Source organism: Arachis ipaensis, chromosome B8 (genome assembly GCF_059453495.1).
Source record: "Arachis ipaensis isolate K30076 ecotype BB chromosome B8, ASM5945349v1, whole genome shotgun sequence".
Lineage (NCBI taxonomy): Eukaryota > Viridiplantae > Streptophyta > Magnoliopsida > Fabales > Fabaceae > Arachis > Arachis ipaensis.
Window position 1 is genome coordinate 2,775,403 of NC_142443.1, and position 62,500 is coordinate 2,837,902.

Below are 62,500 nucleotides of genomic sequence, written 5' to 3' on the forward strand. Positions count from 1 at the left end.
CATAATCAGCAAACCCATTCATAAACCAATTCAACAATAAAATTAACAACGACGACTTTTTGACCATTTCAGCATTCCAAGTTGAACCTCTGCCATATTCTAATCAGATTCATAAATCAAACAACAATAAAATTAACAGAAATAACATCAATGAATCAACTATTGATGGGTGTGGCATCAGTAGCATCATTGTTTAGAGACACACCTGAACCGAATTAGGGATTTAATCGGCAACCATAATAGGTCTTTCTCCACCGATTCGAGGGGGAGAACCCTAGCTTCAGCCTCAGCGGCAGGAAGTACAGCTGCAGGAAGAGAGGCAAGACGCGAGCACTGGAGCACAGCAGGCGTTGGGTGCAGTGATGGCGGACGAGCAGAATAGGAGGCAGAGGGAGCAAGACCGCTGGCGATGAGCACGCTAGGGACGACGAGTCGGAGGAGAATTTTAATCCGTCCCGCCTCGCTTAATGAGGCGATTTTGAATTTTTTTTTTTTTTTTTTTCATAGCAGATTGATGGATTAAGTTTGTCCATTTTTTATTTTTTATTAATAAATTATTAAATATTAAATAATATATAATTTTTTAATTATTTTAATAAATTTATAATTTTTTAAAATATAAAAAAATTATAATTTTTAAATTCACAATTATTAAAGTCTTTATAATTTTAAATATATAATAAATATAAGGTTTAATTACTTTGTTGGTCTCTATAGTTTCGCAAAATTTTCAATTAGGTCCTTATATTTTTTTTCCTTTTAATTGGGTCCCTGCACCAAATGAAGGGAAAGTCTAGGGGCCAGCAACTTTGTTAAATTCTGGCCAGCATGTAACCAGCAAAAAAAAGTGAGCCATTGGATGAAATCTTACACCAATCTCATACCATTAAAACCATCTTGATGGCTATTTGATGGCTACAAAGCACAAAAATTGTTGGCCCCTAGCATTCCTTATTTTCAATTAGGTCCCTCTTTATAATAATTGACTTAATTATATAGGGACTTAACTAAAAAAAAATTGATACAGGAATTCAAATAAAAGAAAAAAAATGCAAGGACTCAATTGAAAAAAAATTGGTACAGGGACCCAATTAAAAAGAAAAAAAGTATAAGGACCTAATTGAAAATTTTGCGAAACTATAGGGACCAATAGAGTAATTAAACCTAAATATAATCATCAACCTAATTTTTTGAAACAAAATAATAAAACTAACATTATAAAAAGTAAAACATTATCCAAAACATATAATTAAACATCTTTAAGTCTCTAATCAATTAAACATAGAATATAATCTAAATTATAACTTAAAATATCTTCAATTATCATCTTTAATTACAAAAAATGTTGTCCCGTCCCGCCGAAACCCGAAAAAGCCTGTCGATTTTTGTCAGGTTTTTTTCTTATTCGCTCCCTTGATATATTCAGACTTATCTCATGGTCAATTTACCAGTTTTTCGATCCAACCGACGGATCGGTCCGATTCTAACAACTACAATATTTATGTATTTCTTGTCAGGAAAGACACAGAAACACTAATAAGAGACAACTTATTTTTTATTTTTTCTTTCATTATTCTCATCAATTTTTCATAATTATATTTTTATCGCTATATTTTTCTTCTCAAATTTTTTGTATGAAAAAAAAGAGCAAATTAAAATTTTATAATTTGTTTAAGTTTATCACCAAACAAAATACAAAAATGAGTTAATAGTTAAATTCGTCCCTAAAAGATCACCTATTTTTCAAATTAGTCATCAAATAATTTTTTTAGTCATATTAGTTTTTGAAAGATAAAAACGTAAGTCAAATTGATCATTTCGTTAGTTAGATGATGACGTGTTACATTAAGTGCCACGTGACATGATGACATGTTAGGTTAATGCTACGCGTCACAAGATGATTGGTTGATGTGTCAAGTCAGTGACACCTAGCACATCATGTGTCACTTGACATGTAAAAAAGTTATTTATACTCAATTATAGTTCTTAAAAATTCAAATGTAAGTCATTTTCATTCCTAAAATTTTAAAAAATTAATCAAATTAATTCTTATATAATTTTTTTTTCATAATATTAAATTTAAATTTTTTTTATAATACTAATTTTAATATTATTTTTAGATCTTAATAAACAATATTCTCTTTGTATAAAATAGTAAAAATAATTAAATTATTATAAACTTATTTGTTATTTATATTTTAAAATTTTACATAAAATAATAAAAATTAAGGAACTCAATAATAATAAAAATTAAGGAACTCAATAGTAATTAGACTACAAAATACATACTATTTGATACAATAAACCTAAACTTATTATGTATGAATTCTCACATTACTATTAAACAAGTAGCTGTCTCTTCTCTTACAACATGACAAATTATATTGAGGTCTAAAATTTCCCAGATCAGAGAACAATTACAACTGTTTTAATAGTGACATTTTTAAAATTTAGAATTTTAATTAATGTTATCAGCAGAAAAATCAGAAATTAATTGCAAATATTAACAGTCAAATAATAAAAAAAACACCAATTTTCTTTCTATAGTTCAATTTAGCCATTAATCAAGAATAAAGTACAAAAAAAAAAAAAAACATAAGAAGGATGATTGTACAAGATATAATAATACATATATACTCGATAACTATGTACACATTGTTGGCATCCTTGTAAGAATCATAAAATTTGACTAGATGTTTATGGCCAGATAGAGCTTTTAATAGCTTCACCTCTCTACGAACATCTTCAATTGCTGTTGCCATGGTCGTCTGCGACAAGTCACATACATGTTGATTCAAATATTTATTCATAAGTCATAACATTTAATCTTTTATGATAGGATGAAGTGAAATAAAATAAACCATAGCTACATAAACATCTAAAATATTTAACCTGAATAAGTATAACACATGTATTTTGAGACATATTCTAGCGTTTGGTGGAAAGACAAAAACCGAAAGATTGAGACTGAGAGACAGAGATTAAGAGACAGAAATTGAAATAAATTTTAATATTCTATTTGGTGCAAAGTAGGAGACAGAAATTGAAACAATAATGAAACTCTAATTTAATTTGTACAAAGAATAAAATTAGAATTAATTAATTGAAATGAGGATATTTTAGGTATAAAATGTTATTAAAGTTTCAGTTTTTATTTCTAAAAATTTTAGTCCACTGTGTCTTTATTTTTTGGAGGTAGTGAAATATTGAAATTTTAAGAACAAAGACAAAAATTTTAGTATTAATCTCTGAACCAACAAATATGATATTGAGTCTCAGTCTCTCAATCTCTGTCTCAATACCTCAAAACAAACGCTACCTAAGATATTTCATGAAGTATGGGACAGAAGGACTTGCTCCAATTGTTATGTAATTTGCAAATACAATAACTGTGCAAGTTCAACACAAACAGAAATTTCGAATAATTTTGAAGAGTTCTAAATATTCTCTTTTTTGTACCCTAAAATTTAAAGTTTAAAAGGAAAACATAGGTATTTTAGAATCTATAGAATGATCACATATAAAGAAAAAGATCAGATGAATAGTTAAAATAAATATCAATGTCTAAATTTTCAACTCAAAATTAAGATGGATCAACTTACGTTTAAGACCTCTTGTAAGACAAATTTATTATTATTACCTAGCTACCAGTCTACAACTACAATTAGTCCTTTGATTATTCATGGTTAATTTTATAGTGTCTATTATTTAGTATTTAATTTTTGTTTATTTATTTTTTAATTTTAAATATTTAAAAATGATTTATTTTATATTTTAAATTAAATATTAATTTTTAAATTTTTTACTAGTTAAATTATTTTTTAAACATCATAATAATCACCTCAAATCGTTATTAATCACTGTGTGTATAGCATATGCTAAACTTTTTTCAAAAAAGAATTATATTATATTAAGAAAAAAAGACAGATAGGTTCTGACTTTTAAAATTTTTGACAAATATATTCCTGACAAAATTTAAATATAAAAAAGTCCCTGACTTTAATAAACGGAGGACAATTTAGTCTTTCCGTCTATTTGTCTCTCATACACCAAACGGAACTGGCTGACGTGGCTGAAACGGTGTCCAGATGTTCGTTACGGTGTCACGCTGAAAGGGGAATAAAGTTCGAATGACAAATAAGTCCTTGACGTCATTTTACAAGTTCGAAGGACAAATAGGTCCTTGAGAATTTTTTAAAATGACGTCAAGGACTTATTTGTCCTTCGAACTTTATTCCCCTTCCAGCGTGGCACCGTAACAGACACCTGGACACCGTTTCAGCCACGTTAGCCAGTTTCATTTGGTGTATGAGAGGCAAATAGACGAAAAAACTAAATTGTCCTCCGTTTATTAAAATCAGGAACTTTTTTGTATTTAAATTTTGTCAAAAATATATTTGTCAAAAATTTTAAAAGTCAGAACCTATCTATCTTTTTCCCTTATATTAATCCTTAATAAGTACAACAATAAGCATCTATAAAAATTATAAACACGGGTTTTGCACGTGCATAATCAATTATATATCTACTTAACTAAGTAATATAGCACTACTAACATTTAATTAGTCTCATCACAACCAATATTTTTTCACATAATAATATTACAAAAATATAAATCTTTTAAATTACAATAATTTTATCTTGATATTATAAATTATAATAAAAAAATTATAAAATTAAATTATTTTTATAAAAAGATCATATAAGTCTAAAGGATAAAAATTTTTATTGACTAAAAAAATTAAAATTTTTAAAAAATTAAATAATAAATTTATAATTATTATTTTTATGTGAAAAAATTTAATTTTTTAATAATGATTAATCTTAAATTTATTATTTAAAACTTAAAAAATTAATATATATATTTTTATATTTGATTAATTGTTAAATCTATTACACAAATAAAAATAATTATTTTTTGTGTTTGTTATTTAAAAATAATATTTTTTCTCTATATATATAAAAATATAATTAAATATTAGTATAAATAAATTTATATTGATATTTATAAAATTAATTTAAAATTATTTTTCTTAAAATAATTAAATCTTGATTCTAATTATTAATTACAATATTAGTATTCTCTCTAAATTATATGTAATTAATTTTAAAAAGAAGAGAAATAAAAATATAGATTAGAAATATAAGCGATGAAAATTAAAAACTAAATAAAAAAATAAAAAAAGTATGCATATAATAATAATATATGTTTAATGAATAATGTTATGAAATTATTTTTTAATTATATTTCACTACAAATTTAATACATTCCTTATAATTTTATAAATTTATTTGAATGATATTATTTTATTAATTTTTTTTGTGTAGAATAAAAAAGTAGAGAGAAATAGATAATGAGATAGAAAAGAGAGAGAAAGATAAAGAATAAGAAGACGAGGAAGTTTGTTAATTTTGGAGAAAAATATTTATTTTAATGGTAATAAAATAATTAATATCTCGTGATACATTTTGGTTTGTCAATTTAGTAATAATATAAAATACAATTATAAGTTATATATAGAATGAAAATGGTAGAGAGAAATAGAAATGGAAAGAGAGGTAGAAAAGAAGATGAAAGAAGAGACTTTATTAATTTTAGAGAAAAATATTTTATTTATATTTTATTAAAAAAATATTGTGCGACACATTTAATTCTATTAGTTGTTAAATTTGTAATCTAATATAGTTATATTTTAATTTTAATTGTAATTAGAATAGAATATCATATTTATTTTTATTGTCAAATTTATAATTAGTCAACGATAATACATATACACTAAAATTAATCATCTTAAATATATATTAAAATATAAAATATATAATAAAAATGAGTTAAATAAAATATATATATAAATATATAATATCTGATTTTGATAGTTAATTTTAATATATAAATAATATTAATTTTTTATATAAAAATATTACGTAAACAGATTAAGTTTTTAATTAGTTTTTTTTTTCAAATAAAGTTATTTTTTCCCTTTTTCGTCTGTTCTTAGCAAATTAAAGCAATACAGAACATACAATTTTTTTAAAAAAATATACAAAGTTTCAAAAAATAATAATACAAAAATATGTATAAATGACATAGAGATTAAATTATATATAAATTACAAGAATTCTACAAAAATAACAGAAAAAAATATGTTAAAGCAATATAAATAAGAGGAAAGAAAGAAAAAAAAAAGAAAAAGAAAAAAGACTACACAGATAAAAGGAGAAGAATAAGAGGAATTAGAAGAAGAAGAAGGAAAAAAAAGATAAAAACAGAATAAATAATAAATTAAAAGAAAAAAAAGAAAGAAGAAGAGATAGAAAAAAAAAACATTTTTTTTTTACTAAAAAAAATCACTTAACATAACAGAGAATCACATGAAAATCTGAGTCATTAATATAAAAAGAAAATTAAGATTAAAAAAGATAACTAACTATTAATTAAGAAAAAACTACTTTGCAATCTTTTCAATTTTAGTTATTACCATGGCAGAAATAGAAAAAGGGTTACCTTGAAGCGAGAGATGTGGTAAAATGCTCCCTTATTGTGCTGCACTCTGGTCAAATTAGCCATTTCTTTATGTGCATATATATATATATATATATATATATATATATATATATATATATTTGGCGGGAAACGTGTGTCATCAACAATGGCAGGTATTCCCAATTGTTTAACATAGACTTCTCTGTCAGTCACTGAGACTCTCACTTATCTTATTAATTATTTGTTATAATCTTTTCTCTCTTAAATTTTTGGATTCATATGGCTTCTCTGCACGCAGGATATATAATTATTGATGATAATAAGTTATTAATTTATATAGATTGAATGTTAATCTGACAAACACACACATATATACACCTAATGGAATCGTTCGTCTATCTATATATAGCGGCGCTTAATAATTTTTACACTAAGTCTTCTGATCTCAGTCAAACATACATTTTATAATTATAGGGTGCATGCACGCATGACATAAATGTGAGATTCTCTCATGAGTAATGAAATTTCTCTTATGAATCCCTAAATTATTAACAATACTTTTTTTTTTATCACAGTTATACATACATATCTTTCTTCATAGTGAGGGAATATAATTTATCTATAGAATCTACTAACAATAGTAGAAGTGGCAGTTTCATTTATTGAAGGATGATGATAGTAGTTCTATTAAATATTTTACTACTCTCAGCATTCTTTTATGATATTTTTTGGTCCAATAAACTAAAAATTAATTTATAAATTAAAGTTTTATTTGTCATTAGTCAATAAATTTTGCATATACGAAGTAAAATTCAAATTTGAAACTTGCTTTGAGTAGAAAATTAGTAAACTAATTACTAACTCAATCCAAATTAATTTTACTACTGCACTAAGCGTGAGATATTAGTCACACATATTGGGCCTGTGGCTCCTATCAAACGAAAATATTAGTAACACATTGGAAAAAAGATAAGTAAAGAGTGGACAAAATATTTAATAAAATTAATCTTTAATTTATAAAAAATAACTTAATTATATAGATATAAATATAACAATAAGAACAACATTTTGCAATTTATTCAAGGGATAGATGTTATGCTATGATGTACGAACATTGACATGGATACGAGACATGACACGATATAGAACGTACTGACATGCGAATTTTAAAATTTTATAAGACATGAGAACATACATACATATAAAATATAAAGTATTTTTATATAAATTGTAATGATATTTTGATATTTTATTATATTAAAATATAAATTAATTTTTTAAATTATTTTTTATGTCTTATTTTAATTATATCAAGTATTTAAAATATTTTTTTGTTTAATAAATAATAATATGTACTGTATTTAAATTTATTTAAATAATATATGTTAAGAATAAGACCAGACATGTAATGGTATTTAAGTGTGTCCAAATATGTCCGAAGAAGAATTTTTTATTTTTTATTAAAATACAGCAGCAAACACGCGTATCAGACGAATATTTATACAAAATATGTCAATAAATATCGTATCTAAAATGCGTCCAGTATACAGTAATATAACTCAACAAAGTATCTATGTTTCCTATGCTTCATAGATGTCTACTATGCTTAGCCTATAGAATAACTTAAAACAAGAAAAAAAAAACAAAAAATTATATATAAAGTTCATATTATTAGAAATTTATTATAAAAATAAAATAAAAATAAAAAAAATTGGTGAGAGATATATCTGTGAGATATTTGTATGTGGTACTCCAATTGCGTGCGTTACGAGATCCAAGCCTAGGTTGAAACTTGTCCCACACTAGACGTCTACAACTTGAACATTCCACATAAAAAAATTTAGCTAGCTATAGCAAGCAAACCTATTATTAGACATTCCATAAAAATAAAATATTTAGTAATATATATGCCATGTTCTACAATCATTTTTCATTCAGATATATTAGATCAGGATCAGAAGTAGATATGCTAATGTTATTACTGTTCATACATTAGACGATAGATATGGTTAATTGATCATATCATCACAAGATCTGTCCTAGATTATTTGAAATAATGAACCCAAATCAAATCAGAATAGAATACAACCTTCTTCTAACGTGTGCTTGTGGGACATCAAAACCTGACCACGCACCCTAATAATAAGTATTTAATTAATTAATTAATTAATCTCTTGCTTAGTGGGGTTTTGACCGGTTCGAAAACCGAGTGGGTGGTCAACAGATTTTTACTTGGGCGTAACAAACGAAATCCTTCATTATTCGAATTATTAACATTACATCGTTATTAATTTATTATTATTCTTATTATTAACAATTTTAATTTTTTTTAAAAAAATTGATATATGGAACACAGCTTAGCTTTGTGTTATATATTTTGAAGGAGGAGTAATTTTTACTCTTAGTTAGAGTACTTTTAATATTTAATATGTCGGATTTTTGTAATATAAAATTGCATGTCCGTACCCATGCATCTTCAACACATGCAGGACTCGGGGATCCACAAATTGGGTAAATATTATTTCGTAATCTTCACATACAACTAACCCTAATGCATTACTTCAATTCATCTCTATATATATTTGCACATTATTTGAGTTGTTTATTATTATTCATTTAAAAGAAAAAACAAAAGTGTTGGTAGAGAGAGAAGGTCGGTTGTTAGTGTTAATTAACTTTACGTAGAGTCGTCGATTTTGATAGTAAGAGATGATTTGCAGAGTGTGGGAATGCTGGGCTTTCGGGAGTCATTTATTTCGTAGAACGAGGACGTGAGTTCCAATAAACCAAGTGGGAAGACACACACCCACTCTACATTCATTTTCAAATAAATATCTAATACATACTCACTATTTGCTTTCTCTTTTTTAATTTATTCTTAAAAATTAATTTTATCATTTTCATTCTATTTTTTTTCTAGAAATTATGTAAAAGTAAATAACATTTCTTTGATTAAACATGCTCTAAACTTTTGCCTTCTAGCTTACATATTAATACTTATTTTATTAATTACTTGTTAAGTTTTTGACAGATTTTTAAATGTATGTATTCCAATAGTAAAGAGTAACTATAGCCATTTTTTTAGATAAAAATGAAAAAATGATAGGATTTAACACTCACACAAAAAGATAATTTAAGATAGTGTTTATTTTAGAATATTAAAATTATGATTTATTATTATATTTGATAGTTTAGGACCAAAATTTTAATTTTTTTAATATTTTTAAAAAATGAAGGCATGTGATATTGAATTTTTTAGAGACAGAAATTAAAACTTTAATAATTTTTTTTCTCAAAGAGTCTTATTTAAAATTTCACATTTTAAGTCTATCCTTCACTTTCACAACCTTCATTTTTCACTCTCAATCTCATCTCACCTATTATCCTACAAGATAAATATAAAACAAATTAATTATTTAATTTTTAAAAAAATAGACATTAGGCTAGAATTACTAATTTCTACGAATGACCTATTCCTAATCATACAAATTGTATTGGAATTCTTGACAACTACCATAATAATGAATGTACATGTATGAAATTACATAAAATTCAAGATAATATAATTAACCGCATCTATCCCAGCATAGTACTATGTCGCATTGCGCCTGATAATGTTCCGATCACGTATATTTGTGCGCAATCTTTATATTACTCAATAATATGGTCAGAAAAAGGTAAAATAAAAAAGAAATTGGTCGAAAGATTCGAATTGGGACCCAAAACCTCGCTATACACAAAATGTATATATAAGTGTCTGCCTAGCCTTATCTCGTTTATACTAGCATGCACGTGTCTTGTTTACACTGTAAACGAGATAAACGTGTGTGCCTTATCTCGTTTAAAATATAAACAAAATACACATATATTTATTTCGTTTACACTATAAACGAAATAATACTAGAGAACGAATTTTGATAATAAATTTTATAATTATTTATTTCATTAATTAAAATATTTATTTTATTTGTTTAAATAAAAAATTCTTTATTTATAAATACGAGACACTAAAATAATGACATTAAAATATAAAATTATGTTTGACAAATAAAATATAAATATATACATTATGTTCAATAAAAATAGTAAAAAATAAAAAATTAAGAGATTGACAAAAAAATATAAATTTTTATTATTTTTATTATATTTTTATAATTATATTTTTTAAAATTTTGTATATAAAAAAATTAAATTTTTATCATTTATTTTAATTTATCATAAATAAAATATAAAAATATTAATTTTTATGTGTTTATTTTTAAAATTTTTATTCTTATTATTCTGTTTTATCTTATCCATAGAATCAAATACCGGCTTGGGTTGGATTTTTGCAAATGGAATGGTGGGTTAGAAGAATGAAAATGAAAAATATAGGCTCCTAATATAACACTCACTAGTGTCGTGTAGAGTAGATAATATAATTTAATAATGATTTATAGGCTATAGGGAGATTATAAGTTTGTATTCTTGTGTTGGAAAGAGTTGCGTCTCTACAAAAGGGGTAAGACGGTCACATCCAAGTTCATTCATTTATTAATAGTTCTAATAATTCAAATTTAATGTAAATAAGAGAAAACGGAAGAGATCATGTATGTAATGCAATGTATCCATGGTGACTTTAAATATATATTGTGTGGCTCACTTAATGTTTTCCCTTTTCTCTTCACCACCCCTTCCTCTTCTCTCTTAAAAGCCTGAAACTTCAATCCTCATCACTTCACTATATATACTCCTTTAAACCCTACCCAGTTTTATTTATTTTCTTACACTATATATTATTGGTAATAACCCTATAACTATTCTTCTATTCTGATCTTTGAACAATGAATTCAAACAACTGGCTATCATTCCCACTCTCTCCAACTCATTCATCACTACCACCTCTGGGAACATTGGTGAATGACAACATCGATAACTCCTTTCAAAATCATGGTACTATTTTTTTGTTTTGTTTTGTTTTGTTTTATGTGAGGTGATGATATATATAAACATGATTATGTATGTGATTGTATACACTAAATACAGATTGGAATCTGATAAACAATGAGAGCAGCAGCAGTAGTCAAGTTCCGAAGGTAGCAGATTTTCTTGGTGTGAGTAACAAGTCTGAGAATGAGTCAGATCTTGCAGGCTTGGATGATGACTCGGATTACTTGTTCAACGCAAACACAACCCTTTTGCCTCTGCAAGTTCTTTCTAATAATAGCAGCTATGACTACCAACAACAAGAAGACAGTAACAACAATAACAGTAGTAGTAATCTTCATCAGTCACTCACACTCTCCATGGCTACTGCCAACAAGGACTCCACTACTTCCGACACCACTTGTGCCACTGCCATCGTTGAAGCTTCAGCTGCTGCCCCGAGAAGAGCTTTGGATACCTTTGGTCAGAGAACTTCTATTTATCGTGGTGTAACAAGGTGCTACACAATAATCAATATTCAATAATCACTTTCAAACAATACTTTAATTTCTAACTTCTAATTAGTTACTTATTTATTATATTATATTAGACATAGGTGGACTGGAAGGTATGAAGCTCATCTATGGGATAATAGTTGTAGAAGGGAGGGTCAATCAAGAAAAGGTCGCCAAGGTAATTAAATTAATTAATTAATTAATTAAATTAATTAAAGCTTCTCTTCTATATATCTAGGTCTCTTGCATTGCTAACACCTCTTTCCTTTTTTTTTTTTATGTTGTCATGCTTAATTTAATTACATCATGGATCATCAGTGTATTTGGGTAAGTGTGTTCGTTGCTTGTGTTTTCAATTTTCTTTCGATCTATTTTTCATTACCGGAGATAGAGAAATGATAAAGTGAAGTGTAGGTGGATATGACAAAGAAGAGAAAGCAGCAAGGGCTTATGATTTAGCCGCACTTAAGTACTGGGGAACTTCCACCACTACCAACTTTCCCGTAAGATTTGAAGAAATTATTCCAATTAAGATTAATTAAGCGGTTAATTATAGTGTTGTTATTGTTTATATATAATAATAACCCTACATTCAGATGAGTAACTACGAGAAAGAGTTGGAAGACATGAAGCACATGACAAGACAGGAATTCGTAGCAGCCATTAGAAGGAAGAGCAGTGGATTCTCAAGGGGAGCATCAATGTATCGTGGAGTCACAAGGTACGAACACTGTCAAATCATTTAACAACTCTCAACTATGAATAAATAACGAATGAGTTTAATGAGTTAATGTTAATTAATAATAATGAAGGCATCATCAACATGGAAGATGGCAAGCAAGGATAGGAAGAGTAGCGGGAAACAAAGATCTGTACTTGGGAACTTTCAGTACGGAAGAAGAAGCTGCAGAAGCTTATGACATTGCAGCCATAAAGTTCAGAGGTCTAAATGCAGTTACAAACTTCGACATGAGTCGCTACGATGTGAAAGCCATTCTTGAAAGCAACACACTTCCCATTGGAGGAGGTGCTGCAAAACGCTTAAAGGAAGCTCAGGCTCTAGAATCTTCTAGAAAGACTAATAGAGATGATATCATAGCATTGGGATCCACCTTTCCATACGGATCTTCTTCATCAAACACAACCGCCACCAGATTTTTGCAGCAAGCAACAGCTTATCCTTTAATGCCGCAGCACCACTTCGATCATCATCATCATCATCAACCATTGTTAACGTTACAGAACCATGACATATCACAACATTACAACACTGATCCTGCTTCTTCTTCGTTTCATCATACTAATTCTTATCTCCAAACGCAGCTTCAGCTCCATCATCAACAGCATCAAACTACTTCTTCTTCTTCTTCGTCTTCATACAATAATAATAATGCTCAATTTTACAGCAGCTACCTTCAGGGATTCATGGACCATAACAATGGGAATGGCGGAGGAGGTTACCATCATCATCATCATAACACTAATAATATGATTGGGATTGGAATGGGTTCTAATAATAACTCCTCATCGAGCAATGCCACAGCAGTGGGATCAGCGGAGGAGCTTGCTCTTGTGAAGGTTGATTATGACATGCCTTCCGCGGGATACGGCGGCTGGTCGCCGGCGGCAGACACCATGCACGGTTCAAACGGCGGTGGTGTCTTCACAATGTGGAATGAATGAATGAATGAGTGGAAGCCTTTGAGGGAAAAAGAGAGGGACTCAACACAACACAACACAAAACACCACACCCTAGCCTATTATTAGCTACCTAACCTTTTAATTAATTTTCTAATTTTTCTTGTAATCTTTCTCATTGTCTTTTTTCTTCTTTTTAATTATGGTATTATGGTGACAAGTGGATTAAGGTAAAGGCCAAATAGGAGGAGTTTTGTCTGCTACTGATTGATGATCGATGATCGATGATCATGCATGCATGCTGATATGATATATCATATCTCAGATCATATAATATCCTATTATCCTATTCTATGCTTATATATATTCACCGATATTTAACTTTATTATGGGTCTGTAATTTAAACCCAAATTTTGTATGCAGACAGCTCAATTTTCTTGTTATCTATCAAAATCTACAACTTCTAATACCTTTTATTTTATTTGACAATGTTATTTGCATGTGATTGAATGAGATTAATTAAGCTAAGCTAAGCTAAGGTATTACCTTTTTCTAGGTTCTTTCATATTTTATTTCTGTTCTTGATATATGTATATCTTATTATAAGCTTTTTATTTCTATCCCTTTAGGCTTGAATATGAGTTCTTGACTGGTGCCAAACCCACATTAGTTTTTATTTAAAAAAAAAAGAAAAATAGAACTGCTTAGCTCCTCCATATATCATTTAGAACATTATGATCACATGAGGTTTTAATACATAGGAATAGGATGTTAGTTTATTTTGTGGATATGCATGGATTACTCATGTTATGTCCATACTCACATATATGGAGTGATTCTATGATCATTCCTGATATAAATAATTCAATTAAGTATCATCTGACATGAGTTGGTTTTTATATTTCGAACATAATTTTCGTCAAATTTTTTTTTCTTTTTATTGATCAACACAATCGTGTTATATATTGTTAAATTTGCATGTGAGTATGGAGAAGAACAAAATCAGAGAAGTCAAGAAGGAATTGAGAATTGAACTTGTATAATGATAAGACTCAGAATATAAAGCTATAATTTGCTATTTATACAAACACTACTTCTAACAGAATGTTATAGGTGCTCTAACTAACTATACAACTCAGCATGTGCAATTAAACTTACTACTAACAACTTTCTATACAAAGAGAAATAATAGCTTATATTAACAAATTCTAACTAATAGAATAAATATCAAGTAACACCCTCCTGTAAGCTTGGAGCATTGGAAGAAAAGAGATCCAACAATCCAAGCTTAGAATAACCTGCATTGAAAGGTCCATGAGCAAGAGGTTTAGTGAGAATATCGGCAGCTTGATTATTGGTGGAAATGGGAAGAAGATGAATCAACTTTTCTTACAATTTGTCACGGACTATATGGCAATCAACTTCGATATGCTTGGTACGTTCATGAAACACAGGATTAGTTGCAATGTAAATAGTTGAATTGCTATCACAGTATAAATTAATAGGCTTTGTGATTGGAACACCAAGATCTTGAAGAACATAGCTCAGCCATTGGGCTTCTCTGGTGGCCAAAGCTAAAGCTCTATACTCTGCTTCTGAGGAGGAGGCTGCAACTGTAAGCTGTTTCTTACTCTTCCAAGTAACCAATGATGGTCCCAAATAAAAACAATATGCCGAGATGGATTTTCAAGAGTCAACACAACTAGCTCAGTCAGAGTCAGAGAAACCAGTAAGTTACAAATCATATTCTGCAGAGAAGAAAAGGCCTGCAGCAGGGGAACCTTTTACATAACGCAGCACTCTATGTGCCGCCTTCAAATGCTCAGTAGTGGCGCAGTCCAAAAACTGGCTTAGCTTCCCAATGGCATAGCTTATATCAGGCCTAGTATTTGCTAGATATAAGAGCTTACCCACAATTCTTCTATACTGACTAGAATCAGTGAGCAATTTTCCATCAATTTTACTGAGCTTTGCTCCATAATCAATGGGAGTGGTGGCAAGTTTGCACCCTTCAAATCCTGTTTCCTTGGGTAAATCAAGAACATATTTTCTCTGGTACAAAGCAATTCCTGTCTTGGATCTTGCCACTTCTAGACCAAGGAAGTACTTCAAGTCTCCCATGTCTTTGATCCGAAATCTCTCATGAAGAACATCTTTAACTGAGTTAATTTCATTTAGATCATCACCTGCCAATACTAAATCATCGACATACACGAGAATTGCTGTGAATCCAAGTGAAGTAGTCTTGGTGAAGAGGCTGTAATTTGATTTACATTGAATGAATTTTAGCTCGAGTAAAACAGATTTGAGCTTGCAATTCCACTGCCTACTCGCTTGTTTCAATCCATACAAGGACTTTTCAAGCTTGCAAACTTGACCAGGCGAGGCTTCTAAACCTGGAGGCACCTTCATATAGACCTCCTCATCAAGTTTACCATGTAAAAATGCTGTGTTGACATCAATTTGTTCAAGGTGACACCCTTTTATTGCTGCAACAGCAAGTACCACTCTCAAAGTCCCTAGCTTTACTACAGGACTGAAGGTATCTCGATAGTCAACACCAGCCACTTGTGTGAATCCTTTGGCAACAAGTCTTGCCTTGTGCCTCTCCACTGTACCATTTGGGTGGTATTTGGTACGAAAGACCCATTTACATCCAATTGCTCTCTTTCCAATTGGTAAAGAAGTTAGCTTCCATGTTTTGTTTTCTTCCAAGGCAGTCACTTCAGCAACAAGTTTGAGTGATTGCATCCTCATAGGTTTTAGGCTCTAAATTTTGAATAGCAACAGAAAATGCAAAATGCATGGGAAAAATCCTAGTATAAGACAAGACATTAGAGAGAGGATACCTTTGAGTAGTAAGCTGCGATGAGGGTGAAACAGTGTTGATGGTTTGACACTCATAGTCCTGCAAGTATGCAGGTGGTTTTGTTTGCCTAGTTGATCTCCTTACATCAGCAACTTCAGGCATAATGGAGGATTCAGGCAGAGCAGCATAATTATGATTTGAAAATCCTTTATGTAATGCAGATGTGGTTTCCAAATGATCATGAATTTTAGGATATGGGAGAATTTCATCAGTTTCATTTAATTCAGAGGAAGCATTATCTTCCTGCTGGCTGAGATTTGGGTGATGCAAGCTTGGTTGAGTGGCTGCATCATCAGTGTTTAAAACTTGTATCTGACTCCCTTCCAAAAATTCATAATCAAAAGGATGAGATGCAACATGAGATGAATGAGAGGAAGCTGAAAAATTGTCATTGTTGGCATTAGTGGAGTGACAGTAATAAAAACAATTCTCATAAAATTGGACATCCCGAGATAAGAAAATCTCTCGAGTTTGCAAGTCAAAGAGCAGGTATCCCTTTGTGCCCTCCCTGAATCTAAGATGTAAACACTTTCTTGCTCTTAGATCCAGCTTGCCTCGTTATCGTGCAAGGCTGCCAGCATATGCTAAACAACCAAAGACTCTGAGAAGGGAAAGATTTGGCAAAGTCTTATAAAGAACTTGATATGGAGACTTGTTTTGTAAAAAGGGTGTTGGCAGTCGATTAATTAAATAGACCGCATATCCAACACTGTAATTCCAAAAAGATTTTGGTAAATGAGCATGAAACAAGAGAGTTCTAGCCATAGCAAGAATGTGTTGATGCTTGCGCTCAACAATGCCATTCTGCTGTGGAGTTTCCACACAAGTTCTTTGGTGAGATATGCCATTAGAGCTATAGAAAGCAGGCATTAAAAACTCAGGTCCATTATCTGTGCGAATTGTTTTAACCACTGCATCAAATTGGGTTTTAGCAAAAATGACAAAATCTTTAACCAATGAAGAAGCCTCAGCTTTAGTTTTCATGAACAAAATCCAAGTAAATCGAGAACAATCATCCACTATAGTAAGAAAATAACGCTTCCCAGTAAAGGAGGGAACAAAAACAGGTCCCCAAATATCAACATGAATGAGGTCAAGTACATTAGCTGCAGTATTAGAACTAACAGAAAAGGGTAATCGCTTTTGTTTGCCAAGATGGCAAGAATGACACGGTTCTGTATGTTTTGTACAATCAATAAACTCAAAATTCTTTTCAATGAAACAAGCCTATCATGAGATGGATGCCCTAACCTAATATGCCATAAAGACTGAGAAAATTGGCTGCGGGAAGTTGCTGTGATGTGAGGGAGAGCTTTGACTTCTTTGTGCAGAATGTACAAACCATCAACATTGCTAACTGCACCAATCATCTTCAAAGTGTACAGATCCTGTATCTCACAAGCCTTGTCAGTAAAACTCATTTTGCAATGTAAAGATGCAGTAAATTTCGAAACTAATATGAGTTTGAAGTTAAAAGTGGGAATAAACAATGCTTTAGTGAGAAAAAGATTGTCAGAAAACATAATGGTACCCATGATGCAGCTAGTAGTGAGTGCTCCATTAGGTAATTTGACAATAATTGGATCAACTTTGAAGTAATTTTGAAAATCTGCCAGGGTGTATGATACATGGTCAGTAGCTCCAGTGTCAAGTACCCATGGCTTATGTTTATTGATTGAAATATTTAGAGCTTTGACATGAGAATCAAATTGTAAAATGTTTACCATTCTACCTGTATAAGGAGAAGGATTTGCTTTGGCTGAAATCTGGTTGATACTATTAGAATGAGGCACATCTTATTTGCTGAGCAGGGCTAAAAGAGCTTCTTGTTGCTCTGGAGTGAATTCATTAATGGTTGGTTCACCTCTAACCAATTGTGGAACACTGAAGTCGTCATTTTCATCTTCAGGATTGTCTGCTGCAGTTATACAATTGAGGACAGGAGACTTTTTTCTCAAACTGGGGTTTGAAGTTAGGTGGATAACCATGCTTCTTATAGCAGTTATCCACAATGTGTCCTGATTTTCCACAATGAGTGCACTGCAATTTGATGCGATTTTGCCCCTTTTTAGATGGATTTCTATCTTTGTTGTCAGGCTGAGAAGAGGCTACCAGAATCTTAGCATCTAAGGCATTATCAAAGCTGAACAGCTGCCTTTCTTGCTGAGTGATCATTGACAGAATTCTATTCACACTAGGCAAATCATCCATTAACATAACCTATGACTTAACAGTAAAATGTTGCTCTCCAAGACTACGCAAAAACTTGGTGACTCTGTCCTCTTCCCTGTGTTGCCTAACAATGCCTAAGCCACATTCACATTTAACACAATCGCAACCAGGTATACTTTTAAAATCATCAATCTCTTCCCAAAGATTTTTTAGTTTGGCAAAATAAGCTGTAACAGACAAATCCCCTTGTTTTAATGCATAAATCTCAGAGTAAATACCCATAGTAGTCCCTGAGATTCACGCAATTACTCATAGTAATCCCTAAGATCCCGATTTTCTTATTGTAGTCCTCCAAATAGAGCTCCGAGCACTCAAACTAGTCCCTAGCCATATTTTAGGTGTTGACTCATCACCGGAGCACTGACGTGGCCTCGGATTGCCACTTGGGACGTGTCCAAAACGACGTCGTTTTGGGTTTGGCGCCCTTGAAAGCCAAAAACAACGCCGTATAGTTATTACTTATTATGAAAAATAGTTTTCTCCCCCAACACAAACACTTCGTCTCTTCTTCTTCCACCCTCTGACTTCTTCTTCATCTCCCCATCAATGGCATAGCCGTAGGGTTATATTTGCTGGGTTTACGAAAATTTGAGAGAAGAAGTCATCTGATCAGAAGTTGTTATCGCTCTTCCCTTCCCTTCCTTCACCACAAACATGAGGTTCTGACGTTGTGATCGGATTCAAGGTAACCTTCTTTTTTTTTACTTTGCATTTTGAATACAGTGTTGGTTGATGATAGCATTGATCAGTGTGAGGTTCTGGAGTTTTTGTGGCATTGTAGTGTCTAGAGTTTGAATCTTGGCTGGATTTGTGGGGTTGCTGTAATACCCGAATGAAACAGGGATGAAACAGGGAGATGTATGGATGTTTGGAAAAGTATGTTTTCTTGTGGTGATTATTTTTCCTTTTTAATGCATGAGTAAGCTTTCAAATTCTCCCTGTATATTGTAAAAATTTTAAATTTCTTGCAGATGGAGGAGAAGTTAGATATCATGTTTCATCATGGGGGTGACTTCCAAAAAAATACAGAAGGGATTATGATATATTCTCCGGACAACAAGGCCTGTTTAGGTTATCTAGACACTGATACTCTAGATGTCTTCTATATACGAAACTACCATAAGGAGCTTGGGTACAATGACATAAAACAGTGCTGGTGGCATGTTCCTGGAAAAGGCTTGGATAATGGATTAAGAAATGTAAACAGTGACAAAGAGATAAGAGAGATGGTGAATTGTGCTAGGACAAATGAGGGATTGATTGATATATATTTCGAGCATACAGTGTCAATGCCGGAGGTGTTAAAGGGAGATAACACATTTGTGTACTTGGATGATCATGGTGGAGAGGGGTGTAATGCAGGTACAGATACTGATGTGAGTCTCCCACTTACACAGACTCATGCACTCATAGTTGCTCCTATCCCTAAGGTTGTACCCAATACTTCTTGCAAATCCAGTCCCAATACTAGGAGGGACCAATATGGATAAAAATTGGAACTTAGCCAGCTCAGCTAGCCGTTTGGAGCCCTCCAGCGTGGCAATCCGAGGCCACGTCAGCGCTCCGATGATGAGTCATCACTTGAAATATGGTCAGGGACTAGTTTGAGTGCTCGGAGCTCTATCTGGAGGACTACAATAGGAAAATCGGGATCTTAGGTATTACTATGAGTAATTGCGTGAATCTCAGAGACTACTATGGGTATTTACTCATAAATCTCCTCATTCAATTCAGCTACTCGAAACCTATCACCCTGATAGTAGCGATGCTTAAGGTCATTCCGTAATTCGTAACCTATGTTGTTCCAAAGAACACTCTGATAAATTTCTGGACTAAGGAAAAGGTTAATCTAAGCAACTACATAGGTATTGCATCGTTGCCATGCCTTGAAATTAGGATCAATTTTCTCAGGTTTCAGGATAGTGCCATCAATAAATTCAATTTTATTTTTGGATGTAAGAGCATTAGTCATAGCTTTGCTCCACGCACTGTAATTTGAACCAGTAAAGATTACATTGGTAATAGGTATACCTGGATTTTCAGAAGGAAGTATGTAATAGAGGCTTGAGATATCTTGATTCGAATTTGTCTTGTTGATATGGCTTTGGATCTGTGCCACTTGACTAAAGAACGCTGTGAATTGCTGCATGTCCATCGTAGGACCACCTCCTGTGGATCCTTCACTTGAATTTGATTTTCCTTCCATTGCTGCGAAGATACCAGAAGCGGTTGTAATCTTTCTCTCTTGATCTCGTTGATCGGAAATTCGTTATCTCTCCTTAACGGGAAGACAGTTAGATAACAAAGCTCTCATCAAACTCTATGGTGTGAGTTCAAGAAAGAAGAAGAAAAGAAATAGATGAAGAAGAAGAGCGGATGATGAGATTTCAAATAGGTATGAAGAAAAGGGAGAAGAAATTGCGTGAGTTCAAATCAAACGAAGGAAAAGGGGAAAAAAAATTCACGAGCCAAGAACAGCGAACGAGCGCTTCAACCGTGAAGCTGGACTCATCATCCTTCTCTAATCACGTCAACGAATTCTGAATTAGAGAGCAAGTTTCTCATCCTTCAATCAGGATCTCAACGTTCCTCCATCCACGCTTACCGCACCATGTTAAATTTGTATGTGAGCATGGAGAAGAATAAAAACAGAGAAGTCAAGAAGGAATTGAGAATTGAACTTGTATAATGATGAGACTCAAAGAATAAAAAGCTATAATTTGCTATTTATACAAACACTACTTCTAACAGAATACTATAGCTGCTCTAACTAACTATACAATCCAATATGTGCAATCAAATCTACTACAAATAATTTTCTATACGAAGAAAAATAATAGTTTATATTAATAAATTCTAACTAATAGAATAAATATAAAGTAACATATATGAACAAGATAAAATTAAGATGGTTAAAGTTGCAGTAAATTAAATATATATTACTTCAACAACTGATGTTAGCCATATTTGTATTTGATTACTTAGCTTTCTTATGATAAGGAGCGAGTGATATCCAATATTCTGCCACGAAATCTTTAATTTAACTATGGATAATAATTATCTTGAAAATGATAGACATGTCACATGTGTAATGTTATAACGTGATTCTTGAAGAGTGTAAAACATTACCCTATTTTATTTTATTGAAAATTAGAAAAAATATGCTATATATTTGAATAAATAATAGATCTGTTTAAAATGGTATATATAGTAATATTATTGTATTTTTATAAATATAAATCTAAAATATTAAGAGCCCGTTTGAAAGTAGCAGAAGTTACTTTTTATGACTTTTGAATTATGAAAAGTTACAATACGCGTATTTGGTACTATTTTAAAAAGAACTTTTAATTTCCGAAAAGTTAATTTATAACTTTTTGAAAAAGTAGAAATATATGACTTCTCCTCCTCAATGATAAGTCATTCTATTATTTTTGTAAAACAAAATGACCTCAAAACAAAAAAAATCTACTTTCATTCTTGGCTCTGTACAAAAATACTGGAAATACTGGCCCTCACCACCATTTTCACCCAAGGTTCCATATGCTAGAAGCATTGGCCTTCCACCATCATTTTCACGTAATGATTTATCTGTTGAAAATATTGACCATCTACCACTATTTTAAAACAATGTTCCATCTGAACCACCTATTGCATATATTCCTTCCAGTTTTTTTTAATCATTTTACCACTCTATTTTTATTATTAAATTTGTATTTAACATTGTGTGTGGTAAAATCTCCGTTTTTTATTTTATTTTTTCTATGTGATTTTATTTTTATATAGCTGTTATTATTTTTATAGTTAGTTATAGCAAGTTCTTGACCCCAATAAAAGAGGAGGAAATTCTAATAGAAGAAAAAAAATACAGCAACCACTACAACAATTCCGGCAGCTAGCGGCGGAAATTTTGCGGCGGTTTTATAAAATCACCGCAAAACAGCAACCTGCGGCACATACAGTGGCGATTATTGGTTGGGGACAATATTTAGCGGCGGTTTTTCTCGAACCGCCACTATATTTCGATCAGGCTTGCATTTAGCGGCGTCTTTTCGAAAACCGTCGCTATATGTACCGTCGGGTGAGTTATTGTTTTACATTTTGCGGCGGTTTTGTTTAAACCACCGCAAAATGCGTATTATCACATATTGCAATGTTTTCTTTAATAATAACCATTTGGGTATAATCTAGTTAAGTAAACACTACTATCTTAAGCTACATATGTTTAAATCATTGTTACTTAAACTCGTATCACTTTTTCTACATTCGTTTTACGTAAAAAAAAATTCACAAGTTAAATAAGCTATATATGTTAACTCATGTGAACAAATTTACCAATAAGATTTTCTTGTTTACTTTATTGGCATTTAAATTTGCATTCAAACATGGATGTAAAAGAAAAAAATAAAATCATACTCTAAACTAATTAAAAATCAAACATTTTCTAAAAATAATAATTATAAATATTTTTTATAAAATATTAAAAATAATAATTAAATATATTTTCTACAAGTCATTAAAAATTCATAATTTTATAATTTTACCAAAATTATAATTTTAAATTATAATTTTTTTATTTTAATAATTTGTTGAGCATTTATTAAAATAAAAAATTAAATTTGTTTAATAACAATCTTAACTTGTGTTCTTAGATATAAAAATTCATAATAACTAAATTTAAACTTAATTAATATTTTATCAAAATTAAATACTAAATAGAATAAAAAATTTTTTATATGAAAATCAATCAATCATCTGCATATTATCGTGGTTAATAGATTTAATAATGCTAACTGACCAACAAAATATAATATTTTTGGCAAATATTTCACTAATTTTAAATATTAAAGAATAAATTCTAAATCTTAAAAAATATTTTTAGAAAATATTTGATTTTTAATAATTTATAAAAAATATTTATAATTATTATTTTTTATTTATGATTGAATGTACTCTTTATTGAATTCATTATGATGGATATTATTAAATGTACTATTTATTGTACTCTTTATATACACTTGGATCATATATAAATAGATGTAAATTAATTCGATCTACTATGGTCCAAAATTAATTCGAAGCAGACCCATTCGAATTACTAGGAACGTCCTAGCGTGCATAATTCGAATCACCCTAATTCGAACTACCCTAAAACTACATGCAAGTATAATTCAAGTTCGACAAAAATCGAATTACAAGCAGTACTACTAATTCGAATAGGACTAATTCGAATTAGTGTTGGTTTGTCTAATTGGAATGAGACTGATTCGAATCACATAAGAATGTGCTTTTGGGAGATCCTGATCATGTTTTTCAATTTGGTAGAATTGTGTAATTTGGTCCTCCATTTGATTTAATTGTGCATTTTTACTCAATATATAAGGTGCTTGTAATAACTATGATCAGATATAAAGTATACAACAAAAAATTGTGTGGCAATCAATTGTGTTCATATGATATATATAATTATTAGCGCTATATACATTGAAGAGACATTTGGCTTGGTGGTAACATGACATTGTTAAAATTTTTCCTTCTTCCAAAATTTGGCGGCGGTTTAGAACCGCCGCAAAATTGATAGACATTTAGCGGCGGTTATTCCAGCGATTAGTTAAAACCGCTGCTATCTATTTACCTGCGCCCTATCTTCCGGCGTTTCATTAAACCGCCGCGAAAACGTTTCGCCGCTAAACGACTCCAGAAACCGCTTTTGTTGTAGTGAACAAATATACATTGACACACATTTCACATTTATTTTACTTTTACCTATCATATTATACATAATAAAATAGCAAACACTAACTATACAATAATTTCTTTGGCATTGTCATCAAGATTATTGTGAATTAAAATTTTATTATTATTTACCACATACAAGAACACCATTATGGGTGAAGATGAAGTAGAAGAATCAGTTTTTACCTAAAAAATGGAACTAATAAGAGAGCAAATAAAAAATTAATTGCCTAAACAATTGTAATCTTAGTGATTAGGTTATAGAAAATCAACATTCAACATTGAAAAGTATTTGTTATCATCGTTGTTTTAATATCCATTTTTTGTGAAAAAATGTGTATTTTTTGAGTTATTTATCCAAACGCCACAACTTTAAAATAAGTATTTCTATAACTAAAAATCTAAATACAAAATAACTTATTTATGAGCTGCTATTAATAAAAGTCCTAAATTCTTTTTTTAAAAGAGTTTATTTAAATTGTTTACCCAAACTGGACCTAAAACTCAAAAAGTAAATTCTACGATGTTTTTTATTTTGATATCTAAATTGTTTAAATTGTTTTTTAAAATAAAAAATATTTAAAATTTATTAAATATTAATTAATTATCTATTTTAGTAAATTAGACATCATTAATGAGCCACCATATGAAACAAGTTGGGCCAGGCTCTCTAAGGTGTAGTTGGGCCGAGCCCACTAAGCAAGTGGAGCATTCAGACCGGGTGATCTCTTCTGTTGTGTTGTGGAAAACAGAAAACTGTGGGCGGAGAAAGGTAGGATGGAAAACAAAGAGTAACAGTGCATCTGCATCTGCCTCTGAAAACTGAAATTTCCACTCATTCTTGTCAACTTGTATAAAATTCAATCTGTTGTGTTGTTAAGATCCAATTCGCTTCTCTTGCTCGGTACGGTACGCTTCTGAACCCTCTGGTTTTAAGCTTTAATCAATTATTAGGTAAATCGGAAGAGGAAATTGTGAATTTGATTGGATTTGGGGTTTAGGAGAAGAATGGTGACAGGCTACAAACAAGAATATGTGTACAAGCACCCGTGGGAAAGGGTAACATCTGCATCGTGGCGCAAGTTCGCGGACGCTGAGAACAAGCGAATTTTGTCGCACATTCTAGAGGTTGACATGCTGAATCATAGCCTGGACTCTTCCAATGGAATTCTTCGAACCACGAGGGCGATAACGGTGCACTGTCCGGGGCCGTGGTTTGTGCGGAAGATTGTTGGTCAGGATATGTGCCATTGCGTGGAATCAACGGTTGTGGATGCGCGATCTCGTTCGATGCAACTGATTTCCAAGAACATCAGCCTCCAGAGGTTCATAGAGGTTCAAGAGATGACTCGCTACGATCCGCATCCGGATAACCCTGCGGGATGGACGCTCTGTCGCCAGGAGACTTCCATCCGGATCAAGCCTTTTTCGGCACTCGCATCCATGGCGGAGAAGGTGGAGCAGCGATGCGCCGAGAGGTTCCTTCAGAATAGTGGCAAGAGTAAGGAGGTTATGGAGAGAATTTGTAAATATCTTGAAGCAGAATCTAGTGGATTTTCCTTGTGATTCTATATTTGCCATTTAGCACTTTGCGACATCATTCTGCTGCTCATGTTTGTTACATTATTTCCTTCTCCTTCAAGAGATGGCGTTGATTTGTTCTCTCTTTCTTTGACATGGCAAAGAAGCAATGTGAAATGATAAATAAATGACTCTGACCTTTTTGTTATGGTTTATGGCTTAAATTTCGATCCTATCATTGCCTTAACTCGTCAACATTACGGTTTACTTCTGTTTCTTAACTCTTATCGCACTTGTATACAACACTACAATTAAATCTACACCTGATTCGAAATTCTAACATTGATTCTCAAAACAGATATTGTATATCGAACTTCTAACGCTGATAATTCAAGTGTTGAAAAGTACGGTTCCAACTAAGCTGGATACATTTGTTACCGTGAAATTCATAGATAGGCATGAAACCATAATAATAATAATTTACAATCTAGCCGAACATCCATGGATGCTCCTTAAATCATCTGTAAATTGCACATACCATTCTGACATGTACTACTACAGAGATAGGGAACAAAGTAGACGCATTACAGTGTTACTAAGTACTAACACCACCAACACCCACCAAAACCAGCAGACATTTAAAGAACTTAAAAACACTCGGGCATATATTTTCGCCAATCACATGAAATAGAGTCCTTCAAACTGCAGAGATGTCCTATAACTCCAAGTCCCCCCTCACATAACAATATAATAAGAACACCACTAAAAATATGCAGGAAACTCGGAACATCTCATCATGAAATTCAGCATAACAGCATCGCAGGGCATGAAACCTCAACACACCAAACCTAGATCTTATCAAGCTTCTCGGCCTTCACAACTGGGTTCGCTTTCGCTATAGCATCCCGTGCAGCAGTACGGTAATCATACGGGCAGTCATGCTTGTCTGAGTAGCGATGTACGGCACAGAAAAGGTTACCACATCGACAATTAAATCCTGTCAAACCCACCCTCTTATTGCAGCTGCTGCAACGTTTTGGACCGTCCTTGGGCTTTGCCTCACCACTCTCCTCTGAGACTGAAGCAGATAAAGGTTGCGTGGAAATAGCTTTTGGTTCTGTTGAATTGACTGGAATATCCACATTGGCAGCAATAACAGGTTCATTTCCACTGCTACTTGATGACCCATTCATAAGATTTCCTATGGAAGATGCTGCAAGCTTGGCCTGCTCCTGTTTCAGCATCATGTCCTTGTGGCACTTGGAACACATGTTCATGGTAGCCGGACTCCCGAAAAATCCACAGTTGTTAATGCATAATATAGGACCTTCTGGGGGAGCTTGGCATCCAGTCTTGTCATGGTCCATCTTTTTTCAGCTTTCCTGCACCAAATTTTCCTTTTTTTAGTTTACATCATTAAAGATCAAATCATGACTAGCTTCCAAACATCTACATTACTCAAAACATGCAAATTGGCCAATTAATATACAGCATAAATATAAGCTCAGTCTCATTAATTACGGGTAAATTTTCCAACACAAGCTCCTGAGCTAATGAGCATTCACTTAAACAAGGAGAGAACAGAGAGATAGTTCTTTGTTCATCTCTTAATGCATGCATATATACATTCATTTTCTACTTGAAACCAATTCTGGAACAGGAAAGATGATCATTCCCATTCAATAAAGTGAATTTACTTGCCAAGCATACTAGAAAGCAATTTAACATCAGAAAAAAGGGATCAACCAGTATACTTCAAATAAGAAATGTATTAAAAGCGGTTCGTAAACTAATGTGACTTAGACAAGCTATTATACAGATGGTCTTCCTTAAAACCTCAAAAGGAAAGTTTGCAACAATTGCACCATCCTGACCCCTAGACAAGTGAAAATGCTAATGAATTTATAAATTTGAACACTCGGGTTGCACAAAAGACATAACTCTACATCAGGACAAACAATAGACCAAACTCGTAGCATCATGCACAATGGGTAGTTGGTTCAATCAAACAACATCATCGGTAGCACAAAAGCATAGCAGTCAGCAAACAGCAGGAAAATAGTTTTACAGAACTCCATTTTAATAAGCATATAACAAAGCAAGCTTAAGGATGTTGACCCATTTAATAATTAATCATGAGTTAATAAAAATGAATACGTTTTTCTGTGATGTGATATATGAATCATCAGCTCAAATCTCTCTTTAATATACATTCGATCACAAAATTTACCAGATCAAGCAAATTTAAAATGACAGTATCTATAGCTGATTCGAACTTAACCATCACTTAAGATATTCAAAACCATTTGAAAAGTATTCATCTCTGCTAAATGCAAAAACTACATCAATCTATCTCCTCTTATTCAATAAGAAAGGAAGGAAGGTTGACGAAAAGATAAAAAGAAAGAAGAGGATGGAAGAATCAAAAGGAAAAAAAGTTCGGTTTGACAAAATTCCTTAAAGACACAGCATAAAACAATAAGCAGGCCCAAAAAGCATTAAAGTATTAATTATAGTAGCAGCAATCAGGGGACATAGCTCGCAATTCAAAAAACACCGAAAATTTAATAAAATTAATTGCAAAATTTGCCAACATGTCAGAACACGGCCCTAAATCTCTACCCTTTCTACAAATTTGCATGTACAGATTAGTGTTTCCAAAATTCACCCAGCAAAAACTTAGATTCCTTAAAAAAGGTGATATAATATAAAACAGAAACGAAAAAAAAAAAAGAAGAAACATCCAGAAGGTGAATAATCTAACCTGATTGCCAGGAAAAACAAACAATTTTTTAAAAAATTCCGGAAACAAAAGCTTCAGGCCGATCTATAAGCCTCAGAATTGCAACGAATAAATATCCTGGGTAAATGAAATAGAAGCAAATTAAAAGAATAACAAAAAAAAAAAAAAACACAAACACACAGACGCACAAATTAATACTTAATACTCGAACAATAGAACAGAATAACAGGAAAAAAAAACCGAAATCAAAAGACAAGGTAACAGAACCCTAACCCTAGCAGATTTGGGATCGACGAGGAGAGAGAGACAGCAAAGCCCGATGGACGGAGAAGAGCGAGAGAGTGAGTCTCTCTCTTTCTCTGTGTTTTGGCATTTAAAAGGGCTTTGCCAACGATGATTGGAGGTGACGTGGAAGCTTATTATTGGGTGCGCGTGTTCCTCGTATATTTCCCAATTTGTCCTTTCCCATGTTCCTAATGACGGTTTTACCAGCTTTGGAATATTACCCCTTCAGCACAATTTCTGTTTCTGATGCGCAAGGGCAGCACTGTCCAGTTATTATTTTGTGAAGTGCGCATTACGTTAATTGAAAGATTTGGTGAGGTGGAAGGTTAATCATGGCCATAACACCTGTATTTGTTTTTCTAGTTTTTATATTCTTAAGATGTAATCATATTTTCATTATTTTGCTTTCTATGTGAAACCAAATTTTAACAACTTAATCACCTAAATCTACCACAACACTTTGGGTTTAGACACATTTACATGAAAGCCAAATCTCACGTATTTTATATTGATGAATTTTAGTATCATATTATAGTAATTATGCAAATGTCGTTAAAATTAAAATTGTATTTTTTTTATATTTTAGTAATAACTTTTTTTTAAATAACACTTTTTAAAAAATATTGTTTAATAATAAAAAGTGTTGCTTTAATTTAATCACATTTTTAAAAACACTATAGTAATGATAATCACTATAATATAATCATATTAGAATAACTTTTTTTATTTTCATTGTACATGCACTTTTTTAAGCTATAACTCAAATTAGGGGTGTACATGAGTCGGATGAAACCATGTTTAATGTGACTCAAATCCGACCTAAAATATATACCGAGCCTATTTGTTAGACTTGAATTAGGCCTTAGACCCGATAAAACCTAAATACTTTCAGGTCACGATTATACCGGGTAAAAACCAAGCCGTTAACATTACATTACTTTGATATCTTCTTGTAAAATAGCATGTAAAAATATCCAAATTTCCAAGACTCCAACCATTATTTGACATGGTAAAATTTACTTAGAAAAATATAACAAGAACCAACCATTCTCTAAAATTAATGCATAACCACAATTAATACTAATATTGTCTAATAACACCAAATATTTAAATCAATACAAATAAGTAATAACACAATATTATGCATTAGTCTAAAGTGTTATGCATTTTAAATATAAAATATTAATTTATAGTCTTATAATGACTAATAACACAAAATATTAAGGTTTATAATACTTAAATTTCACATAAGAATAGCCATCATCCATCACTAATAACACAAAATATTAATTGTGCATGATGACCGGGCCACTGGACCGGATTCGGGTGACCCGAGATATGTGCCGGACCCAACCCGAAATAATGACCGGATCTATTTTTGAGACCCTTATCCGACCATAGACCCAATAAAATCATACCAAATTAACCCCTAAAATATTCGAGATCGGATCTAATCAGACCAGACCATACATACCCCTAACTCAAATGACATAATCTCTCATCTTCACCTAAAGATCTCAAATTCGAATTTCACTCCTAACTTTCAAAAAAAAAAAAAAAAACACTTCTCCAAGCTAATATTTGGATCATATTCCTTTGTGAGTATTAAGAGGAGTAGCCTGAGTCAAGCACCTTCACTTTATCTTTTTCTCAAAAACTTGCAACATTCTAACTAACTTTGCCTAGAAGAAATTTAATCAATCGGATTTGGATTCTCTAAATTTTGAATTTTATTTTAAAGAATAAAGTGTAATTTTTTACCATTTATTTCATAGATGGAACTAGGGATGTGCATGGACCGGGTGAAACCGAGTTTGATGTGACCCATACCCGGCCCGAAATATATACCGGGCCTATTTGTTAGACCCGAACCCGACCCCTAGACCCGATGAAACCTATACACTTTCGGGCCACGATTATACCGGGTAAAAACCGGGTGAAAACCGGGCCGTTAACATTATATTACCTTGATACCTTCTTGTAAGTTAGCATGTAAAAATATCCAAATTTCCAAAACTCCAACCATTATTTGACATGGTAAAATTCACTTAGAAAAATATAATAAGAACTAACTCTTCTCTAAAATTAAAGTATAACCATAATCAATACTACTATTGCCTAATAACACCAAATATTTAAATCAATACAAATAACACAAGATTATGCATTAGTCTAAAGTCTTATGCATTTTAAACATAAAATATTAACTTATAGTCTTATATATAATGACTAATAACACAAAATATTAAGGTTTACAATACTTAAATTTCACATAATAATAGCCATCATCCATCACTAATAACACAAAATATTAATTGTGTATGATGACCGGGCCACCGGGCTGATTTCGGGTGACCCGAGCTTTGGCCCGGTCCCGACCCGAAATAATGATCGAGTCTACTTTTGAGACCCATACCCGACCCTAGACCCGATGAAATCACATCAAATTAGTCCCTAAAGTGTTTGGGACCGGACCGGATCTTCGGATCGGGCCGGGCCATACACACCCTTAGATGGAACAAAAAAAATATAAAAAACACCATTTAAAAATAAGATATCACATTTTATTCTTTAAAATAAAAATTCAAAATTTAGACCATCTAAATTCTAATAAATATACTTCCACCTACTAATTACAAAAGACAAGGAGTTTGCTCCAAAGTATACTTCCAAAAATATGTTCATCATGACATTGTATTATGGGCCATTGTATTATTGGGTCTAAACAATGTAATGAAACTGTATAAAGGCCTCATAGTATAAGTAGTGCTATAAGCCCATTAAAATATATCAAGTACAAGCACTATTTATTAGTTTAACATTTAGATAACTTTTTAAAAGATAAATTTAAGAATTAATTTTTTGTTTATATATTAATATATAAATAATTATAAAGAGTATTAGAAGACCAACAAATTTTATAATTTGTAACCATTAATTAATCATTATTAATATTTTTAATAATGTGAGATTACTTTTAATGGTATAAAATTATTCACTTTCTTTTTACTAATTAAGTGTTGATCATATTTTAATAAAACTACTAGTCCCTTAGATTTTTTCAATAATTATTAGTATAATTTTTTTTATATTAACAGTAAATAAAATTTTATTTATTTATTATTATTTTAATCAAACTACCAATATTATCAAATATGAGTATATGACAAATTCATTGTGACTAAAACTCCACATAAATCTTATAGAAGGAGTAAACCTTTTCCAATAAACTTCTTTTTTTTTTTTTTAATTCAGTACTCCAACAATTAAATATGGTTATAAATTAGATCATAATTTAATAATCATAAAGGATAAAATAGATAATATAAAATATCCAATGTATTCGGTAGGTGAAAGTGTGCTACTACTATTATCTAACATAAAAAAAAAATGGGAATGGATGCAAGAGTCATCACCAGCATCATCATCATAATAAAATAGAAAGTAAAAAAATAATTAAAAAGTATTATTTTTGGGAATAAATCCAATTAGATAAATAAACCGGCGACCAGCAAATGCGATTCAGCGTCGGCTGCGAAGTTTGGGGGTGACACGGTGAACCTCCGTTCAGGGAGAGAGAGAGAGAGAGAGAGAGAGAGAGAGAGAGAGAGAGAGAGGGCAATGGATTCTCAGTCTCAGGTTGCAGTAGCTCTTGCTCTTTCCCTTCTTGGTGGCCTCAGTACTTCCTTCGGTACTCTCTCTCTCTCTCTCTAATCACTTTTACAACTCTAGTGTTCTTCGTCTTCAGCTTCAGCTTCACACCCACGTGCTCCTTTTTCTTTTACAGGTGCCCTTGTTGTAGTGATCAATCCAGCTCCTAATTTGAAGATGCTTGGGTTATTACAGGTGCCCCTTTCTTCGCTTCAAATTTTGGAATTGGAATGCATGTATGGTGTTTGTTGATTTGCTTAACTGAAAATGCCTTTCATTTCATTCCTTGCAATGAAGGGTTTTGCAGCTGGTTTGATGCTTAGTATTTCCTTCTTTGACCTTGCTCATAATGCTCTCAACTCACTTGGCTTCCTCAAAGGGAATCTCTGGGTGGGTAACCTTTTCTTTCTCTGCACTTAACTACTTGAGTGATTCATATCATGTTCTCTCATTTTAGTTGACTAAATTGTTTTTATCTTCTCACTCCTGTAGTTTTTTGCTGGCGTAGTATTCTTTGGTGTTGTTGCCAATTTTATCCCTGAGCCGACACTTGCTCCCACTTCCAGTGACAAGAGTAGAAAGGTTTATATCAAATGATTGTACTGTTTCCGCTCTATTGTTGAATTTGCAAACTGCCATTGCACCACTCATCTTGTATATTTCATAGAGATATCAAATTTTCATGAATATTATTGCGTCCTTGAAATTAGAAAAATGGGGATGGAGGAGGCAAAGATATCATGAAAAAGCATCGCCGCCAAGTTTTATTCAGTGGAATTATTACCGCAGTAGGTATGATCATCTTGTCTCTATAAATTTATTTTTCAGTGTCTTTTAAAGTTTAATTTTTACTTAATTCATTTACCAGGTATAAGTTTGCACAATTTTCCAGAGGGAATGGCAGTGTTCCTTGGTTCAATTAAGGTACCCAACAAACTATTCATGTGCATATTCATCTGCAAGACTGCAACTTTTATCAACAATTGTTGAATTAATGCTTATATAATTGCTGATATGCTTGTTAATGTTGCTTCCATTTGATGTTTGTTTCATGATTCCTTTCCATAGGGCCTTCGTGTTGGCCTCAACTTGGCATTGGCCATTGCTCTGCACAATATCCCAGAGGTATAGATCTTGTGAGAGAACCTGTTTACTGTAGACATGGTAGATATATTTCAGTGGTGCAATTAGAAATGAATGAAGGGCAATGGTCATTATGATGATTTCTTTTTTTCCAATATTTTAAGTTTCATTTGAATAATTTTTTTACTATGTTTAGATACACATTTTCTGAAGAAATACAGTATTTTTCTGTTTTGTTTTCAAATCTCCCATAGGCCATAGCTGTGATTGTTCTATAATGAGCTTCTGCTTTCCAGGGTGTTGCTGTTGCACTTCCTGTTTATTTTGCTACAGAAAGGTAAGAAGTTTTTAGCGCTTCTGTTGCTTTAGTTTCTTGAACCAACTGGAAGATGACATATGCATTCAACTGTAAAGTGCTTATTAGTGATCTTTGCCACTGTTATCTGAAATAGTGAATTCATCAATGATCTATATATAGAGTAAAGATGTCAGATTTGGGAAATTTATTCTTAGTGACTCTGAGAAGTTGATATTGGGATCATTATCTGAATAGTTTGCTGATGTATATAATTACCATCTGATGGATTTCCATGATACCAATGGTGCTAAAGGCAGGGATGGAGGCAATGCAGATGATGGGATAGTTCTGATTTTGATGGTTGTTCTTGAAGAACATCCTTTTCAGGATCATAATGCTATTGGTTAACTATGGAGGCTGTTTTTGTTGTTTCTTTGCTTCAGTAGAGAAGTTATTAAGAAAGTCAAACAAATAAATAGAAGAAAAGAAGCTTGACCATCATTTTCGATTTTGATGTTGGTATCTAATATCTATACAAATGCAATTGAAGTTTATGGCATTCTAGTTCTAGGATCTGATTATGCTACATTTGCAAATTTGTATGTTATCGGTAACTCGTGTCACCATGTGGACTGCAGTTATGTCAATAATTACTGTAAGCTTGAATTAGATCTGTAATTTTTTTTAAAAAAAATGTTTTGGTTTTTATTCTGGATGTTTTGTAGTAAATGGCAGGCATTCAAATTGGCATCACTTTCTGGATTTGCTGAACCCTTGGGTGTTATTATTGTAGGTAAGACATATGATTTTATGTTGCTTTACACAGTACAGCTTTATTTTATTTTCAAACAGAAAGCAAGAATTAGCAGTAATATGTATTATCGGTTTATACTTTATAACAAAATGAAGTGGTTTACACCTATTTCAATCCTGCACATTGAATCTCTCAATCAACTAGAAATTTGGCTTTTATGCTATAATAATGTGATTTCGTTATTTTGTTAACACTTAGAAATTTTAGATATTGTGAATTTACTAAAGTGAACCTACTGTGATGATTTCTTTTCCTTCACTGTAGCCTATCTATTCCCTAGCAGCTTAGATCCTGAGATTTTGGAGGGTTTGCTTGGATCAGGTTCGCCTAACACAACTTCTTGTCTTCTAGATGCCCCAGTTAGATTTTTAGCATCCATGTTTTACATGCATATTTGTTTTATAATGATTCCAGTTGGTGGAGTTATGGCCTTTCTGACCCTTCATGAAATGCTGCCATTGGCTTTCGATTATGCGGGACAGAAGCAATCTGTTAAAGCTGTCTTCTTTGGGATGGCTTTTATGTCTGCAAGGTGACACCGATTACCTTGTTCATTCTATTCTTTTCTGTTATTCTGATGAAAGATTTGATGCTTTCGAGCTTCCTATTTCATGTCTTCGTGTAAACTTATTTGATTGTTATGGTCTGTTTAATGCATGTCTGTCTGTACATATTGAAATGTGAAAATTAACATCAGCTTATATCACAAAATCTTTGGTTAATGTTTCTACCTGCCTTTTCTCTCTGTATCTGCTTAATGGTGTAAAGTGTAAACATTGTTGAATGTGCAGCCTATATTTTCTAAGTATCAGCTTGCCAGAGGACATGAGCTTGTAGCTGTGAAGGAACAATCTTAGATTCTTTTTCTGAATGTGATGAATCGATTTCAAAGTATTAATGTGGTGTGGCGTCTTGCTGATTCTGTCACCAGTGGCATGGCAGCAATATTCCTTCACCGCTGAGTATCTCAGTGACAATAATGCACAACCATCAACCATACCTAACCTATGACTATAGGTTTCCAGTGTAGAACGAATGTACAGAGAAAAAAATATATATATAAAGAATAAGAATATTCTGTCTTTATTCTTTAACCGAATTCCTGTGCTACTGTCTCGTCAATTAAAAGTCTGCAGACGTTAAATTGCACAATTTGCTGATTATGTATCATGTTTGGTTATTTGTGGCATTGGGGTGTCACAAACATCATATACCATTTCCAAAACTATGTTGCATATCAAAATACTAAGTGGTACCTATGCTTAACATCTTATGGGCCTATTTTGTTACTATCATATGGAACTTGATGAAATAGTAACTATGATGAATCTTTCAATGTGCCAATGTGCATTGGAAGATTATGTGCATGTTTGGTTCCACGTTTCATCATCCAAATCTCCGATTATTTTTTCTCCAACGACGAGTTCAGATGTTTGGCCCATTCTCCTCTCTTCCTTATCAACATTGAGTTACTTTAAAACGGCCGTTCCTAAAAAGCAAGAAAATGTTGCTTCGGTTTGGTGTCCATTTTTTCCATTCAACTTTCAAAGTATGTGATTAAAGTCTTGTATACACTTCTTAAATTTATTCCTTGTAATATTATGTTGTTATTGTTTCTTCCTGCTTACAATTCTAATTTTATTATTTTTTAATAAATAAATTTATTCACTGTTAACTCTTACTGTCTAATGTTGGCTTCTTCAACTAGGAATTGCACAACCTCCTATAATTCATGCACTTGGTGTTATAAATATATGAAAGGTTCAAAAAATTAAAATATTCATATACTTTATCTAAATATGTTTAAATAATAAATAAGGTAAAATCAAAACAATAATACATATTATGTTCTTTTCGATCAATATGATATTTAATTAAAAAAAATCCAAATACAAAACACATTGACATCAAGTCAGTTTTAATCAAAATTAACTCTATAAAAGCACACTAGCTAACGCCCTTTTGTAAATACTAATCCTCTCCTAAGTCCTAAGCACACCATGTGAATTTGTCTCCCTCAAACCCCAAATTCAGCAAGCTCTCCCCCATTAATAAAGTCATTAAAATCCTCAATTGAAGACTCCGATTTACATCTTCGTCCTTAGAATTTTTTGGAATTGCTCTCTTCTTCTAGCTTCATCCGTGGCCAAATAAACTGCGATTACCTCCATTGTTGATTATTAGTTACCTGATGGAGGCATTTGGTAGGTGGTTTTGAACTATAGGTAACAACATTTCAAATGATTTTGATCCCACTAAGTTTAGATCACTGTACAATTTATTACAGATTTTACAAAACACTCTTACCAGCAACATATGCTTCTTCCAAAAATTACATAAATGACTACAATGATCTGATTTTTCTCAAATTTTATTTGTTTGCAACAACTAGGTTCACATATATTTCAGTTCCAATTAGTTCCATATGATTAGCATGCGCATTGGAAGACACTGCCACATTTTCAAAAATAGATAAAAATATTTACAAAAAAAGTCTAGTAACTTTATCCTGCAAAAGTCCAAAACTAATTTAAAGGTGCTGCAAAAAGAGTTATGAGAAACTATTAAGGTAGTTAACAACTTAAACACATAGTGATGTATCTAATCCATAATTCAAATATACAAAAAGATTCTGTCAGTATCATCCACCCTCCATTAACATAATTTTTAGAGGTCTGCTACACATACAAGTCTTTTTGATTTACAAGTCTTACAAGTTGGCACAAGTCCAATAAAACACACGCATTACACTTCCACATTCAAGAGTAAATAAATGCACGTTATTCAACCACTTCCTATTTCCAAAGCGCGCTACTCACCATGCATTATGAACGACTCTTCTTTTTCTTCCTCCATGAAAACGATTTTTTTGCCAAATTTGAAGATAATGGAACTTCAGAAATACACCCAAACAATTACAGAAATACACCCAAAGGATTACAGAAATACACCCAAACGGTTACAGAAATTCACCCAAACGATTATAGAAATACACCCAAAGGATTATAGAAATACACTCAAAGGATTACAAAACTACACCCAAAGGATTTAAGAAATACACTCAAAATTCGTTGAAGTACATCTTATGCATAATTCAGAACTCTTTCTCTTTCTCTTCCTCATCTTCTGCTGCTTCTTCTTCTTCAAAAACGATTTCAGAGCTTCATGTCAAAAAACAATGGAAATCGAGAATAACAAAAAAAAAAATAGAGAGAAAATCACGTAAATGAAGAAGAATAAGAGGAAGAGGAAGAATAACGTGCAGCAAGAAGAAGAAGAAGGAGAAAGAGAAGGCAAAAAACGAAAGAAAAGAAGAAGAAGAAGAGGAAGAAGAAGAAGAACGTGCAGCAAGAAGAAGAAGAAGGAGAAAGAGAAGGCAAGAAACGAAAGAAAAGAAGAAGAAGAAGAAGAGTAAGAGGAAGAAGAACGTGCAGCAAGAAGAAGAAGGCAAAAAAAGAAAGAAAAGAAGAAGAAGAAGAAGAGGAAGAGGAAGAAAAATGGTTCGAAGCGCGTTAATATAAATGACTTGTAAAGACTTGTATAAAAAAACGCTTGTATGTGGAGAATTATTCTAATTTTTAAGGTGTTAATTTTTGTCAATCATTTTTCAAATAAAATAACATAACACTCAATTTACCCTTCAAATGAATACAAATAAAAAATGAAAAAGTATGAGGAGACAATAGTCTTATTGTACAATGCATACAATGAGTTAATTGTAATTAAAATTAAATTATGGGTCATTATTTAATTTTAAATTTTTTCTAATTTGAAATTTGAATTAAATTAGGATTACCCTCAGTTATAGAATCAAACCTACGAATCCCTCTTTCAAGACGGTGTGACTTCCATTAACAACGAACTGCCGTTTGCATCTGTTTCAACCGCACAGCACAGGTCACCGGCAAACACTACGTCCCGTTGTTCTGTTTTCACCGTCTTCTCGGATCGCATAGTCCACCGTCCACCATCGGTGCCCACCCTCTCTCTTCTCTTTCTTTCCTCGTTCTCCGTTTCTCCCTGTCGTGTTCGCTGCCCCACGCCCCTGTTCGCGCCTGCCAGCTCTGACGAGCAACACCCCGGTGCAACCCAGCAGCGGCTAAGTTCTGTGCCGCTGCGACACTATCACTGCCCCGTTCTTCTTTCTCTCCTCCATCAACGCAGGTTCCATCCCTTTCCTTGTCCCCGGTTCTTTATATTTTATTTATTTTATTGCTTTTAATTTTGGTTTCTGCATATAGATTAGGCTTAGGACTCGTTCTTTGAAGTTTTTGAGGAATTAAAATTGATTTTCAACCACTATGATGCTGGTTGTACTTTACAATCATCATTATATATAACATTTTTTTGTAGCTAGTCATAGTTGTGATGTTGATGGACTAAATCATAATAGTGTGAGTGTTTATATTAATGTGGTTAATTTATTGTTGTTGTTTCTATTTGTTGTTTAATTATGTGGCATTGGTATACATTTATTGTTGAAGCAAGTTTTTTAAATATTAAAAAAAAGGAGTGTAACACGTTAAGACTCACAGGAACAATAGAACAAAAAAATTGTATCACCATTCTTAGTTCTCATTAATCTTTCTTCATTATTTCCCAAACTATGTTTCGCAGTTTCACCAATCCCTTGTTCTTATTCTTGGCAATGGATTATATGTTCATTTTTGGAAGTGTCATAGCTTTTGGTTTGGTGCTTGTGCTTGTTTGTACGGTTCTGCATCAAACAAGAGAAAATTCAGTGTTCCAAGTGCAACAACACATACACAAAGTATAAAGACATCAGTAAATGGTACATGAACTCTATCAGAAATCTCAGAAGGATGTGATGACATCATCATTGTAAGTGCTGGTGTTGTTTGTGCAGTCCTTGCTTTCACTCTTGGAAAAGTAGTACAAGTGCTTCTTTTCTAGTTTCTTCTATTTAGAATTTTATTTTTATGATGGTTTCTTTGAGTTATAGTCTTTAAATAAGTCTTAACTCATAGATAAGATCTTATATTATGGTCTAACTAAATTGACATAAATAAAATGCAGAAAATGTAAGTTATAGGCGGCAAAGAATGTATATTCTAGAGAGAAAAGTGTTTTGTATATATCCATTATCTGTTTTTGTTTCTATGGCTTGGAGCTCCAATGGTTCTTTTTCATGAAGGGAAGCATAGATATATATTATAGAATTTAATTTTGATGTACTCTCAGTGTAAAGTAGTTTTAATATAGGCCGGATTATTTTCATTCTAATTTAGATGTTTACGTGATTTGGAGTGAATTTAATATAATTTTTCCTGATTAGAAGCATTTGTTAAAAAATAGTGAGCATAGTGCCTCTTATAAACTAAAATTTTACTAACACGCTTAATCTTGTTTAAGTTAGTCATTTTCTTGGTGGTTTATATTGCTGATATTTATGTCATAGTACCATATGTCACTTAATTCCTTTGGTTGGTTTTTTTTGTTTGTGTTTGATTGCAGGTCGTGGAAGTGACGGGTGTGAATGAGCTAGAAACTGATGAGACGGAACTTGGTCATATTGTAGAATTGGATTTAGTGTACCATTCACTGAATTCAAGTATGCTTGGAGTTGTTGTAGTTAGATATATATAAGTGATTAAGTTATAACAATATGTGACATTTAGATTTGTAAAACAAATAATAAATTGTATTTTTCTTTAGCTATTTAAACTAAGTCGGATATTTATTTTATTATAATTACAGATGGTTCTTTCCATTCTAAAGTAGATAGTTATTTTGGGTATATTATTTGTCTTTTACTTGATTTCCTGTGTTTTGTTTGCATATGGCCTGCAAGTTTTTTTATTATATGGGTTGAATTAGATTTAGTTTAATTTGATTGAATTTAAGCCGAGTTTTAGTTATGCCATTTAAACATGATGCACGAGTGGTATTTTTGATCAATTGCTTACTTATTTTTTATCAACTAATGTAGATATTCATTTTACTGTCTATACGAATTGTTCCTTTCTTTTTAAAGTGGATGTTTATTTTAGATATACCATTTGTTCTTTACTTAATTTTCTGGTTTTTGCATCCGCATGTTCCACGTGTTTCTTTTGTTTTATAGTTTAGAAAGTATAGATTAAAATAGAATTTTTGTAAACATTGATATTAAATTGAAAAATAAATAAAATCTTAATTTGAAATTAAAAGAATTTTTTTTATTACATAACATTTACATGAGATATATAATTTATAGTTTAGAGAAATACTAAAAAGTCAACAGTTAGTCATCAAGATTTAAAAGTGAGTTCCTCTCATTGATCCTTCACGTCTTCAGTCTTTTCTTAAGACGAAAAAAGAAAAGCTTATTGATGCTTCTGTGGCCGTGAATGAAGGGGGTGGTGATGCTGCCCAATCTGTTGCTCATCCAGCGTCTTCTTTCAAAAGGAAGAGGGATGATGTCGAGAAATCTGTGGAGGTGATTTCGGAGGAAACTAGGGAGGTTGTTGGAGGTGGCAGGTTTGCTTTTGATCGGTAGAAGAAACTCCATGGTTTTATTCCAGGGACTGGCCTGCATTCTCTGTGGAGTGATCAATTTGATTTTGCCGATCTCTCTGATAGAGTGTCTCAGTATCCTGGTGACATGCTTATGACTCGCCGGGTTGGCATGGAAGCGCTTGGAAAGTTTGTTCAGGTAATGTTCATCATAGTCCGAGCTCTTTAAATGTTTTCATTTGCTTTTTTGATCTTTATTTCGGCTCCAAACTTGTGTAGATTGTTGCCTCTCGCCTGGTGTGTGTTGGCCGTATCACCGAGCTTATCGGCGCTGAACAGCAGGAGGCTGTGAACAAAATTGCTGATTTGGAGAAGTCATATAACGTGAGGATTGCTGAATTAGAGAAAGCTGCGAAGGAAAAAGATGATGCTGTTGTCAATATTGTGGCTAAGGCAAAAGAATCAGAGGAGGAGGTGACTCGCTTGAGAGATCAGATTCGGCTGCTGCAGGCTGAGGTTAAGGAGAATGATATTGCTAAGGGTCGGCTTACTTCCCGTGTTCATGAGTTGGAGGAAAACGGGATGGAGATGTTTTCTTATGGTTTTGAGCATGCCGTGAGTCAGATTTCAATATTGGCCCCAGAGTTTGATAGTAATCAGCTTGACATGACAAAGATAGTGGTTGGTGGAAAATTGGTTGTGGATGGCACTGTGGAGGAGCATGATGAGAACGCTCCTCCTTCTTAGTTTGTTTTGCTTTATTTATTTTGGATATGTATTGATGACTCTTTACTTTTTGTTTGACCGAGGTTTGGTCATCTTGTTTTGTTGATATTTTGAACTCGGATAGTGTTTGTTTTGGCCGAGGTTTAGGCCAAGTTGATGGTATCACTTTGTTGTCATTTTTGTAGCATATGCTTTATTGTTTTTCGTATTTTGTTTGTTTAGAGTTGGATTTGTTTGGAAAAAATCACTCATGTTGATTTGAATATATTGGGCGTCCGGCCTCATTAAAACCCTTCCTTAGGCAAAATCCTTTTTGGGAAAAAGCTCTAAAGGGGGGGGGGGAAGAGTACCTTCATCCGCTGATTGTACAACTTATGATCTATACATTTTTAATGATGAAATATTTCAGTTCCCTGACACTGGGTTACCTTGTAATGTTTGGAGTTGATAAGCCCCCATTCCAAGTACTTTTGTTATTCGGAAAGGTCCTTCCGAGTTTGCGGCGAGCTTGCCGTGTGAAGGAGGTCGTCTTGCGTCTTCGGTTCGTCTAAGGACTAGGTCGTCCTTAGTGAATGTTCTTGGAACGACTTTTTTATTGTGTTTTCTTTCCGCCAATTGCTTCATAACTCTCTGCTTGATCGCCGCGATATCTTTGTCTTCTTCGACGAGGTCAAGTTCGGCGTTCCTTATGTATGTATTGTATTGTTCATCGTATAGCTCGGTTCTGATTGTGGGAGTCCCGACCTCTACTGGAATTAGCGCTTCTGACCCGTACACTAGTTTGAAGGGTGTTTCACCCGTGGTGGTCTGTATTGTTGTGTTGTAGCTCCACAATATTTCTGGAATCAGCTCGGCCCATTCACCCTTCGCATTGTCAAGCTTTCTTTTTATTGCCTGCAATATAACTCGGTTAGCAGCCTCGGCCTGCCCATTAGTCTGTGGGTGTTCGACCGAGCTAAAATGATGCTGTATATTAAAATTTTTTAGAAATGAGCCGAGCTTATTATCTGTAAATTGTCTACCATTGTCTGATATTATTTCCTTTGGTATTCCAAATCGGCATATTATGTTTCTCCATATGAAAGATCTTACCTTTTTGGCTGTTATTTTTGCTAAGGGCTGTGCTTCTATCCATTTTGAGAAGTACTCTATTGAAACCAAAAGAAATTTTACCTGACCTGGAGCTATTGGAAATGAGCCGAGGATATCAAGTCCCCATCTGTGGAAAGGCCAGCTTACCTCCATGCTGTGTAATACCTCGGCTGGCTTTGTAAAGATGGCTTCGTGCTTTTGACATTTGTCACATGTCTTGACTTTTGTTATGCAATCTCTTTTCATGGTCGGCCAATAGTATCCTGTTCGGACGATCTTTGCGGTGAAAGCTCGTCCTCCGATGTGGTTCCCACATACGCCCTCATGAACTTCGTCCATCACCTCCCTTGCCTCATCAGAGATTAGGCATTTTAGTAGTGGTTGCGAGATGCCGTGTCTGTATAGTTCTCCACCTATGTTTGTATAGAGACTTGCTCTTCGTCTGAAGTGTTGCGGGTTGAGCTCATCTTTGGGTATGGTACCTGTATTGATGTACTCAAGAAAAGGTGTTCTCCAGTCATGGAGGTGGTTAATGCTTGTTATAGATAGTAATTCAATGCTGGACTTTTTAAGTGTGAGCTGTGATAATGCCGATGTTTGTGTGTCCGCCCTAGTGGCGGCAAGTTTGGATAATATGTCGGCTCTAATATTCTTTTCTCTATGCACATGTTGGATAATGAATGAAATGAACTTTGAAATGAGGTCCTTTGCTACGAGCCAATATCGCTCTAGCAAGGGATCCTTCCTGATATTCTCCTCGGACTTGTTGAACCACCAAGAGAGAATCACAGTGTGCTGTCAGGCTTTGTACCTGGAAGTTGAGGGCGAGTTTGAGTCCAGCTATGAGGGCCTCATACTCGGCCTGATTGTTGCTTGCTGGGAAGTGGAACTGGAGGGATTGCTCGGCCACCACGTTGTCCCCTTCTTTCAGAATTATCCCAGCTCCGCTTCCTCCTCGGCTGGATGCCCCGTCGACATGTAGTTCCTAGAATTTCTTGTGTTCGTCCGAGGTTAGTTCTGATACAAAATCGGCGAGGATCTGTGCCTTTAATGTCGACCTTGGTTGAAATTGGATATCAAATTCTGAGAGCTCGATGGACCATTTGGTTAGTCGTCCGGCCAGCTCTGGCTTTGTTAGCATTTGTCTTAATGGTTGGTTTATCCGTACTATTATTGTGTGGCTCTGGAAGTAGTGTCCGAGTCTTCTTGTTGTTGTTACAAGTGTTAGAGCTAGCTGTTCTATCTTCAGGTACCTTTTTTCTGTTGATTGCATGACTCTACTGACGAAGTATACCGGTTGTTGTGTTTTTCCTGTCTCAATAACTAAAGCCGAACTTATAGAATAATTAGAAATAGATAAATATAAGTATAAAGGTTTACCGACTTCTGGTCTTTGCAGCACTGGTGGTGATGACAAAATGGTTTTGAGCTCGGCGAACGCTTTCTCGCATTCCTCTATCCATTGAAACTTTTTATTCTTTGTTATTGTTTGGAAAAAAGTGGTATGATCGGCTTGATGCTGATGGTAGGAACCGAGATAGTGCTGCTACCTTTCCTGCCAATTGTTGTACTTCTTTTATTGTTTTAGAGCTCGTCATGTTGAGTATTGCTTCACACTTTTCAGGGTTTACTTCAATTCCTCGTGAAGTTAGCATGAATCCGAGAAATTTGCCTCCTTGCACCCCAAAGGCACATTTTTCTGGGTTGAGTCTCATTTTGTATGCTCGTATCTGTTCAAATATCTCTTTGAGGTCGTCGTAGTGTGACTTTTCCTGGGTGGTTTTGGCGACCATATCATCGACATAGATTTTCATGTTCCGACCTATTTGGTGATGGAATACTTTGTCCATCAGTCGCTGGTAGGTTGCGCCTGCATTCTTTAGACCAAATGGCATTACTCTATAACAAAAATTTCCATGCTCAGTTATAAATGCTGTTTTGCTTTGGTCTTCTCGATGCATGAATATCTGGTTGTAACCAGAGTATGCATCCATGAAGCTCAAGCTTTTGAAACCTGATGCACTGTCTACGAGTTTATCGATACAGGGTAAAGGATAGGCATCTTTGGGGTATGCCTTGTTTAAATCTGTAAAGTCGACGCACATGCGCCATTTACTTGAGTTTTTTCTTACCATTACCACGTTCGAGAGCCATGTGGTGAATCTGATTTCTTTGATGAAGTTAGCTTTAAGAAGATTTTTGGTTTCCTCTAGTGCTGCCTTTGATTTTTCTGCTCCGAGATTCCTCTTCTTCTGAGCTATAGGTCGGCTTGTTTTGTCGGTGGCGAGCTTATGGCAGATAATGTTTGGATCTATTCCTGGCATGTCTACTGGAGTCTAGGCAAATAGGTCGGTGTTGTCTTGTAATAATTTTATGAGCTCGGATCTTTCTCTTCCTTGTAGTGCTTGACCGATATATGTGACCTGTTCTGGTTTCGCCATCAGTTGGACTTCCTGTAGTTCGTCTGCTGGTTGAGGCCTTTCTTGGGTGTCCCCACGAGGGTCGAGCTCTGCTAGAGACAGTACCTCACTTGTGTTGTGAATTGCTTTGACCTCTTGTTGGAACTCTATTCTCGGAGCCGACCTTTTTAGACTTGCATTGTAGCATTGCCGAGCTTGTTGGTGATCTGAATGGAGTGTTGCTATCTTTCCGTCCTGTGCCTGGAATTTGACACATAGATGAAAAGTTGAAACTACTTTTCTGAACATGTTCAGGGCAGGTCTTCCGAGGATAATATTATAAGGACTAGGACAGTCAACTATAAGATATTATATGTCAATGACCCGTGACAGTGGGTGGTTTCCCATCATTGTCCTCAACCATATGTAACCCTTGATTGGCACTCTTTCTCCAGAGAATCCGACTAATTCTCCGGAGGAGGGTTGTATGAGTTTTTCGGATATTTTCATTTTCAAAAAAGTAGTATAAAATAGAACATCGGCACTACTATCTGGGTCCAAAAGGACTTTTCTTACCAATAATTCGCCTGTTTGGATAGAAATTACCACTGGATCGTCTGAGTGTGGTGCGGCCGAGCATATATCTCCCTGGTTGAAAGTGATTTCTAGGTCGGATGCATCTTTGTTGCTATGTGGTGTTGTTTCTTCTATTGCCAGCATTGTGCGGTAGCTACGCTTTCTTGCCGAATTTGTTTCGTCTCCCCCGGCGAATCCTCCTGATATGCAGTTTATGAACCCTTTAGGTGGTGTGTTGTTTGACCATTTATTGGCTTCCTTGCTTGCCGAGGTTTGTTGGCGTTCTTCTTTGTCTCTATCGCCTTCTTTGTGTTTCCTTCCTTCGATGTATTTATCTAGGAGGCCTTGTCGAGCTAATCTTTCCAATAGATCTTTGGCTATCACGCATTCGTCAGTTGTGTGTCCGTACTTTTGGTGGAAGGCACAGTGCTTGCTTTTGTCAACGAATCTCTGATCTTGGTAGCTCCCAGCTCTTGCTGGTGGCTTTATGATTTTAGCGTTGAGTATTTCTTTGATTATCTTTTCCCTCCTTGTGTTGAATCTGGTGTAGTTGTCGAATTTTGGGGTGAGCTTAAATGGTTTGCCGAGCTCTTTGTTGCTTGCCGACCTTGGTATCTTGTCTTCCTCCCTTCTAGGTTTCTTTTCTGTTCTGTTGGCCTCATAGAGTTCTTCAATCTCCATTTGTCTGGCTGCTCTTTCCCGGAATTCTTCTAGTGTCTTTGGCTTTGTGATTGCGATTGTCTCTCTGAACTTTCCGGGTCGTAGGCCGGCCTTTAGGGCGTGTAAGTGTACGGCCGGGTTCAGGTCTTGTATTTCCATGGTTGCTTCTGTAAATCTGGTCATATAATCTTTCAGACTTTCTTGGGGACCTTGGCGGATGGTGCTGAGGTAGTCCGATCCGTGTACGTAAATTCGTGCTGCCACAAAGTAGTCGATGAAGGACCTCGCCAGCTCTTCAAAAGAAGAGATTGATCCTGCAGGTAATTTTGAAAACCAAAGTAGAACAGCTCCGTCAAGGTAAGTAGGGAAAGCTCTACAAAGCACAGGTTCGTTATTAGGTCCGTTAAAAAACATCATAGACTGAAATTTCTTAATATGAGCCCGGGGGTCACCAATCCCCTTATATGCCTCTCCTTTGGAGGATTGACTCCCAAAAGGTCTGCGCCTCCTTGGGTTGGTCCTTTGGAATTATCCTCTTTCTTACTGGCGTTGTTCTGGGTTGATAATTCAGCGAGTCTCTTGACTTCTGCTTGTAGCTCGGCCATCTGGGCCATGAGTTCGGCCTGAGTGGGTTGGTGAACTCCATTATCGGCCATGTCTGAAGGTTTGAGAAATCCTGTGTAAAAGGAAGACACAAGGTACTATATGATAAAAAGAGTGGGGTTAGTGTAATTTTTGGGCCCCACGGTGGGCGCCAAATGTTCCGTCTCAGATAAGCCGAGGGCACACATGGGCTGGGTGAAGTCGGGTTTGATGTGACCCAGACCGACCCGAAATATACACCGGGTCTATTTATTAGACCCGAACCCGACCCTAGACCCGATGAAACTAATACACTTTCGGGCCACAATTATACCGGGTGAAAACTGGGCTGTTAACATTACTATATGTTGATACCTTCTTGTAAGCTAGCATGTAAAAATATCCAAATTTCTAAGACTCCAACCATTATTTAACATGGTAAAATTCACTTAGAAAAATATAACAAGAACCAACCATTCTTTAAAATTAAAGCATAACCACAATCAATACTAATATTGTCTAATAATACCAAATATTTGAATCAATACAAATAACACAATATTATGCATTAGTCTAAAGTTTTAAGCATTCTAAACATAAAACATTAACTTATAGTCTTATAATGACTAATAACACAAAATATTAAGGTTTACAATACTTAAATTCCACATAAGAATAGTCATGATCCATCACTAATAACACAAAATATTAATTGTGTATGATGACCGGGCCACCGGGCCGACTTCGGGTGACCCGAGCTATGGCCGGGACCCGACCCGAAATAATGACCGGGTCTACTTTTGAGACCCTTACCTGGCCCTAAACCCAATGAAATCACACCAAATTAGCCTCTAAAGTGTTCGGGACCGGGACCGGGCCTTCGGGCCGGGCCGGGTCTGTGCACCCCTAAGCCGAGGTATACGATGCCTAGTCAACTACTGGATTTGTGGAAGATCTATAAGCCGTCAAGGGAATAGCGTCACAAGAGAACCTCGACACCTTGAAACACGGCGGCGGGAGCACCTGCAAAAAGCACTCTGACGCTCAAGTTAAAATAATAATTATCAGAGAGTGAGAGCAAAAAACTAGAGTGAATAGTGTAACCTGTCTTTTCTAGGTTATTTAGGTTTGGTTTTATAGATGAGATGAAGTGTTGTGTGCTGCTTGGTTGTTCCAATATTAGTGGATTAGATGATGAGTTTCGTTGTTATTGGTAACGGCTAGGGGATAGTGTTTGACTTATGTGTGTTTTTGGTCAAATGGTTGTTTCAGTTTGGGTTATTTGTTTTCGGGATTTATGGTCGGTTTGTTGATGTTGATTCCGAGCTTAGCGGGGTACACGTCAGGAGTATAGTTCGATTTTGATTTGATCATGTACTGAATGGCTTATAGATCAAGGAAGATTAATAGAAAGAAAAAAATTGAAAGTAAAAAAGTAAAGATATTTTATTAAGAGTAAAGTATCGTTTTTGTCCCCAACGTTTGGGGTAAGTCCTATTTGTGTCTCTAACGTTTAAATCGTCCTATTTGTATCCTTAACGTTTATAAAAGTGATTCAATGTTATCCTACTATCAATTATACTAACAAATCAGATTATATTTTTCAATTATTCTCACTTGGATGTATTCATTCTCAATTAGGCCTCACTTGGATGTGTTGGATTTTAATATTATACCCACTATTTGTGTCCCTAGAAAAGTGAATTATGTAAATGTTGTAGGAATTAGTTTTAACATTTGATGAGCTATTTTTTGAAGTAGATCATCGATTCTATCCCAGACATTTGTATTCTAACTTCAAGAAGAGATTTTTAAAACTCAAACTAAAGCGCTCATGATGTGTAATTAACATTGAATCACTTTTACAAACGTTAGGGATACAAATAGGACGATTTAAACGTTAGGGATACAAATAGGATTTACCCCAAACATTGGGGACAAAAACGATACTTTACTCTTTTATTAATAAAAGAGAGCACATAACTGTGTCTCGACGTATGAACTTAGCTTAAATACACCTTTGATAAAAAACTTAGCTTAAATACACCTTTGATAAAAAGATATTCCTTGTACTTGTATTGCCACAAAATGTATGTATCTCGTCTGATGAGCTTTGGGTGTTTATCACCGCGGCTTTAGCTTTCGAGGTGAATTATTTTACTCTTCCGCCATTGATTATAACCTGTAAAATAGGATAAATAATTTAGTGAGGTTAGGTAAACTCGGCCCCACGGTGGGCGCCAAATGTTCCTGTCTAGTAATCTGAGCCGAGGTATAACTCTTTCTGGTGCCGACGTATAAAATTGTTGTGGTACGATTACTCTGATATTGTGGCTGTTACTTAGTGGGTCTAATTATGTGATAACTGCTCTTTAGTGAGCTTGTTTAGAGAGATTTGCGGAGAGATTCCTGTGCCATCTGGGTTGGCACGTAGTTATTTGATTGTATATGATAAGTTCGTTAAGAGAGCAAAACACGTACTTTCCACGTACTCTGCACGTGTGTATTTAGTTTTAACCAGATTGATTCCGATTTATAGTTTTAGTTTTACTGGAAGAAGCGACAGAGAGATGACTTGAACGCGGACTCGATGACGACGAACGCGACGAGGACAGGTCCGAGCTCGACGACACCAGGACAGAGACGCCAACAACTTCGAAACCAACCTTCTGGCGACGCGATTAGAAGAGCAGACCTTCACCGCCGAGTGCCGAGAGAAAGAAGCATGTGGGCTTCAGTTTTTTTTAGAAAACATAGCCGTTATTTAAGGGTGAGTAGCGAATCGGACCTTCAAAAAATCGGTTTGGTTCATTCGATTAATCTTCGGTTTAATTGATTTTTTAATCGATTTTTCACAGAATAATTGAGAATTAATCAGGCCAATCAAATAATAGGTTTTTGGTTAATTCGATTAAACCAACCAAAAATTTACACTAAATATATTATAAAATTTATAATTCATAATTTGTAAAATATAATTCTATAAGTGTTGATCCGTCCGTTAGCTATAATTCGGCTCAGGTAAAACTAAAATTATAAATCGGAATCAATCTGGTTAAAACTAAATACACACCTGCAGGAGTACGTGGAGAGTACGTGTTTTGCTCTCCTAATGAACCTATCCTATACAATTAAATAACTACGTTAAAGAGCAGTTATCACATGATTAGACTCACTAAGTAACAGCTCCACAATATCAGAATAATCGTACCACAACAATTCTATAAATACATTCACCCCCAATCTTAGGTACATAACACTATTTATTCTAAGTCATTTGATATTCATCTTCTACTCTTACTAGACAGAAGGAATTATATCTCGGTACTAGAACGAGCTATACCTCGGCTTAGATTACTAGACAGAAGCAAGTGTATTAAAAAAAATTAAACTTATTTTTTAATAAAAAATAGAAAATTAAATGTTAATGTAATTTATTAAAGACTTTTTATTTTTTAAAAAACTATGAATTTCCTATTTGTTGTTTTTTCTTTTCGTTTTATTAACCTAAGAATTACTGCTACGATACAGCAGACCAACATGGACACTTCAAATTGGTTTTTATGGTTAAATTGGTCAATAATTACATTGCTAAAAGAATCAGATGCAAATTTTTCCATCATAAACAATTTCTTCATGGATCATCATAAGTTTGTTGAGGCTGCTCATACTCGTATTCAAGAATCAATGAAACTTAGCCATTTACTAAGTACTTTGTCTTAAAAAAACTCTGAAAAAGAAAAACACCTTACTTATTTAGAGTGAAATTTATGCTATGATAAAATAAAAATAAAAATAGATAAAAATATTTATAAAAAAAGTCTAATAACTTTATCCTACAAAAGTCCAAAATTAATTTAAAGGTGCTGCAAATTTAAAGAGTTATGAAAAACTATTAAGGTAGTTAATAACTTAAACACACATTAATGTATCTGATCTATAACATCATTTTTAAGGTGTTAATTTTTCTCAATCATTTTTAAATAAAATAACATAACACTCCATTTACCCTTCAAATGAACACAAATAAAAAATACTTCATTTGGATTCTATCATGCCATTGCGAGGTTAGATTTGCAAGCGCAATAAGCTAAGTGCACGGCTTTCATAGTTCAACCAAAATATATAAATGATAGGTCATATTAATTGTACGTGTACTTAATTTTATGTACTGTGTTTATTGAAAAATAATTAACTTTTTAGATAACTTCTTTTTTTTACTTTTTGACTTATTAATATATCTGAACACACTTTTGTCCAGAAACATTAAATTTTTCAAAGAATCAAAGAAATGAAATAAACTATATTAGGTTAAGAAGAAGGACGTATTTGCTTTTTTTTTAATGAGAAAGTTTAGGGTCAGCATTTAACCATAAAAAAGAAAGTGAATAATTTTACACTATTAGATATAATCTCATACCATTAAAAATATTAATAATGACTAATTAATGACTATAAATTACGAAAATTACTAACCCTCTAATATTTCTTTTTTTTTAAATAACATTATAATATATACTCTCTTTGTTTTCAAATAAATGTTTAATTCTAAAATGTTATTTTTCATAAATAAATAATTATTTATAGAAAATAATATAATATTTTTATTTTTCAGTCATAGATTCATAGTCCTTACTAATACTACTCTAATCAATATTGGAATAAATGGTGAGAGAGAATAAATAGACAAAGTAATTAATTTTTTTAATTCTAATATATTTCAATCATTTTCTAATCTAAATATAAAAACTGAAAAAAAAAAAAATACAGCAAATCTGACAGAAAAAGGCCTAATATTGATGAATGGCATTACAAGTGGAATCTTTAGTGTTAGTGAAATCTAACTATTAAAACTATTAGAATATCGGTATATATGATATACTTAAAAACTTTTTCTATATTATATATAAGAATATAATATAATAATATAAAATATACATGATGTAATTAAAAATTTTATTTATTTTTTATTGATCCTAATTCTAAGGTTTTTTTTTTTCTATTATCTCTCATTACTATCTAATAATTCTCTCTACTTTTGATACAATATCATATCATCTTTTCTGTTGTATGAATTGGAAAAGACAAATTTGATGAGGCCCGTAAATTAAGAGTTAATTAGGCTGTGTATGTTCAACTTGAAACCAAATTAAATAAGTGAATAACTCCATTATGAGAGCATAGGTGTACGTATCGCAGTATAACGAAGACTGACTTTTTTCATTTAAACGAAAAAATTAATTATTTATCAATTAAATTGAAACACAAAAATATCTCATTTTAAGTATTTAGTTATGTTTTTACAATAAAATAATGCGAAAATGAAATATTAAGCTTTTGCAACACAATCTTGCAAAAACCTTGTGCCTTTTCCCCATCTATTGCTGCCCTTTGTAATGATGAGCCCTTGTGTTTAAAACTTAAATCAATTGAATTGCAACTAAGTTCTGTAAAATAAAATAAAAAATACGTAAAAATTCACATGCAGTTATTTTAATTTTATGTGAAATTAAGATTTGAGAATCGTTAAATAGTAATTTAGTCAAATATATTAAATTATTTAATGATATTCAATTATCAATTTTATATAAAAATAATTGCATGTTAATTTTTTTAAAAAATTTGACGAGAATTAAAAATTATTTTTAAGGTAAACCCAATGAAAAAAAATTTAAATAATTTCTTAGTTTTTAGTTATTTGAAACAAAAAAATTGATTTTATATCTAATTCCAATACTTTTAAAGAGTTATAAATACACCCTTTTTTTTATTCTAAAATTTAAGATTTAAAAGAAAAATATAGGTATTTTAGAATCTATAGAATGAATATATAAAGAAAAAGATCAAAAGAATAACTAAAATATCAGTGTCTAAATTTTGAATTCAAAATTAAGATAAATCAACTCACGTTTAAGACCTCTTGTAAGACAAATTCATTATTATTACCTAACTACAGTCTACCACCACAATTAGTCCTTTACTTATTCACTTTTGAACCAAGAAACCTAGCTCATGCATGAGGGACTCTAGTGGTCATATAAAATTATGGTTAATTTCATATTGTTTATTATTTAGTATTTAATTTTTGCTTAATTTATTTTTAAAATTTTAAATATTTAAAATTATTTATTTTAATATATTTAAATTAAATATTTATTTTATTTTATTTTTTACTAGTTTAACATCACTATAACAATCACCTAAGGTGAGAAGATCTGTAAGGTTCCACATCAGTTAGGGAGGGGAACGAAGCATGTCTTATAAGGGTGTGGATACCTCTCCCTAACATGACGCGTTTTGACGAGTGAGTGTGGGGGAATTCGGCTATCATCCCTAGTGGACAATATCGTGCTAGCGGGTGGTCTGGACTGTTACAAGATCTACTTGTGTTTCTAGTCTCACTTACCCTAAAATTAAAAAAACTTGCCTAAAACATACATTTTAAAAAAACATGCATGTTTATCAACAATACATGGCTCAATTTTATTGATATGGAAGAAGGTTTGGTGTCATTCCCGGATATAGATTGCTGGGGTTCCATACCAATCTGTGGGGCAGCCTTTTTCTGGTGTCAGGTACCAGAAATCGGACCTTGCGACATGTTTATTTTCAGCTTTGGACCAACAACTCGTTGGGTCCGATTTGAAGAAGATGAAAATTTGAATTAGGTAAAAGTGAACTCGGACCGTCCGAGTTGCTAGTGGGGGATTTTTTTTTATTTTCAGCTTTGGATCAACAACTCGTTGGGTCCGATTTGAAGAAGATGAAAATTTGAATTAGCTAAAAGTGAACTCGGACCGTCCGAGTTGCTAGTGGGGGATTTTTTTTTCGTTAAATGAAATCGTAGGGTACGATTAGGGTTTTTAAATAAATTTTTGAATGAAGTATACCTAAATGGAGGGTCCGACTTGTAAGTGACTCTAAACAAAAGTGTCTGAATGCTGGTGAGACCTAGTCGCGTCTTCTTCTTCCTCAACGGCTCTTTCCTCAGGTTTTCGGTTCTCTGATTCTTCTTTAGTTAAGATAATAGTTACAGATCTAGTTCTCAAATTTTTGATTTTGTTTACGTGATTAGGAGTAATGAGTGACAGAGTTTTATTGAAGGTGTATTATTTTGGGCAGATTTTATTACAAACATCTGAAGGAGTAACATTTGTTTGTGAAAATCTGTTAGATATTGTGATTCCTTTCACAATCTCATTTGAAGAGCTCAAAGGTGTAATCTGTGAAAAGATTCACTCTGAGAGGGCAAGAAGAGTAGCCTGTATTCTATATAGATACCCCGTACAAGTGTTTGGTGGATTCGTCCAGTTTCAAACCAAATATGTAACGGACGAGGCGAGCATGCAAGAGATGTTTTCAATGTATATTGAAAATCGGAGTCAACTCGCGTTCATCGAGTTGTATGTTGAGTTCGAGCAATCTGAGGCCGACCGGAATATTCTACGGGAAGATTACAATAGCGACAGCGAAGAAGAGTTCGAAAGCAACTACGAAGTTGTTGGTCCAGATGGAGATGAAGATCAAGGTGACGGACCTATGGTTCCGGATGTGTCAGATGTGGCGAATGCATTGGCAAACAAAGTGCCGTTTGAGGAGCCATCATTTATGCGAGTTTTGGATTTGGAAGCCATGCATGTTCCGGAGTTTCCGGATTATACCAGTGCAGGTACGTAGTTGTCTTTATTTATAAAATGTAATAGAATTTTTTAGTAATTTATGTTGAAAGTTGGAGCAACTAGCTAAGTAATCTGTGAAAATATACTGGATTAGTATTTATTTTTGTTTACCTGTTTGTGTATTTAAGTTTAAGCAATTTATTTTTTTAGCAAGTGACTGAATTAGTTGAATATAAGTTAGAAATTATATAGAAATTAGTAAATCAGTCAAATAGCAGTTAGGATTTATGTGTTAAGTTAGAAAACTTCAGTAAATATATAAATTCGTATTTATAAGTAAGTTATTAAATTAAATTAATATAAGTTAGTATTTATTAGTAAAATAGTAAACCAATGAGGTAGTTAAATAGAAATTAATATCTGTTAGTAAATTAGTAAAAGATAAATTCGCAGTCATTGTAAGTAAGTCAAGTAGTTAAATAGAAATAAATTGGTGTTATGTCATAATTGATGCAGTAACAAATTGATTACGTTCAATTTCGTTGTGACAATATTTGTGTTTTAAATATGTTTTGTGTGGCTGTCCTTGTGGCAGAAATTCTGTTTGTCGCAGATGGTAAATTTGCCGTTGGGATGGAATTCATTTCAAGGGAAGCTGTTATTAAGGCGATCAAAGAGTATACCATACGAAGAAGCGTAGACTACCGGGTGTATAGATCTGAGCCGTTGATATTTTATGCTAAGTGTACACAGTATGGGTCAGGGTGTGATTGGCTTATCCGGGTTAGCATGATCAGCCGGAAGTACTGTTGGGTTATAAGGAGGTATAATGGCAGTCACACATGCACCAGAGCAACAATTTCTCAGGATCATTCGAAGTTGGATTCAAATACAATTGCAGAAGCAATAAAGCCGTTGGTTGAGGCTGAACCCTCCTTAAAGGTAAAATCGGTTATAGCAGAGGTGCAATCGAAGTTCAACTACACCGTTAGTTATCGGAAAGCATGGTTGGCTAAGCAAAAGGCAGTGAAAAAAATATTTGGAGGCTGGGAAGCATCGTACGAAGCCTTGCCTATATGGTTTGAGGCCATGTGTCATAAGGAGCCATCAGCTGTTGTTCATTTTGAGACTATGCCTGCATATCAAGGTGATGACTTGGTGACTGATATTCGAGTATTGCATCGAGTCTTTTGGAGTTATTACCCCTGCATTAGAGCATTCAGACATTGTAAGCCAGTTGTCCAGGTCGATGGGACACACTTGTATGGAAAGTACAAGGGTTGTCTACTAGTGGCAGTTTCACAAGATGGCAACAACAATATCGTCCCCATTGCATTTGCTATTGTGGAGGGAGAGACTTCTGATGCATTGTACTTTTTCCTTAGTAACCTTCGTCAGCATGTTGTAACTCGGGATGGTGTGGGACTGATATCCGACCGCCATGAATCCATAAATGCCGCTGTGGAACGGAGTAATGGTGCTTAGTCACCTCCAAGAGCTTTCCATATGTTTTGCATCAGGCATATAGAATCGAATTTTTTGAGGAAATTCAAGGCCCCGTACTTGCAGAAACTGGTCGTCAATTTAGGTAACGCTCAACAAAGCTAATTAATTTACTAAAAGATTTACGTTCAATAAGTGTGTTTACCTCTTTGTGTTTGTTTGTATCTTTTTATCATACAGGATATTCGAGGACGGTGCGGGAGTATGAAGTTCGCTACCAACGTTTACGAGAACGGGGCGAGGCCTACACTAACTGGTTAAACCGAATCCCCCGCGAACAGTACGCGTTGGCTTTTGATGGTGGATATCGATGGGGTCATATGACAACGAATCTAGTGGAATGCATCAACTCAGTATTGAAGGGTGCTCGCAATCTACCCGTCACTGCCCTTGTGAAGGCAACATTTTACAGGCTTAACGAGTTGTTCACACGGAAAAGGGCGGAGGCGGAAGCCCGGATTAATGCTGGGCATGTGTTTTCTGAAGTCGTCACCTCGAAGTTGCATGCAAACCAACTTGCAGCAGGAAACATATAGGTTAGTTGCTTTGACCGGCAGAATGAGGTATTTGAGGTGCGTGAGATGCCAAGTGGACTGGAGTTTGCAGTCGACCTACGAGGCCATCGATGTGACTGTGGTGAGTTCCAAGTGGATAGAGTCCCCTGTCGACATGTGTTCGCATGTTGTGCCAACCAGCGATTGGACTGGCAACTGTATGTGCATGATGTGTATAAGATGGACTAAGTTCGGCGTGTGTACCGAGCAAGGTTTAGGCCACTAGGTAATCCGACTACATGGCCTGCTTACAATGGACCTCGGTTCATACCAAATCCATTCTTGAGGCGAGTGACAAAAGGTCGACCCAGAATGACGCGCTTCTTGAATGAGATGGACACGCGTATGTTACGTCGGCCTAGGCGATGTACGCTTTGTGGAGCTGAGGGACACAGCCGTAGCAGATGCCGTCGGTCCGGTGGTGCAAATGCTGGCGGAGGTACTCAGTAGGTTCACATTCTCATATGATAATACATATGTAGCATTACTTAATACGACATGAGTTGTCCAGCTTTGTTAAGAAATTATTTTATGTAACATGACCTGCTCTATGTAGCGTTATCAATATCGACAATCTAGTATTATTCTTCACCTGTATCATTATATAATATGACATCAACTGTCGAAATGGCTTAATTTGATATGCCATTCCTAGTTATATATTCAAAACTTTAAAAAACTAATACATAGTCCAAGACCTTAATACATAAATAAGTTCATTAATACTAAAAGATTATGAACATACAAAGTAATGTTACCACAGTCTATTTCATTAATACATACTGTCAAATACATATAAAGTATTCTAAACCTAATGGACATTATTACTACACAAACAAGTTAGTTACACCACAACTACTTTCTCATTGCCCACTTCACGTCCTTCACAAAGTTCTTGCATTTTTTAGCGGCCTTTTTGAACACGGATGGAGTGTAGCGATTAGCGCTACGGCGTGGCGGATCAATCCTCAGATTGTAACCTTTGGCTTTGTCATCCGGAGTGTCACAATGACCTGCATACAATTTAATCAAAACAAGTATATTTATGGTTCTAGGAAATCAAAACAAGAGAGATACCACATATCATTTAATCAAAACAAGTATATTTATGGTTTTAGGAAATCAAAACAAGAGAGATACCACATATCATTTAATCAAATCAGATGGAGACACAAATTATGAACACAAAATGATTCACTAGTAGAACATGTAAAATGAAATACACAATCCTATTACCATCATTACGCGATTCCTCATCGTCGTCGAACTCCTCTATATCGTCCTCGTCAGCATCATCCTCGTCATCCGGTTCATCTACTAGATACGCATTGGTGTCTTCTTCGAGTGTGTTAGCATCTTCTTCAAGAGGTTCCATGGTAACACGGTTAGGATTTTGACTATTAAGAACTCCACGCCCGCCTTCACTTCTACTAGAGTCAACTAACACGAATCCTCCAGAAGCAACCGATGAGGTATGGCATGGAAGCCTCGCATCCAACGAATACCTACCTGCCATGAAATCAGACTGACTGCGATATTGTGAATGTCCAGCATCTGCAGCCATGAACCCAAGCAATTGGCTAAAAGAACCTCCTTCTCCTGTTTCAAACTGTGGCATACCCCAATATTGTTGATGCATTGGAAATGACGTGGTAAACTGTGTCTGAGGTACATACTGGCCTGAGGATTAAGGTTGATCTTGTGGAATCGGATTGGGAGGTGGTGGTGGCGGCGATAGCGGCTCCTGTTCCTCATTGTCATCATCCGCATCCTCACTACCCTCTTCCATATCCTCATTACCCTGATCCATCTCCTCGTTACCCTCATCCATATCCTGATTACCCTCATCATTCTCTTCTACAACAAGGTTCGACAAATATAATCGGTCGCCAAATTTAGATCGGTACCAGTTCATGTAAGACTCCAATGGATATTGTGAGGGCATTGGAACCTTAGAAAGAACGTGGTTATACCTGTTTGTCCAATGCATTACCCAGTATGAATGAGTCGGTGCCGTGGCCCAGTTAAGATTCTTAGGACCAGTCAGGACTTCTCCATGCGCCTTGTCCAGATTCTGTTCCTGACAAGGTACCCCCTGAACGAAATTGAACTGTCGCCTAATCCTATCGGTAGCATGCCACTCGATGCATTCGAATGACACCAACGGCACTGTTGCGCTCCAAACAACCGACTGCATGTAGATTTCAGGAGGAATTATATTCGGATCCACGCGATTCACAGAATAACCAGCCCACACAAACTGCCAATCATAAATGAAAATCATTTTACAACCCACATCACAGTTACAATACCAATGCTTCATCATATTTAGCTCAAATAGAAAATCTAAAAGTAATACATCTTTAAATGAAAACTAACCTGGCCTTCCTGAAGTTCATCAAAGGCCTTCCTAAAGTGATTTAGCGTCAGATATCTATATCGTCGGTCACCGCGCTCCCAGTTACGCCACCTAATATGATATATTTAATTAGTGCAACTGAATTCTAATTATCAAGAAACGGATACATTGTAACATAATATTACCTGTTTGCTAGCGGAAAACTGCGGGGTTCCCTAGGAAGCGGCGATAGATAAGGCAGTCGGATCCAAGCCCATCCGAGCAGAAGTGTCAGTGGACCATCGATTTCCTTACAGTTAAAGCGAGATGCCTTGCATAGTGCCCTGTAGAGATGTGCTAAGCATGCTGATCCCCAGCTGTACTGAACAATACTCCCGAAATCACGTAGCAATGGTAAAAACTTCCAGTGCACACCTGCCCCAGATTTATCCCCAAACAAGATCGTCCCGATAAGCAACATAATGTGGCACTTCACATACCTATGTATACTTATCTCATCAGTCAACTGTAAATTTTCTTTTAGATCACGCAGCCACGTCAGTTTTATACAGCATCCTCGACACTGGTCCTTAGACGGTGCAACTCCAAATTGATCCAAACACTCAGCCTGTAACGCTTCGAAACTACTCATTGTCATCCCCGTTACTAGAAGACCATCCGTCGGAAGACCGAGAATTAAAGCCACGTCTTCAAGAGTTACGGCACATTCACCAATGGGAAGGTGAAACGTGTGTGTATCTGGGTGCCACCGTTCGATTAGAGCGTTCACAAGTGCTTTCTGGCACTGTACTACACCAATTTGAGATGCATGATAAAACCCAGTAACTCGTAAATACTCCTCAACTCTATCGTCGTACCGATCAGGAGGAATTGGATGGTTACACGTCAACATTCTTAAGTTCTACAAAAAACATAACAAATTATCAGTCAACTAATTAACCAATTCTAACTCACTACTAGGCGACAAGAAATTAATTAGTAGAACAAATCATTAACAAAAATTACACAACTAACTAACTCAACAACACATATTAGTTGAAGCCATACACTATTCATAAATTATTTGACTAAGTCAAAGTAAAACAAATATTTACAAGAAATATTTCACTAATCCTTGAAATTCCTCAAAACTAAACTAACTATTAATGACATCAACTAATAAATACATTCTTAATCAATTCACAAAAATATGACAACATTAGACATGCTGGTTATTTATTTATTCGCAGTAGATTCCAGTTTTTCTAACATATAACATTATAATTTGTATTTTTAAGTATCTAATAACTACTACTTAAGTAAAGTTAAACACATATATGTATAAATTCTAAAAAATACTAATAATCATTCTCATTATATTTCTAAATTCACATTCTAATAACAATTATGAATGAATAATTAAATTCCTAACAATTATAATTATTATTAACGAAATCAAACTAAATATCTATTAAAAATTAATACTAACCATTTATTTTTTATTATTCTCACATTCAATTAATTACTGACAACTACTACAATAATATTTAACTTTCTAACAATTATAACCAAAAAAAAAAATTAAAAAAAAAACATTCTATACAAAATTTTATTAATAATCCGATTTACATTTTCTCATTTATTTTCTAAATACTAATTTTTTCACTACACTTAACACTAACAAGCCATCAACTATAACTAGAAAAAATAAAAAAAAAAATAAAAAAATAACGTTCTGTGAAAAAATTTTATTAATAAACCGGTTTACATTTTATTATATAATTAATTTTCTAAATACTAATTCTCACTTCACCCACTAATAATAAATATATTAAAAACATTTAAACAAATTAAAAAAAAAAACTGTCTGTTTTACATAAATATTCTAACTACATTTTTTGATCTGATTCTATGTAACAACAATAATAAAAATTCAGACCATAACAATAATAATTTTAAAAATAAAATAACAAAAAAATTTCAGAAAAAAATAAAAAAAAATTTAAAAAATAGTTCTAACCATTCTAGATATATTTCTAAGTTTAGATCCTAATAACAGTAAGAACAACTAAATTGTAAGAATAATATTTATAATTATAAAAATTTAATAAAATATTAAATAAACTTACATAATCAGAATGGTTGAGATAGTGTCTAATATGAAGTTCCGGGCGATCAACATCTTTGGTTTTATATTTCTTCGGCATTTTCCTTTATTTTTCACCAAACAAAGCTACTACCAGCAGAGGAATGAAGAAGGAGAATGGAGTTTGGAGGTTGGGAGTGAAGGCTGATAGTGAGATATCGGATGGTGAAAGTCCCACTACATGCATATGTTGGTAATCAGGGCACCGTTTGGGGAGTGAGGGTTGCACGACGCGTGTCCTGAGAGCCACAAAACGGACCATTCGTGTTGAGACCTACATATCGCAGGGTCCGCTTTGTTCAGCGCATGCATGTCTCACATGTCGCAGGGTCCGTGTTGTTGAGGACCTGCATGTCGCACGGTGCGAGTTGCTCTCACCAACACCCACGGTCCGATTTCTTTGTAACCTGACACCACCCCTTTGTGCAGCACCCCTCCTTCCCATAACGTGGTTCAACCCAACCTTCCATCCATATAGAAATTAATTAGCGACAATACATGGCTTGTTCATCAATTCACAATTGCATATAAACCAGATTATTGTACCAAACCCCCAATTTAAAAACTCTAAAATTGGAACCCGAAACCACTCAAATTTCAGAACCAAACAGAAATCTATAAATACCTTCTCGACGATGTGAGCGCAGAGAAGACGAGCTGAGTGCAGAGACAACGATAGTGAGGGTGCAGCTGACGATCAATGCAGGAGGGCGCAGCTGACGGTGAGTGGCGAAGTCGTGAGTAGTGAGTGGTGAAGGAGCAACAGTGAGTGGCGAAGGTGAATCGGAGGTGAGGGCGCGCCTGATAGTGAATCGAAGGCTTTCTCTGATTAGTGCTTTGGCGGAAAAAGGAAAAAAATAAGTGTTACTTATAGATTATTAAGAGGCACTTGAAACATAATAAATAGATTATTTTTTTAAAAGTGTTTTCTTTTGTACAAAAAGTATAGCTATAGATATTAAGATAAGATTATTCTTTATAAATAATTTTTAAATATCTAAGATTATATTTTTTAAATGATGTCATAACTGTATTTTTTTATTAAAAAAATAATATAGAAAAAACGTATGAATA

General features: G+C 33.7%; 6 protein-coding genes across 14 annotated transcripts in view; 4 read left to right on the top strand and 2 right to left on the bottom strand.

Moving 5' to 3' along the window:
* Window positions 1-533, bottom strand: part of LOC107614036 (RNA polymerase II C-terminal domain phosphatase-like 4) — a 5,238-nt gene extending 4,705 nt beyond the window's left edge. For 4 of the 7 annotated variants that reach the window (XM_016316244.3, XM_088497032.1, XM_088497033.1 and 1 more), the window contains exon 1: window positions 206-474. The gene's annotated coding sequence lies outside the window, so the exon portion shown is untranslated. Of the gene's footprint in view, window positions 1-205 lie in introns of all 7 variants that reach the window. The other 3 variants (XM_088497034.1, XM_016316243.3, XM_016316245.3) reach the window with 2 other exon arrangements.
* A 10,771-nt stretch (window positions 534-11,304) lies between these two features.
* LOC107614146 (AP2-like ethylene-responsive transcription factor PLT2) lies at window positions 11,305-13,718 on the top strand. The gene is made up of 7 exons (XM_016316372.3): window positions 11,305-11,416; window positions 11,510-11,906; window positions 12,000-12,082; window positions 12,223-12,231; window positions 12,319-12,407; window positions 12,501-12,625; window positions 12,717-13,718. Exons 1-7 carry the CDS (start codon window positions 11,308-11,310, stop codon window positions 13,585-13,587), a joined length of 1,683 nt encoding a protein of 560 aa, XP_016171858.1. The 5' UTR covers window positions 11,305-11,307; the 3' UTR covers window positions 13,588-13,718.
* Window positions 13,719-25,152: 11,434 nt separating this feature from the next.
* On the top strand, window positions 25,153-26,109 carry LOC107614147 (MSF1-like family protein). The gene is made up of 2 exons (XM_088496267.1): window positions 25,153-25,289; window positions 25,382-26,109. The coding sequence occupies exon 2, from the start codon at window positions 25,389-25,391 to the stop codon at window positions 25,944-25,946; it is 558 nt and encodes a 185-aa protein (XP_088352393.1). The 5' UTR covers window positions 25,153-25,289; window positions 25,382-25,388; the 3' UTR covers window positions 25,947-26,109.
* A 222-nt stretch (window positions 26,110-26,331) lies between these two features.
* LOC107613029 (zinc finger A20 and AN1 domain-containing stress-associated protein 8) lies at window positions 26,332-29,036 on the bottom strand. Of its 3 annotated transcripts, XM_016314857.3 has the most exons (3): window positions 28,918-29,036; window positions 28,666-28,761; window positions 26,332-27,283 (listed from the first exon to the last, which is right to left on the bottom strand). In XM_016314857.3, the coding sequence occupies exon 3, from the start codon at window positions 27,266-27,268 to the stop codon at window positions 26,750-26,752; it is 519 nt and encodes a 172-aa protein (XP_016170343.1). In that variant the 5' UTR covers window positions 27,269-27,283; window positions 28,666-28,761; window positions 28,918-29,036; the 3' UTR covers window positions 26,332-26,749. The 3 variants fall into 3 exon arrangements, with proteins under 3 accessions (XP_016170343.1, XP_016170344.1, XP_016170348.1); XM_016314858.3 differs by lacking the exon at window positions 28,666-28,761 and having other exon boundaries at window positions 28,918-29,024; XM_016314862.3 differs by lacking the exon at window positions 28,666-28,761 and having other exon boundaries at window positions 26,332-27,278; window positions 28,918-28,996.
* Window positions 29,037-32,121: 3,085 nt separating this feature from the next.
* LOC107613865 (zinc transporter ZTP29) lies at window positions 32,122-35,927 on the top strand. Its single transcript, XM_088497001.1, has 12 exons — window positions 32,122-32,620; window positions 32,717-32,775; window positions 32,878-32,970; window positions 33,073-33,162; window positions 33,291-33,372; window positions 33,449-33,504; window positions 33,649-33,705; window positions 33,960-34,000; window positions 34,687-34,754; window positions 35,040-35,096; window positions 35,190-35,307; window positions 35,567-35,927. The coding sequence occupies exons 1-12, from the start codon at window positions 32,551-32,553 to the stop codon at window positions 35,610-35,612; spliced, it is 837 nt and encodes a 278-aa protein (XP_088353127.1). The 5' UTR covers window positions 32,122-32,550; the 3' UTR covers window positions 35,613-35,927.
* Window positions 35,928-41,379: 5,452 nt separating this feature from the next.
* On the top strand, window positions 41,380-41,978 carry LOC148546996 (uncharacterized). The gene is made up of 2 exons (XM_088496286.1): window positions 41,380-41,430; window positions 41,511-41,978. Exons 1-2 carry the CDS (start codon window positions 41,380-41,382, stop codon window positions 41,976-41,978), a joined length of 519 nt encoding a protein of 172 aa, XP_088352412.1.
* Window positions 41,979-62,500: the final 20,522 nt, after the last annotated feature.

Coding starts and splice junctions, on each gene's coding strand:
- LOC107614147 (XM_088496267.1), top strand. CDS start 25,389: ATGGTGACAGGCTACAAACAAGAATATGTGTACAAGCACCCGTGGGAA.
- LOC148546996 (XM_088496286.1), top strand. CDS start 41,380: ATGCTTATGACTCGCCGGGTTGGCATGGAAGCGCTTGGAAAGTTTGTT. Junction 41,431..41,510: donor CGCTTGGAAAGTTTGTTCAG/GTAATGTTCATC, acceptor AAACTTGTGTAG/ATTGTTGCCTCTCGCCTGGT.
- LOC107614146 (XM_016316372.3), top strand. CDS start 11,308: ATGAATTCAAACAACTGGCTATCATTCCCACTCTCTCCAACTCATTCA. Junction 11,417..11,509: donor TAACTCCTTTCAAAATCATG/GTACTATTTTTT, acceptor CACTAAATACAG/ATTGGAATCTGATAAACAAT. Junction 12,626..12,716: donor ATGTATCGTGGAGTCACAAG/GTACGAACACTG, acceptor ATAATAATGAAG/GCATCATCAACATGGAAGAT.
- LOC107613865 (XM_088497001.1), top strand. CDS start 32,551: ATGGATTCTCAGTCTCAGGTTGCAGTAGCTCTTGCTCTTTCCCTTCTT. Junction 33,373..33,448: donor TGGAATTATTACCGCAGTAG/GTATGATCATCT, acceptor TTCATTTACCAG/GTATAAGTTTGCACAATTTT. Junction 34,755..35,039: donor CTTGGGTGTTATTATTGTAG/GTAAGACATATG, acceptor CCTTCACTGTAG/CCTATCTATTCCCTAGCAGC.
- LOC107613029 (XM_016314857.3), bottom strand. CDS start 27,268: ATGGACCATGACAAGACTGGATGCCAAGCTCCCCCAGAAGGTCCTATA.